The following is a 72,089-nucleotide window of genomic DNA, read 5'->3' on the forward strand; positions in this document are numbered from 1 at the left end:
AGAATCTTCTTCATTTCCCTTTTCTACATTTCCCTAGTCTCATTTAACAAGAGGATCAAGTTTATTTGTTAAGTAGTATAGACCTTGAAAATGGGGATAATCTAAGGAAATTGGTGTTTAAAAGGGAATAAAATACTTTAACAAATGTTTTCATTTACGTGACAATTCAGGCTGAGTAACTTGCCCTATATTTTCTAGTATTGTTACTATGTTTGTAGGTTCATATGTGCATGACCGCATACACATGGTTTCTTGGTTGACTCAATCTGAGGATTTTTTCCTTTAGGTGTTCTCCAGGAATAAAATAGTGAAGTGTTCATATTATGACTGGTTTCCAAAAACTATAATTTTTTTATGGTTAATGAACATGAAAATATGAATGAGCCATAGAAAACAAAATGAACAATAATTTTCTTCTATTCTAGAAAAATCACCATGTCTTCTTCCCTGGGGCTCCGTTTGGCTGCTTGTTTTCTAAATATTTCAGAAGCCAGAAGAAAATACATTGTTGAGAACATAGCACAGGCAGCTCTTCATGAAAAAAATGGTAGGAACAACAGACAATTGAAGCGAATATGTATGAGTACAGTAGTTTTTTTACTCTGCAGACAGTGCTATAGAACACTCTTCCTTCTTCTAAGACTTTCCTCCTAGTTCTGGGGCAGGACTCCGGGATACTGAGATAGAACAGTTGCTCATATGTGCACATGTGCTCTTCCAAAAGCCTGCGTAAGCTCAGCAGTGCACCTATTCACATTGGAGAGTGAGTGTCTGAGATGAGCATTGTTCAGGAGTTCAGGCTCCTGAGGACGATATATTTACATAAAGGTTTAATGTTTCCCACATGGGCCATTTATTTGATCATTAATAGAATGAGCATAATTGTACATTATGCTTTTTATTCAACAGGTTAAATAAAAAATAAACTTGCCAAATACCAGCTACTTTTCAAAGCTCTCCTGCCAACAAAGCCCATGCTTTCATTACAACATTATTATTTCTACTCCATTTTCTCCATATAAAAACTTGTAGGCAATTGCATTTAAGTGATGTGTGTAAGATCAGTCAGCAAATCAGAAGACTGGACCTCAAGCCTCTTTACTCCCTGGGCCAGTATTTCCAATGAGAGATATTACTCTTTATTTTACTCTTGTTAAAATGTTCATGTGATGACGCACAGTTCTGGATTCCAGTTGTTTTTGCCTTCACACACACACAAAACACAGTGTATTCGGACTTCTAATCATTTAAGTAGAAATGCTTTGTTATTAAATCAACTTTTTGGCAACAGGTGAGCATTAGGGTCACAATCCTGAAGCACGTGAGACAGTACATTTTAATTTCTGAGTCAGTTTTGATCTGGTGACTACTTTTCATGAGAAAGAAGTGTTTTCACCTAGCCCATTTCTAATGGTGAGCACATTTAAGTTACTGTCTTACACCTCTGCAGGAGCTGGAAATGTCTAAGAAAATTCCTGGTAATTGCTGATAAGAAAGCTCCTCTGGAGTCAGTATGCAGCTGTGCTTTTGCATTCTCTTTGTGGGAAGAGCCAGCTTGGGCCCCTCATTGTCAGACACAGTACTTCTAAAGAGATTGGGTTACCTGTCTCTGTGATTAAGTGCGTGTGCAGAGACATTTGTGGAAGCCATAGACTGATGGACACCTGGGTCTCAACTCACAGTTTTTATCAGCTTATTAGTGGCAGCAACTCAAGTGGAATTATAGCTATTATACTCCATTACAAATACCAAACAATTTACTTCTGCTGAGATTCATACTGACAGTTCCTCCTGCCAGCAGTAATTTTTTTCTAGATGCATGCTTAAGAAATTGCAGGAGAGAGTGTTTCATTCTTTTAGCATTTGATTCAATTGTATCATATGAAACTGAGAATAAAAGATTTTCAGAAGAAGATTTAGGATGAAAAAATAAAATCATCTCTTTTCTTCCAGGAGCTAGAGTATGTTGAAAAAATACATAAAATAAGAGGTTGTATAATCTTGTTCTTGCTTCATCTTTCATGGTTTTAAAAATGAAAGAAGGTGGCACTAGCTAAGAAAATGACCTGTCGTTTTACAAATATTTTAAATACATTTATTTTTAAATGAGTGGAATAAAATTATACACCCATATTTCTTCTGATTAAGCAATGTGAAAATATTTAAATAGCCTAAAAATGTCTTAGGTAAAGGAACCTGAGTTATAAATTTTAGATGTACACCAGGGCAGGGCTCTGTAGATGCTTATTTGGCTATGAGTGAGTGACATATGTTTATCTTTTCATGTTATTAAAATTAATAGCGTAGGGCTGCTGTAAGCTCTATAGTTCCTGTGTGTAACTCATTTTTCCTCTCTTCTGAAAAGATTAATTGTTAGGCTGCCAGGGGACAGGGCGGCAAAGGTATAATAGCATAGCTAACGGTTTAATTACTGCCTGAAAACTTTTGTCCTTTGCTTTGAATTTGCTTTTGTAGGCTTAAGGGGGACTTTTAAGGAGGCTGAACCAGGCTTGTAAACTTTAAAAATAACTTTGGGGTAATGTGCGGCTGCCATACAAGTGTATGGCAGCTTTCTCCTCCAGGTTACACAGTCAAATGAGTCACAAGCCACCAAAAGCTGGAAGTCGTTAACATCTGAAGGCTGTTGGTGGCCTCTGAAAAGGAGATGGTGGAGACAGAACAGTTTCTAACAGGTGCATACATCCCAGGAACCTGTGCTTCAGGCACTAATTGGTCTATCTTAGCTTTTCCAGATGTCAGATTTTGATCCAGGCAGTTTGATTTGTGGGTTTTGGAAGGAAAAATTGACAAAGCCTAGAGGATGAGATTGAGAAGGACCAGAATTTAGAGTGGTGTGATTTGGCGATTGAAAGAAGAGGCTACCATCTTAGACTGAGTTGAGAGAACGTTGGCAAGCCCAGTAGCAAGTCCAAGAGACGATCTGTCATAAACACCAAAGGCTAGCCTCCGAATGGAGCCTCTGAACTGTTCTAACTAGATAACAGATCTAGTTATAACTATCTGGTTATATAGTAATGCTCTAAGAAGTAGACGTTACTATTGGTGAATTTCATGATTAGTCAATGTCACTTCAGAGGTCAAATCCCAGAATTTTTCTATCAAGCTAAGTTTAATTGTATCAGAAGAAATAAATTATTAAGATTTCATCACAGAAAAAAAATTCTTGCATGTATGTGTTTTCTTTACAGGGCAGAAATAACCTGAAGCATCAATGCTCAATATATTTTCATTTTCTGATCAAGACTCCATCAAATCAGTCATTACAATATTGGCTTCTATTAATGAATTAGGTAAGATTTCGGTTTCTTTGTTTATCTATCTTTTGATGAAGGGTGAGCTTCAGGTAGACCTGAATGCTCTTTAATCATTGATTTCCTGTATAAATCTGAATACTCAAGAGAGTGTACCCCAAAAGGTCTTTTCATTATTCTTCTGAACATGTATATCTCAAACATTTCCCATTTCCTCTTTATTAAAATGAACCTTGGGGTCCAAGATTTAATAATATTCTTTCACTGAAGATGATGATCCCAAATCTTATGTGGTTAAGGAAACCTTTTCTAGTTTTAACCTGTGAAGTAATAGTATTGAAATCAACCTTGATTTCACTGATAAGTTGGCATGGAATGAAATAAACCAAGCAGTTGTGTTTTGGGTTGGGACCCTGAAATCTTTAGTTCATGAGTTGAAATGAAATGAACTCCATGTCTCATAGGGATGTTGTCAGGCTTAATTGGACAACTTGAATTGGAAGGATCATAATTGTTTAAAGAAAAGCCTATATCATCTTAATATTGCTTAGTAAAGGGTTCAAGATATTTTCAAATAAACCTGATTTCAACTTAGCAGAGTGTCTTCTTTCAAAAGGCCTATTTGTTTGGAGAGCAGAGAGTGGACTGATAACTTCCAGCAAACATAGGACAGATTATCTTGAATGTTAATCATAGGATGTAAAATTTGCTTCTTTGTTGTTTATCTCTATTGCTAAAATGGCCATATTGCACTAATGAAAACTCAGAGTCGTAGTAGTATAGTTGTCCATAACATGTACTTAGATTAATGATTCAATGGAAGAAATCTAATTACTGAACAAGAGCAAAGTCAAATACTTATGCTTCAGAAAAATGTATGTGTGTATATTTTAATTTCATTATTCATAAAGCATTCTGAAAATAACATGGAATTTTATCAGTTTAATTTGATAAAATTGAAAAAATTTAAAGTAACCAACTGAAAAAAAATACAGAGTTGTTTAAGACTGATGAACATTGCATAATTCCTCCACTTTTGGGAATAAAGAGCTGGCAGAAATGTGAAACTTTATGACAATTGGGAGGTGAGGTGAAGGGAAATGGTTGGATCTTTTCTTTTTTTTTTTTAATCTGGATAAAAATAACCTCCTATACGGATTGCAAAAGAAAAACAGCAAGTGGGACAGTAAAATTATAGCTGCTTCTTTAGATGCAAGTGAAAGTTTAGTGATTGTTGTTTGCAATTTCACATTTTAAGGCAATTCTCTTCTGGCTGCCAGCTTGGAGGCCTTTAAGTCTATTACTATGGAGGTTTGAGAGGGGATCCACTCTTGCCTGGAAGCAGTGAACCTCTTTCCCATTTACCCTCTCTCTGATGTCCCACAGGACGAGTGTGGAGCTGTGGCCAGAAGTAAGAGCAAGTTGAGGGTAGTGTGTCATTCCTGATTGGAAACCATTTTTCACAAATCAGAACAGTTTGTGATAATATAATCATTCCTCAACTCCCTGGTAAGAGTTGACCTCGGAGAACTACATCAACAATAGGCTCTCATGGGTTGCAGTGCATACTGTGTCTCTGTGACTATCTTTCCAATTTCCACCCGACAACACTGTGGAACTCTAAATGCCCTGGGATGGGGCAAATCAACCATTTTGTCCCTTACAGATTCACCATAGATCATGAGAAAAAACAGTAGTTTCTAATGAGTTCCTTAGACTCTTCCGGGCAGAACTCTTCCGGGTGTGTTTTGCCCATCTGTGTTCTATTTTCTTGAGCAGGGGTAATGATGAGGTTGAAAAACCACTTAAATGTTAACTCCTACCCCTTTTTCCTCTGATTTTTTTTTTCTTTTCCTATGCACAACTCTCTTTAAGATTTGCTTTGGAACCGAACTGTCACGTGCTTGATTTCAGCCCCAGGGGTGAATTTAATTTGGAAAATTTGAGCTATGTCACTTGAGGTGTTTTTGAATTAGGCAAATTGGGAGAAAAGAAAGACCTTTTGCCTGGACTGTCTAGCTGCACGGTGGTTAATTACAAGATGCAGAGGCTCATAACCTTTGGGGGAAAGTCCGCCTTAGGATAATTGCATTCTTCTCTGTATGACCTCAGAAATCCCTGTATGATGTTGCCTCATTTTTATTTAATGCTGAATTGTCTAACATGTGGGATGTAGATTTGGACTCTGGCTAAGCTGAGCTACACCAAGTACTAGCAATAGGAAAAGAGACTTGTTTCCAGAGGAGCACCTTACTGCTTGTGCTGCATTTTAATGTGAGCTGACAATTTAAAGATTATTTCCCAGGGAAATCCTGGCCCAAAATTTGCCATACTTTTTATCCAAGAAAGGGTTAAAATTCAGCATGGGGGAAAATACGTTTCACACAAAAATGAAGAGTTCAGAATTGTCCAGACCAGAATAATGATTTTAATTGTCTTCAAAACAATTATGTTCAATTACATTAAATCTCAAATTAGCTAGTACATGAAGTTCTTCATTACATCAGGACTAGTCCACCCCCAGATGTTCATCCTGTGTAGGAGACAGTTGACAATCGGAGGGTCTGGACACGGTATTTCTCCCTTCCCTTGCCCTTTTGCTTCATTGGCAGCTACTGTACCTCATGATTTAAACATGGACATTTCTAATTAAATGAGAGCTCAGCTGCATTCTTGAACTAATTTATAACATTTGATTTGAAATGTAATAGCTCCAACCTTCATCTGATTAAAAACAGTCATATACTGTATATGGTTACTATTTTGATGCTGCGACATGCAGTTTTTATTTTTACATTCCCCTTTTTACACAGCTGTTCATCTAATATCATCCAATTTTTTTAAGTTTTTGTTGTTGTTGTTGTTGTTGTAACAGCATGCTCAGGCATTCTTATGAGGTAGAAGTATTCAAATTCTAGGATCTTACTGTTCTCAAAACAGTGAAGGGATGTTTTCATTTAGGGTTACCTCTTCTCATGAAACCAACTTTAGGATAATCATTTAACCAACTTTCTTTGGGAGGAAGGGCAATGGAGAACATTCCAGTGACATGAAAAATAGCTAATATTGATATGTGTAATTCATGTATGCTTTATATGCAAATATTCTGAATGATGTATTTCAGAACTTTTATAGCAGCTGTAAGCTTGCTTATAACTTAAGGAATGGGTTCTTTTTTTTTTTTTAAAGATTTTATTTATTCATGAGAGACACAGAGAGAGAGAGGCAGAGGCAGAGGGAGAAGCAAGCTCCCCAAGGAGCAGGGAGCCCGATGCAGGACTCGATCCCAGGACCCCAGGATCATGACCCGAGCCGACGGCAGCTGCCTAACCATCTGAGCCACCCAGGCGCCCAAGGAATGGGTTCTTAAAGTGGGGTCCAAAATTGGTGTTCGGGGGCCTTATAAATAGTGTCAAAATCATTTGCAAGTTTTATGCATGTATGCATACATAGGCACAAACACTTACACATACTTTTGCATATAATTTTCTTTGAAGAACTTTTAGGATAAAGGGCACAGCAATGTGGGGGCTCAGATGTGAGAGCACCCTGGGTGTGAGGACCTGCAAAGGCCTTCAGTTTGGCAGGCTGGAACTTAGAGATGGGGTGGAATGAGAGGCATTCCTGAGCATGTTAAAAAAATGAAGCTTCAGAGGTAGTTAGAGGTCAGAGCATGAAGTCCTATATGCCAGATTAAGGAGTTTAAACCTATCCTAAAGGCAGTGAGAACCATGGAAGAGTTTTAAGCAAGATAGTGGTGTGAATGGCTTTGAATTTTAGAAAGCTTATTCTGCCTGCCTGTTAGAGGATGGACAGGAAGTAGACAGACCAGTTTGGAAAGGTGATGGTGCCCTAGATAATAAAGTGGAGAGAATGGAGAGAACCCATAGGATGTTGGGGGGGGGGGCGTGGGAACAAAGCAGTGGTATGAAAGTGTCATCACTTAAAAATGATGGAAAAAAGGGGATTTGGAGGGAAAGAGCGTGAATATTTTTTTGTATGCCACCATTTGGCAATTAGATATAAAATTGAGAGCTAGGAGACACAGAGATCTATTAAAGCTTACACTTTTCCAAAAATGTTTGGACTTTGGTTTTCCTTCTCAATAAAAACATTTGATCTGTTAGGCTGTCTTTCATTTTTATCTGTATTATGTCTCTTAAAATTTTTTCTTTCCTCCCTTTTCCCCTTCCTCCCTGTGTCCTTACCTCTCTCTCCTCTTTCCTCCTTCCTTTCCTCCTTTTTCCTCTGTTATTATCCAAATGATACACACATGTGGCTGAAAGTTGACTGTTTGTTCCCAAAACTCTAAGTACCTACATAACTCCCTTTTCCCTATCACTTTAATTTCCTTCTCGCCAGAACCAAGTGCTTTCAACTCTCTTGTCTTATCATTTAGGATTCAACTCCAGGTATCTAAATACCAACTCATATTGGTGCTTCTTGATTTTTCAGTTTTAGGCATTGTCTATTGACTTCTTCCTGCAGAAGGTGAAAATTTAGCTTCCTTTCACCACCCACCCCTGACCCCCAACATACACACACACACACACACACACACACACACTCTTCCTAATTCTCCCTCTTTCCATGCAGTTATATCAAAATTTGGATAAATATTTAGTGGTTACGTTATTATAACTATGTAAACATTATTCACAATGAAGCATTTAGAATGTTGTTTCTATTTTACCCTTTCTGCACAACTTTTTCTTTTGGCTGGAATTGATCATTATCATTTTGATTGTTTACTTAGTTTTTAATATACTGATCAATGGTTTAACCCCACCCTGTCTGTTAATAATAGCATCTCTCCATGCATTTAGATAGAACATTCCCTGCATTGAATGTTCTATCAGTTTTATCTTCTTAAAGAACCATCTTCTAGACCTCTCTGACCTGTTCCAATTAGTACTGGTTGCCCTCAATTTGTTGAAGATAACTATCATCATGGAATCTCCCTTAACTGTCATCCTGGGTGTTCCCTGCACCTCTCTCCATGTTGGATATACTGGTTCCTAAATCTCATATCTTCTCTTTTTTTCCCCCTTAGTTTACGTCCTTGTTTTAGGGGAACATATCGTCTACTCGCTTCCTTTAAAAAGGGGGGAGTATATTTTTGAGACCTTTCATGTCTGAAAATGCTGTTATTCTATCATCACACTTGTTAGTTTGGCTAGGTGTAAAATTCTAGGTTAGAAATAATAATTCCTTTATTTTGAAGACAGTGTATTATTGAATTCTTATTTTTATGTTACTATTGAAACCTCTAAAGCCATTATGAGTCCTAATCTTTGTATGTGATCTGTCATTTCTCTCTGGAAGCTTGTAAGATCTTCACTTTGTTCCTAGTGTTCTGAAATTTCTGTGATGTGCCTTTGTATGGGTCTGTTTTCATTTATTAGGCTGGAGATGTGTTAGGCCCTTTGAATCCTTGACACTCTTGTTCCTGTGCCAGACAACGCTTGAATTATCTCATTGATGATTTCTTCCATTTTCTCAGTTCTTTCTGGAAGCTCCGTTATTTGGATATTGGAACTCTTGTACTGGTTCTCGACCCTTATTTTCTCTCTTTTCCCCATCACTTTATATTTTTGTAATACTTTCTGGCAAATTTCCTCTATATGCCAAGCCTTCAGTAAGTCTTTCATTTCTTCTATATTAGTTTCCAAATGCTTTCATATACTCTCTGAGTGGATTTTATCTTATTATTTGAAATGACATTCTGGCCATGTTTCATGAATGCAGTATCAATGGATAATTTTTAATATTTTCTTCTTCCTGTATTATGTCTGTTTTTCAACCCCTACCCTCACCCTCACCCCCAGGTTGCTTGTTTGTTTTAAAGGCTTTCCTTGGATGTCTGATGATTCTTGGTTGGCTGCTTACTCTAAGAGTGGACACTAAGAGACTGAATGGATATTCTCAGTATATAGGTGGAGTTTGTCAGCTGTAGACTCATCTGACTAGATCATTTCTTTGGGGAACCCCTATGTCAGTATTTTTTTTGTCTTTCCTCTTGGGCTGTTCAAGTTCCTTGTAGAAGGATCTTCCAGTCTTCAGCCTGGAGGGTAGACACAGCTGTCCATGTTTTAGGAAATGAATTGTAGACAAGGGCTGGTAGAGTCTCAGCATTTAGTTTGTAAATATTCTCATAGCTCTTCATTACTCATCCCTACCCTCAGCTGTGTCCAGTATTCCCCAGCCCAGATGCCTTGGTGCCAGATGCCTCTTGTGTCTTCTGCCAGGGTGGGGACAGGGCACTTGCCTGTCTATGTGGAGGACGGGTAGCATCTAACTGCTGCTTAAACAGACTTGCCACCAGCTTCCCTGTTTTGAGCTTTGCCTTTATCTTCCCTTCCAAAGTGAGTCTGCCATTTCTGATCATTATCAAGTGCCTGTGGCCTAAGTCAGGTTGCTTCTCTGCTGTTCCGCTTGCTGCTTTGCATCTGCTTAATCACCTACCACTCTTACATGTTTTCCAAGTTCCAGTGCTGTTGCCTCCTCCTCCATTTCGCTTCCATTTGTTTGAGTCCTTGCTTTTAAAAAGTATCCCTTTCCCATCTTTTTCCTGGGATTTTGGGAAGCAGTGAAAGTAAACATAAGGATCCATACTCTCATTTTACTTGGAAGTCCCTACTTCTGTAATTCTTCTTGATGATTTTTAATTAATTTGGATCATTCAAGAACACTTAATTCACCTAATTTGGAATCAGTGGTAAGTTTACAGGAACATATTCTTTTGTCTGATGTCTAACTCAATATTGAATATATTTAGTCTCAGTTTCTGGGTTTTTATAAATTTTTTAATAAGCATTTTTCTCTGAAGGATTGCTGTGGGCCATACTGCTTCCTGTATGTTTTTCCCTTCTTCCTTACTCAGTGTTTTTACATGTGGGAGCCAGTGTTTCTGAAACATGACCCTGTTTCCCATTCACACATAAATCTTCATGAGAAGGATTGAGTGAAAATGTGGGGGAGGGGTCCGGGCAGAAGGTGCTCAGGCAAGTTCTCCCAATGATTTGTCAATGACAGTGGGCTTACCTAACATGTAGGCTCATAACATTCAGCTTTAAAAGTCTGGACAATAGCTATGAATTTTATAAATGATGTGGAAACCTGCTTTTTGTTTTATGTCATTAATCAGATGAAATAATGTTTGCACAATGCCATATAAATGGACATTATTTAGAAGACTGGAAAGATAAAGTGCTAGCTAAGTAAGTTACGTGAATAAAGAAATAGCTCCTACATGATTGATTTTTATTTTTTGATTTACCTCAAAATATATAAAACATTAGTGAATTTGATTAGAAATATCAGCCTTGTTAGATTTTTTTTGAGTATTTTTATGACTTGGAGGACACGTGCCATGACAGATTCACACGATGTCAACACTTGTGTGATAGTCTTGAGACCCTTTGATTACCTTATTACAGATTGTCAAAACATGGGCTGATCTGGCAAATCAGGCACAACTTTCCACTTCAAGAATTTTCTACCCCGATTCTCTAGTTGCTATGGAGATTGTCTTATAAAACAGCCCTGGATTTGGTTGAGATTAGTCAATTTAGATGCTGGGTTCTGATATAATTCTCTCCACCATCAGCAATGCCCTCATTGCCATAGCATAAAAACAGTGGTTGATTTTACGAGCATATGTTAACATAGTTTTAGGACATAGCATTTAGTTGAGAATTTTGAGGATATTGGCACTGTATTTTAAGAAAACTGAAAAAACAAGGGATTGTGCATTAGGAAAGTACTTAAAATATTAAGATTGATTTAGTACATTTTAACTACAAAGGAGAGTTACCAGGTTGTTCATAAATGCATATTACTACAGGTTTAATAAATGTGACAGGATTATATCTACTAATGTAAACAGAGGTACTAATGAGGGAAGGATAAGGCCAAATGGGAGAAGTGGAATAAACTAATCTGTTCTTCCACAGCAATTACGGATGAACCCAACCATACTTGAAAAAAGTGACACGCTTTTCTTTTGCTTTGACTCTGCGGTAACCTGAAGTCCAAACAAGTTACCCCATGGGGCAAGCCATGACCAATGGAGGGACCTGATTTGTATACTCTGAGATGTATACTCTCATCTTTTGTCCTTGAGGTGGACAATTCTGAGGCCCATTCCAGCAAGGCCAAGCCCCAGTTGCTCACAATGATGACTAGCTTGATAACACACCTTTGTATTGGCTCTCCCTCCTTCCCTGTTTTACTCTTGATGCATATTGAATAGGATTTATTGCAAATATTGACCAAAAATGACTATATTATAAGAATCTTGGGATGATTGGTTGGAGTGCATGAAATCTTTGCTGCCTAACTGCATACTTTTTATAATTCTTCCCTAATCTAGAAGTTACTTAGAAGATTTATAGTTAAAAATTGGGAGGCCTCCCACCCTACCTCTAAAGGGTCTCAGAATACTTATGATGAAGTCATGGGTCATTGTGGGAGATATTAACATTCACTACTTACTAGTAAAGGCAGCCCTGGGGGGCTCTCAGAGTTTAAGGGCTCTAGGTTTTCTGGTTTTGAGTAGTTATTTATAGTACCCAGAGATTGATTTTATGTGATTGCTGATGGTATTTCAGAGAATGTGAACCTAATAAGGGATTTATAGCAGGCCACTGACATCAAAGCTAACTTTTTGAGCCCAGGTCCCTGGATCTTGGCAATTCTTTTTCTTTTTTTAAGATTTAATTAATTAATTAATTAATATGAGAGAGAGAGAGAGAGAGAGAGCGCGCGCATGTGTGTGAGTGGGGGGAGGAGCAGGGGGAAAGGGACAAGCAGACTCCACATTGAACACGGAGCCCGACTCGGGGCTTGATCTCATGACCCTGAGATCATGACCTGAGCTGAAATCAGGAGTCAGATGCTCAACTGACTGAGCCACCCAGATGCCCCCTGACTTTGGCAGTTCTTTTCCTGAGTTCCTTTTCTTTTTTATCCCTGCTTCCTAGCATTTTTAATACTCCCAATGTCAAAGTCACTAGGATTAGAAAATTCTGAAGAAATGACATAGTGATGCTAGTGACACTGATGGGCCTGTAAAGTGCGCTACATAAACCCAAGTCTGTCCACACTCTCCTGGATCTACCAGCCTGTCTACCTGCTCTCCATTGGTTAAGTGAGGGTGTGCTTCTTCAGGAGACCCAGAGCATGTGATAATAGTAATGACAACAACATATGGTTATAACATGGTTTTTTGTTTTTTGTTTTTTGTTTTTTTTTTAAATTTTTTATTGTTATGTTAATCACCATATATTACATCATTAGTTTTTGGTGCAGTGTTCCATGATTCATTGTTTGTTCATAACACCCAGTGCTCCATGCAGAACGTGCCCCCCTCAATACCCATCACCAGGCTAACCCATCCCCCCACCCCCCTCCCCTCCAGAACCCTCAGTTTGTTTTTCAGAGTCCATCATCTCTCCTGGTTCGTCTCCTCCTCTGACATACTCCCCTTTTCTTCCTCTCCTGTTATCTTCTTCTTTTTCTTTTTTCTTAAAATATGTTGCATTATTTGTTTCAGAAGTACAGATCTGTGATTCAACAGTCTTGCACAATTCACATGGTTTTAATTAGATCAATTATCATTGGTGTTGACTACTAAAATTGATATATTAAAAAACTCATTGCCCAATTTTAGCTAACTAAAAACATACAGTAAGATAATATTTTGAGATATTAATTTTTGTGTGCTTCTTTCCCCCATAGACTATGCATGACTATTTCTTGGACAAACTGAGTTATTTGCTACCTTGAGGGGTATCGAATTTTTATAGTGGGAGTGAGGAAGTAGCAGTCAGGGTTTACTTGGGTGGCCCAGTTGGTTAAGCCTCCGACTCTTGATTTTGGCTCAGGTCATGATCTCAGGGTCGTGAGATGGAACCCCGCATCAGGCTCCACACTGGACGTGGAGCCTGCTTAAGATTCTCTCTCTTTCTGGATGCCTGGGTGGCTCAGTCGTTAAGCGTCTGCCTTCGGCTCAGGTCATGATCCCAGGGTCCTGGGATCAAGTCCCACATTGGGCTCCTTGCTCAGTGAGGAGCCTGCTTCTCCCTCTCCCTCTGCTGCTCCCCCTGCTTGTGCTCTCTCTCTCTGACAAATAAATAAAAATCTTAAAAAAAAAAAAAGATTCTCTCTCTTTCTCTCTCTGCCACTCCTCCCCCTCCCTCTCAAAGAAAAAATAAAAAAAGGAAGTAGCAGTCAGTGTTCATGTTTGAATTTTTGACAACTTAAAGGAGAGGCCTGGGAGAAGCAGTGCACGAAGTTTATACCATTGCAGTAGAAAAGACAAGGGAGGAGGCCACCTCACTCCCTGCCCAGAAGAAGATGACTGGGGTGCAGGTTTGAACAGAGGGTGTTCGTTATAAATAGTACACTCTTTCCTTTCCCAAATTTTGAACCAGTTTGTCAGTAAAGAAAGGCAGATGAGAAATGGAAATAGTAACTTTTATTTTTTTTAAAGATTTTATTTATTTATTTGACACAGAGAGAGAGCGAGCATGAGCAGGGGGGGAGGAGCAAGGGGAGAAGGAGAAGCAGGCTCCCTGCTCAGCAGGGAGCCTAATGTAGGACTCGATCCCAGGACCCCGGGATTATGACCTGAGCTGAAGGCACACACTTATCTGACTGACCACCCAGGCGCCCAGGAAATACTAACTTTAATACTGATGAAACTAACACCGCTGAGCTTACTCAACCAGAGAATCAGACAGACTCATCCAGCCAGTCACAGGCAGCACTGGACAGCACAGGCCTGCCCCTGGAAAGCTTTTGGCAAGGAGGAGTGGACCATAATATGTGCTTCCTGCTGACAGCTAGCTCCTAAGAAGGAAGAAGGAGAAAGGGTATGCCTATACAAACACAGCTTCTCTTCCAAATTCCCCGTCAGGGAATGAAATTTAGGAGGAGCAAGGCCAATGTTTATTTCCTAGGGCTTCAGTAACAAAGTGCCACACACCAGGTGGTTTAAACAACAAAAATTTGTTATCTCACAGCTCTGAAGGCTAGAAGTCTGAGATCCAGGTATCAGCAGGGTTGGTTCCTTCTGGGGGCCGTGAGGGTAGGATCTATTTCATTTTGGCTTTTAGATGGCCCTCTTCATGTTCACATGTCATTTCCCCATATATTGTCTATGTCCAAATTTCTCTCTCTCTCTTTTAAAAGATTTTATTTATTTATTTTAGAGAGAGAGAGTGAGAGCACAGGGAACGGGTGGGACGGAGAGTGAAAGCACAGGGGGAGGGAGAGAGAGAGAGAATCTCCAGTAGACACTCAGCTGAGCCCAGAGCCTGAACACGGGGCTTGATCTCACGACCCTGAGATCATGACCTGAGCTGAAACCAAGAGGCAGACACTTAACCGACTGAGACACCTCGGTGCCCCCCAAATGTCTCTCTTATGAGGACACCAGTGATATTGGATTAGGACCCCAACCTACTCCTGTATATGACCTCATCTTAACTAATTTTATCTACAATGACCCTATTCCCAAATTCATAGTCTGATGTCCTGGGGCTATGACTTCAACATATGGATTTGGGGTGGGGCACAGTTTAACTCGTAAAACTCTGCTGGCCAGCAAGACCAGCAGAACTCTCTCCATGTAGAAGAAGTGTCAGTAGTGAGCAGGAAACACTTTTCCCCCAAAGGAGTTTTAAAGAGGTGCGAGGTGGCAAAGAGCAGAGGGACCGTGGGAAGGGCACTGGGAGAAGTGGACCTATTAGGGGGGCACGTGGTGAGAGTTACAGCTAGGCTTGCGATGACTGAGAGGTTGTTGAGCGTGGTCAGTGGTCAGTGGCCAGGAAGATGTGTGGGATCCAGACACGCACAAGGAAACCAAACTCACTCAGTTTGTTTGCCATTTGGGGAGCTCCAGTTGGGTGGGAGAGCCAAATTAACTCTTTGCTGTTGTGGGGAGTGGGCTTTATATTAAAGGCAAATTACGTGATGACATATTGGCCCGCAGAAGTATTCCTTCTGGCGGAGCCATTCCCAAGGCTTTGCTGTGTCCCATCTGAACTCTTCTTTGGGGCAGCCCCAGCTTTTCCACAGCCCCCTGAAAGAGAGCGAGAAGTCCTTACTAAGAGGGAGAATCATAAGGAAGGGACAGGCCCAATTCTATCCCATGTACACATTACATCTGTATGTATATGTGCCGTATATTTTTAATCAGCATGAACTAAAAGATTATATCACATTGGGTGGCTAGACAGGAAAGCCAAATCATAAGTGGTCAGAATAGGGATTTTGGAGCTGAATAAATCTGAGTTCAAATTTCAGATCTGCTACTTATTTGCCAGCTGATGTTAGGAAAATTTTTTAGTCTCTTTTATAGTCCTTTTTTGGTTTTGCTCTATTCAGTGGGGAATAATATCATCCTGCCAGGAGGATTATGAGAAATAATGCCTGTATGTAAAGGTTCTGGTACACTGCTTCCCACCCGTAAGTATAGCTGTCACTGTTTGCAGTGATTCTCTGTGGCATGGTGGAGCAGGGTGCTGAGCAGTGGGGACCCAGGCGATTGCCCTCCACCATAAAGGGAACGGATCCCTGGTCTCCCTTTTGTGTTAGCAGGATTCCAAATAGGGTGCGTTTTGAGAAAAAGGATTGCAGGACAAGATGTTTGAAAACCTCTTGAGAAGGAGATCTGTAAAGTGCTTTCAGCTCTAAAATTCTAAGCTCTATAGCAGACAGCTTCTTCTTTGCAAAATAATATTCAGTGCCTATTTCATATTACTGAATACAGCATAAGTAACATATGCTAGGTCACTCAGGAAAGTATAATTCTTTAAATGAGTGATATCCTGTCTGCACAAAGTGATAATTATCTTAGCATATGCCCTACATGGGAATAACAAGCTTTTGTATATACACGTCTCTATGAAAGTATATGTCATATACAAGGAAATAACAAAATTCTTGGATTCTTGGATGTGAAAAAATGTATAAAATGTACCCCAAAACTATTAATATACTATATATTTTCATGGATACCTATTTCTCCATGAAAGTATATGATATATGAAGAGTTTAGAGGCATGTAATTCTTAATGTTTATAATAAAGATAGAAGATAGATGAATTTTTTCATTCTATAGCTGAAAAACAGACGTGGAAATTTTTTTTTAAAGATTTTATTTATTTATTTGAGAGAGTGAGAGAGAGAGAGAGAGAGCACATGAGAGGGGGGAGGGTCAGAGGGAGAAGCAGACTCCCTGCCAAGCAGGAAGCCCGATGCAGGACTCGATCCCGGGACTCCAGGATCATGACCTGAGCCGAAGGCAGTTGCTTAACCAACTGAGCCACCCAGGCGCCCCAGATGTAGAAATACTAAGAAACTTACTCATGTTTTTGCATCAAGACAGCAGCAGAATGAAGGATCCTCACAACTTTTTATTTATTAGACCTTGCCTAGGACTTTATATTAATTCTCTTTTTCAACATTTCAAGTGTTCCATGTAAGGTTAAAGTTCACCTCTGACCATCATCCCCGTTCCTGGTTCCCTGACCACCCCCTGCCAGGTTATGGTGTGAGGATATTATGTGCACTCTGAATTCAGAATTTCTCCATGCTTTTGTTTACATATATGTATGTATATACTCATAAACCCAATATAATATTGCTTGTGTGTGTTTGTAATATAAATGCGATCAAGATAGAACTTTTTTATTCAGCAAGATATCTTGGAAATCTATCCATGGTATTACATATAGTTCCAGTTTATTCCTTTTAATTGCTATATAATATCATGGTATGAATATATCACATTTTACTTATTTCTCTATTTGTGGACATTCAGATTATTTCTCATTTTTCCCTACTACAAATAATGCAGCAGTGAACATTCTTGAATAGTCTTTCTTGTGTACAAATGCAAGAATTTCTCTAAAGGAATGGAGTCATTAGGTACAAATATTTTAAAATATTTTGACAGATTAGTTTTTACATGAAAACCAATCAAGTGTTTACCCTCATTTCTTGATTACCTCATTTCCATAGCATGTAACAAGTTTTTTCTTTGCACTTTATTTTTTACCGCCATGCCAATGATAAATTGACAACTCAGAGACACAAGTGGAATTATTTTTTCTTAGTAAGTCCTCTTCATTTTGAATCATAGATGCTTTTATCAGTGTGTCATTATTTGTAAGCTTATTTGTCCTTTAGAAATGAACTTGGCAGAGTAAACAGTAGCATCCAGAGATGTGCCATAGAGTTTTGTTTCCCCCCCAAATTGTTTTCTGCTACTTCAAGAAAGAACAGGCAACAGAATGTGTCAGTAGAAATACAATTTAGGAATTGTACTTGATCTTGTTTTTCAGCCTGATGTTTCTGTTCTTTCATCATAAAGATCAGCTGCATTTTATTTTTTTTCAGTCCCTTAGAATAACATCCAGCTCTAGTCAGCATGTTTAATGTATTTCTCAATGATGTTCTAGCATAATAAATTTTCGTATCTTGTGCATGTGTACATATGGTAAAAATTTCTTCAAGTTCTAGCCATGTGGGGGAGGAATATTGTGGTTGCTTTGTTAATGCAGTGTTTGTGTTGGAGCGGTTAGGGCCCCGTGCTTCAACTCTCAGCGCTGGGCGTAATGAGATGGCTTTGATGGTGGCTGAAGAGTCCAGTGGGACGTCCCAGCTTCACACTTCAAAGCCAAGCATATGGGGTGAATACTGGGTAGCTTCGTGCTCTTGGGGTTGGATGGTTGGGAGACAGTTCTTAACAGCTCTTTTTGATGGAGATATTGGAAAAGAAATGGTCTGTCTTTAAAATAATCTTGAATTGCAAAGAGAGAAATTTCTGCCCCCTGCCATGGGTTGAACTAAGAATATTTTTCCCTAGTCTGCACTTAATTAGAGGCAGTGCAGCATCGAACTACTAGGCTGTATTTTCAAATGACTTCTCTTTCAAAGGACCGTAGTGAGATGAATGGGCCAGTTTTATTTTAGGTATGTGTATGAATTTAGGCAAAAACTTTTAGGGCTATCTGTTTTACCATCTGAGAGATTTTTATGGCTTCTGGTAGAGAATCTTTTTTTTCTTCTCATTAAAAAATACATAAATAAATCAACTAAACAAAAATCTTGGCTATATTAAGAGAGCTAGACTGAAACTAGAGGATGCTTGTAAGATTTGAAGTCTAGCACCCAGTTTAATTTTTAGATTCTGTGCTTCTTTCCCTTTTCTTGTTATTGGATATGAGGTGACAGGGTTGAAAAATACTCTTTTTGATTGCTATGTACTTATGAAAAAATTTGATTCTTGTTTGAGTATCACTAGAGTTCTGGTTTGAAAATAATATTAATAATAAGCCACACATCATGCCATGGGTCAGAGGAAGGAAAATTTATCTATTCCTAGAGGAAAGGGAATGACAGACCTGAGTTTTTTTCTAGTTGTACCTTTTGGGTGCTATTGAAAATATAACAAACCTGAGCTCATCAGTTATGTTCCTCGAGCTGCTGAAATGCAAGTCTGTTTAACAGTTAAATTTTAACTCCATTTATGCCAGTAGTCCTAAATTGTTCCTGAAAGAAACAAAAGCAGAAGGGCAAAGGACAATATTAAATACTACTGTAGACATGAAGTGTATGTTAGTGTAAGGCAGGCATATCCATTTAATTAAGCAGATTCTTAATGTCTTTACATACAACTTATTGTATCTTCTCTTTAAATAGTACATTTTAGCCACACTTATGTCTGTTATAGGCTCAGAGAAAAGCATTTTGTTAAGAATATGAAGCTTAAGCTTCTCATTGCATTGAGGTACTTCTCATTGCAACGGTTCTCCTTTTGCAAAGAGGTATAAGCAAACTCATAGAAGTCTCTAAATTTAAGACTAAAAGTGATAAATGTACATGTATAGAAATGGCTAAAAATCATTTTTGAGTAAATAAGGTCATTCAACCATGAGGGTTAAAATACATTGAAAAAAATATCACTTATCAGCCTTTTCAAAATAAAACTAGTGAAAATTGAAAGATCAGAACTGTTAATGATGGTGGGAAAAGATTGTCAAGAAGGGAAGAAAAATGAAAAAATATTGGTCTTTTAATAGAGCACCATTTAGGAAGCTGCAGAGTTTTGCTTTGCCTGTTTCAAGACCAGCACGATGGCATCATACTCTTTCTGTACCAGGTGATTCAGATATTTGCCTTGTCTGACAGTACCGACTGGTTCAGGTAGCCCACAGGGACTGGTGGCTTTGATGGCTGCTGATGAGGACAGCTTGGAAAACATGAGAATAATGCTGGAAAATGGATCCCAGGGTTTCTCACTTTGTTAGCACAGTGACTCCTTACTGTCATTTGTGTGTTTGGAATGGACCCCATTCTTCAGGTTTGCAGTATCCAATGCCTGCAAAGGGCTTAGGAACCAAATTCAAGTCATTCAACCTAACACATGATTAACTACAAGGCACTGCCTCAGGGAGTATGAAACCTAATGGAGGAGCAAAAGTCCACAATTAACTGTATAACACAAGTAGATGAGGTTTGATGTTATGTCCTATAAAAGCTGTAAAATACTCTGTGAACACGAGAGAGAGAAAAATGAATTTCAGTGGACGGAGAACACAAATAAGAAGCAGGGATTCTTAGTTCAGATGTTCTGGGTTTTGGGGATTCATTACAAGTGCTAAAAGTTCCCGCTCTGGAAGCGTTTGACTCCACTGGAGAGGGAGTGGTGGCTTCACAGGAAATGCACATGGAACTGTTGTTTTAAATAATAACCCACTTACCTGAAAACCAATGGAGTCGGTTCCCACTGGGTCGAGCTTGAAGTATTCAGAATTTTTATCTTCTGCAAAAGGCCTGTTTGATTTGCATGATGTGAGGATTTGAAGTTACGTGGGATGATTTTAACGTAGATTAATTGTAAATAAAATGATAAAATTAAAACTAGCTCTTTTGAATATGTAATTTATATCACAAATAAAATAACTTGCTAGTAAGCTTCTGACTAAATTTGATGCTTTTCTTGAAAATACAGGCAATCTAAATTTACTTTTCAGCAAAATTACAAATACCCACCGGCCATGGACCCTTAAGTTGCAATTATTAGAAACACAAATGTTAGTTCCTTGAATATGAATAGTATAGCGTACTATCTCTATTACTACCATTTTGGCTTTGGTTGTCTTTTCATTGTACTTGAATAATGAAATATTTCCTTTTCTGGCTTCATTAAAGAACAAAAATTAAATTGGATTCCTTCCATCCTGATTTTGTGTAGAACACATAATGGAAGAGGAGCGTCATTAAAATATCCTGGGGTTTCTAGTAAGTGCAGACATAGCAGTCCAGGAAGGTATTCAGAACTTTCAGAATTCAGAACAGTGGTGTGGGCTTGCCAAGGGGAAAGGAAGCTAGCGTCTACCGAGTACCGTGCAGCAGGCTTCATGCCAGGTGCTTTTCTTAGCTTATTTAAGCTTAATTTCTTCATTCATTCTATTGAGTCATTTCTTCACTTTCTTTTTTTTCTTTACTTCCTTTATTCTTCTCTCCTTTCCTCCTCCTTTTTTCTTTTCCTTTGATTTTACTGAAGTATTTTAAAGCAAGTTCCAAAGATCATGTCATTTCACCCCTACGTATTGAATATATGTCGCTAAGCACTACGGACATGCTCTCACATGACCTCAGTGTCATCACACCCAGCAAAATGAGAATTCTCTGGTACCACCTCGTATCCATTGTATAATCTGGGCACATGTCTTCCTGTGATGGGCTTATCTGAATCTGGATCTCCACATGGTTCACGCACAACACTGATTCATTGTATCTCTCCTGGTGTTGATCTAGACCAGTGCCCCCTGTATCGCCCTTCCCCTTTTTTCCTGTCCTTACTGGTACAGAAACTGGGTCAGTTGTCCCAAATCTGTTTACTCCCTTGTGGTATCATAATTTACTTGTATCTTCATCTCTCATATTTTTTAATAAACTTTAAGTTAGATTTAGAGGCTTGATTGATTTGAAGTTCAATTGAGGTATTCATCTATTGATGATCTTTGTCTGAAACCATTATTTCTTAGAGGCTATAAAATGATGATTTTCTACTTACTTCATTACTTGTACATTTAGTAGTTGGATTTTTTCTGTTAAAAATCTTTCCTCAGTTCAGGCTATCTAGCTACCCTGAAACACAGTTTATACAGGAAAGGCAGGATAAATGCTTTTTCCTATTCCTTTTAATTGCCAAATTTTTAGATAATGAGTTGGTGCTTTACAGGAAGCTTTTAAAACATTTTTTTTTTTAATTTACAGACAGAGAAGTTGAAGCTCAGAGATGTCCAGTAAATTGTTCAAGATCCCAAATAGGTATTAAGGAGCAGAAATGATATTCAAACTGATATCTTCTGGCTTCAAGAAAGCATATGTGATTTGCACTAAACAAAATGCACCCCTGCCCTTGAACCCCCATTGTTGACTAACAGCTGGGGGTTGCTACTGCAAGTATCTCCCACAGCTTTGCCCTTTAGGTACTAGGCTCCAAAAATCCTTCTTTGCAGACATTCCGGGCTCTATAAACTGCAGTGCTCCAGAACTATAGCTCCATATGGAGGTGCTGGCCTGGATAGGCAGAGAGCTGGGTAAAGCCAGAAAATATGTCACACTATTTAGTAGGAGAGACTTTAGGCATCACAGTTTGTGCTTTAGTCTCCTGCAGCAGCCGAAGTGTGAGTCACTCTGAGTTATGGTGGAGCAGGTACAGGTGATCAGAACAATTTGGACAGTTGTCAGAGTTACGATGTCTCAATATCCTAACTCTCCTAAATGTTTTTGCCATGCCCACCCCCTGCCATTCCAGATTTGAGGGGAGAATTTAGCTAACCACCTAAACATTATTTTACAATTCCTAAACCTCAGTTGGCTGTACGTGTCCCAGGCATCTGGCCCTACCTATCAGCGGTGTCCTATAGTATCTTAATGTAGTGTTAAAGAAGCAAAGATCACTTAGTAAATTTGGGAGATTTTCTTTGTGGTGTGTACAACATCATGGGCTTCCAATGCTAGAGTCCCAACCTGACTGAAAGAAAGAACATTTCCCAAGATTTCATACAACCCAGGCGTACAAAATGTTTACCCCTCCCATCAACATGGCAGTCTACATTAGAAACAGAAAACAAAGAACAAACCCTAAAATTGCAGTTGGACAGATTTCCTGTGCTTATTGTGGCTAGAGGCCCATCTTAGCCTCTGTTCTTCCATAATGTACCTCCAGATGAAGAAGGCCTACACTGCTGCCACACCAAGGCAATACCACCATTCTCTAAATACCTAAATTTTGTACATCACACACACACACACACGCACACACACACACACACACACACACACGTATGTTATCTCTATCCTTGCTTACAGGGGACTGTAATTAGACCCATAAAGAGATGCCATCAGCAGCAAACAGAAGTCCTCTGGGACAGTTCTCCAGAAAAAATGGGAAAGCAATTCTGTAATCTGCCTTGGAAGATAAGGTTAGAGAGGGAAAATCCAGATATGACGAATGGAGGAAGAGGATGAAAAACAAGTTGTCATTCAGAGTAGCCTCCAATAATGTGGAAACATTAGACTTCCTTATAGTGTTTATCTAATAGAACTTTCTGTGATGATGGAAATGTTTATCTAATAGAACTTTCTGTGATGATGGAAATGTTCTATGTCTGCACTGTCCAATAGGGAGACTACTAGCCACGTGTGATTACTAACACTTGAAATGTGACTAGTGCCACATTTAACTTAATTTTTAATTATATTTTATTTATGTATTTAAATTTAAATTTTTATTTTTACCTTTTGACTCCCATTTCTCCCACTCTCCCACACTCCACCTCTGACAACGACCAATATGTTCTCTGTATCTATGAGCTTGTTTTTTGTTTGGTGTTTGTTTGTTTTAGATTCTACACATACGAGAGATCATATGGTATTTGTTGTTTTTCTCTGTCTGATGTATTTCACTTAGCATAATGCCCTCGAGGTCCATCCACATTGTTGCAACTGGTAAGATTTCCTTCTTTTTTTTATGGCTGAAAAATACTATGTGTGTATGTATCAGACACAATTTCTTTATCCATTCATCCATCGATGGACACTTAGGTTGCTTCCATATCTTCTTGGCTGTTGTAAATAATCCTGCAATGAACAGGGTGGTGCAGATATCTTTTCAAGTTAGTGTTTTCATTTTTTTCGAATAAATACCCAGAAGTGGAATTGCTGTATCATATGGTAGTTCTATTTTTAATTTTTTGAGGAACCTCCATGCTGTTTTCCATAGTGGCTTCACTAAATTATATTCCAATTTTAGTATATGTGCTGCCAAAGGGAGCACTGCACTAAATTACATTCCCACCAAAAGTGCACAAGGGTTCTCTTTTCTCCACATCCTCACCAGCACTTGTTGTTTCTTGCTTTTTTGATTATAGCCATTCTCACAGGTGTGAGGTGATTTCTCATTGGTTTTGATTTGTATTTCCCTGATGATTAATGATGTTGAGCATCTTTCCATGTGCCTGTTGGCCATCTGTAACTCTTCTTTGGAAAAATGTCTATTTAGATCTTCTGCCATTTTTAAATTCAATAAGGTTACCTTTTGCTGGGTTGCTGGGTTGCTGGGTTGCTGGGTTCCTTTGCTCTGCAGAGCTTTTTAGTATGATGTAGTCCCACTTTATTTATTTTTGCTTTCATTGCTTTTGCTTTTGGTGTCAGATTCAAAAAATCATTGCTAAGACCTATAGCAAGGAACTTACCTATGTTTTCTTTTAAGAGTTCTATGGTTTCAGGTCTTACATTCAAGTCTTTTTTTTTTTTTAAGACTTCTTTATTTTAGAGAGTGGGAGAGAGTGTGTATACAAGTGGGGGGAGGGACCGAGGGGGAGTGTCTTTAAGCTGACTCCCCGCTGAGCATTGGTCATGATCTCCTGAGTCGTGGGATTGGGCCCCCACGACTCAGGAGATCATGACTTGAGCCGAAACCAAGAGCCAGACGCTCCCACTGACTGAGTCACCCGGATGCCCCACACTCATCTTTAATCCATTTTGAGTTGATTTTTATGTATGGTGCAAAATAGTGCTCTAGTTTCCTTCTTTTGCATGTGGCTGTCTAGTTTTCCCAGCTCCATTTGTTAAAGAGACTGTTCTTTCTCCATTGTATGTTCTTGGCTCCTTTGCCATAAATTAATTGACCATATATGTGTGGGTTTATTTCTGAACTCTCTATTCTGTTCCCTTGATATATGTGTCTGTTTTTGTGCCAATACTATACTGTTTTTTTATTACCACAGCTTTGTAATATAGTTTGAAATCAGGGAGCATGATGGCTTTAGCTTTGTTCTTCTTTCTCAAGATTTCTTTGGCTATCAGGGTTTTTGTGGCTTCATACAAATTTTAGGATTGTGTATTCTATTTCTGTGAAAAATGCAATTGGAATTTTGATAAGGATTGCTTTGAATCTGTAGATTGCTTTGGGTAGTATGGACATTTTAACAATGTTGATTCTACCAATCCATGAGCATGGAATATCTTTCTATTTTTATGTATTGTCTTCAGTTTCTTTCATTAACATCTCATTTTCAATATACATTTTACCTCCTTGGCTAAGTTTATTTCTAGGTATTTTATTCTTTTTGATGCAGTTATAAACAGGATTATTTTCTTTATTTTTTCTTTTTGATAGTTCGTTATTAGTGTATAGAAATGAAACAGCTTTTTGTTTATTGATCTTGACTTTACTGATTTTGTTTATTAGTTCTAACAGTTTTTTGATGGAGTCTTTAGGGTTTTCTCTATATAATATCATGTCATCTGCAAATAGTGACAATTTCACTTTTTCTTTTCCAATTAATTTAATGAAAATTTAAATTTAATAGTACATGTAGCTACAGGTTCCAGTGAGGATCTGGCCCTTTTACTCTTAACTTTTTATTTTTCTTAACAATATACACAACTTGGTGTTGTCATAAAATTGCTTAAAAATTGAAGGCACCGATTTCATTAATTCTTGTGATGAATTTTCCCTGCAAAACTAGATTTGTATTGGGTTGAGGATTTTAGCTTCCTTGTACAAAGACAAACTTTTTTCATGAGACTACCTTCAAGGGAAAATTAATTATACCCAAACTTTGATTTTTAAAAATTGTATAAATTATATGGTATAGTGGTGATGGTTACACAGTGATGGGAGGATACTTAACGTACTCTTAGAATTGGTTAAAATGGTAGATTTTATGTTATATATGTTTTATCACTATAAAAAATTATATGCTTTACTTTTTTATTGGGTTTAATTTCAATTTAATTTTGTTAAAATTTCCTGCTGCTCGTGGGCCTTGCTGAGAATTTGGTCCTTCACGTCTCTGGCTGTGGTGTGTTTCTCCTCAGTGAGGCTGACCTGCCTGAGAAGTGCGTTCTGTCCAGAGAAGGAAGCAACTGGATGGTTTATGAGGAGGGATCTCAGTGCTCTTGAATCTGACCTGGGAGCGGCACCTGCTTAGATGTGGTTTAACAGGTTCTCAGTATGTTTTTGTCCTGCTTTTGTTTTTAAACTTATCAGCATCCTGAGGTTCCCTTTGTTTGGTCTCTCCCATGTCAGCAGAAGGGTTTACAGTTGGGGGCTCCTCCTTGAATCGAGTGAGTCTTCTCTTAGTTTTTACTCTCATCCATGCCTTTATAAGCTGACTGGAGAGGCTAGAAGCCCTGGTAATTGATGAGAGCCCCCAAGAGTGATATTCAGGATCTTTAATGAGCCCTGCAACATGGCCAGTGATGAGAATGGTTGCAGCTCCTGACACTGGGGAAGGTGCCTGGGGGCCTGCTGCTGTGTCTACGGGTATGAGGTTGTATCCTGGGGTGTGATGGGGACACTTGAGGGGTAGGGACCTGATCAGAGGCTACTTTGAGCTCGTAGGAAAATCTTTCAGTACTTGAACATCCAGGGTGGCAGGGTGGATGCTTACAGCTTGAAATCAGTTCTAGAGCCACCCTGGGGAAAAGCTTTTCTAGGCAACAGGCACCTAGAACAGAGAGAACAAACACTGGGAAGGTGTTCTCTCTTCCCTTGGATTCATCAGCTCTTGCCTCTCTCTGCTACTCCATTCATCTCCTGTGCTTAGGGCTGACTTTAGGAAAAGGCAGTGCCCCTCTCCAAAACCCCGTTCCTGCATGTCTCCAGCCCAGTGCTGTTTATTTGAGTCTTAATTCTTCCATTCTCAAATATCTTCTGTGGGGGTCAAAAATTAAATCACGTTAGGTAACATTTTGGTTGTTAATACCTACCTAGCAGTTATTAAAATACTAGATACCCAGGGAGCAAGAGGTGGGCAGGCACATTTCCTTGAGGCATAGCTCCGCTGTGGTTACACACAGACCTTGTGTAGAATTCTGCTCTCAAACAAATGATATCTACAATCCAGTAGAACAGTACAATGAAAAAAGCATAAGCTGTGAGGCTGTGCTCAAATCTTGGCCTGGCTGTGTATTAGCCATTAATTTCATTAAACCTCAGTTCCCATATCTATAAAATGGACATAGTAATTGTATCTCCCTCATAACACTGTGAAGTTGAAATCATGTCTAAGTGCCAGATATGATACTAAAGGGCCATTTTTTAAAAAAGATTTTATTATTTACTTACGATAGAGCATGAGCAGAGGGGAGGGGCAGAAGGAGAGGAAGAAGCAGACTCCCTGCTGAGCAGGGAGTATGATGCGGGGCTCCATCCCAGGACCCTGAGATCATGACCTGAGCCGAAGGCGGAAACCCAACTGACTGAGCCACCCAGGTGTCCTAAAGGACCATTTTTTAAATCCACTGTAGAGAGATTTATTAAAGAGTGATTATAAATGTTTTTTAGTATTTAGTTATGGAAAAAAGGAAGAAACTGATTGCCTCCTGCCAATTTGAACCTCACATATTTTCCCACAATTTGTCTCACAAATGTAGAAGTGTAAGTTTTCTAACTTTCAAGAAATCTGTTTCCTGGTTTCTAATTTGAGCTCACTGAATCCTGAAGGGATCGCACCACAGACCACGTCATTGCGGTGCCAGGTGACTGGGATTGGTCAGGTGGACAGGAGTTAGAAATGGGGTTACCAGTATTGGGGGACAGAAGAACTGGCTTTAGCATTAGATTAAGCAAACCCTTGAAAACTTAATTCTTGTTTTTGTGGTGCAGTGAGAATGAATGCATCAGTATTTGGGAAGAAATTTAACCTGATAGTAAATCTGAGTTCAGCGTTCATATTAAGTCTCTTAGGAACAGATTTGGTCTGTAATTGTTTAAACCAAAGTGGATATTGCTTCCCCATCTCATGAGAGAACAGCTTATGGTTGAGATAATCTGTGTCTCTGCTCCATCCTCACCTATTTTACATTGTTTGATTTGAAATGGATAACCCTTCGGGATTTCTCATTTCTGCTTTATTTCACTCCACACGGAGAGCTGTGATTTACATGAATAATTTCATCAACATCTGCAAGTCCTAAGTTAAAACTTTAAGTTGCCAAAATTGGCACAAAAATGTTTAAAGATGGTATTTTAAAGGTAATGTTTAGTGCTGGGAAAGATGTAGTTAGAGGCACTCATACTGCTAATGGTAGTATAAAAAAACCTCCTGGAAGCAAGTCAGTGATATGTATCAACAGCTCTCAAAATGCATAGAACTGCCTTGCAGGAATTCCAGTTCTAGTGATAAATCCCAGGGAAATAATAAAAGGTGCATGTACTTATCTACAAGTGTGTTTATCAAAGCATTATTTATGACCATGGATACTGGAAACATTGTAAATGTTCAGAATTTGGTAATGGTTAAGCAGACTGTTAGCATACCCACGTGAAATATTGTTGCACAAGCAATTAAGTGTGAAGTTTGGGAAGAATTTTTAGCAACGTGGAAAATACAATACAGTGTAGAGAGAAAATTTGTAATTAATGGATTAAGGCAACAAATATTTATTAAGTACCTAGTATGTGCCAGGCACTATCATCATTGTGCAAAATAGAATTTATATGTCCTCAAAGAATTTATATTCCAGTGGGGAGGAAGTGAAGATACAGATGATAAATAAAATGCTTAATAAATAAGGAATTTATATAGTGTGATAGAAAAATGATAGGTGGTGTAGCCTAAAGGAAAAAAAAATTAAATGGGACAAGGGGCGTCATCATGAGTTCTAGGATGGAAGTGAGTTATGATTTTAAATGGGATGATCCAGGGGCACGTGGGTGGCTCATTCGGTTAAGCATCCCACTCTTGATTTCGGCTCAGGTCATGAGATTGAGCCCTGCATTGGACTACCTAGTCAGCGTGGAGTCTGCTGGAGATTCTCGCTCTCTCTGCCTCTGCCCCAACTCCCCTGCTCGTGCTCTCTCCCAAATAAATAAATCTTTTAAAAAAATATAAATGGGATAATCCAAAGTAGGCATCATTGTGAAGGCAGCATAGGAGCAAAGATTTGAAGGGGTGAGACTGTTAGCCATGTGGAGATGTGAAGAGTCTTAGGAAGAAGGGGTAGCCAGTGTCAAGGCCAAAGGATATAAAGTACTATGAACAGTTTGATTTCAGTATTGTAAAATATATGTGCATGTATTTTATTTATCTCATATATTTATAAGAAAAATATTTTTAAATTCTTAATGCTTCCAAATTACTTTCAAAATTTCTCTAAATCAATTTTGTAATTATTTTCTATCGTCTTCATAAAGGATAATTATTAAGGTTTTGCAGTGGGTTTTTTTTTAATGTTTTATTTATTCATGAAAGTCAGAGAGAGAGAGAGAGAGGCAGAGTCAGAGGGAGAAGCAGGTTCCCCGCCTAGCAGGGAGTCCGATGTGGGACTCGATCCCAGGACCCTGGGATCATGACCTGAGCCGAAAGCAGACGCTTAACCATCTAAGCCACCCAGGTGCCCTGCAGTGGTCAGTTTTATAAGACCTGGGTTTCAGTGCATTCATTCAGTTTGGGTTAGATGGAAGATTCAAGATAAGAAGGAAATATTAGCACAACTTTTTTCGCCATGTCTTTCCTGACAAGTGGTAAAAATCTTAGTTTGTGCAAAAAACTTGAAAATTGCAAGAGTTGCCAAGTTAGGCAGGCCATCGTTCATCAAGAGACCCCCTCATTTAGGAGGCTCAAAGCAGATGTTAATAGCAGAAAAAGAAAATGTTTCAAGGAGGAACAGTGAATAAGGGATGTGGATAAACAGTTTCTAATATTTCACAAACCAGATTGTAATTCAAATTTAAGAGATAGGATCAACTGAAATCTTAGCATGAATTCTCCCTTAAAAGAACATTTATGTGGGAAGGAGTAAATGCTTTAATTTTTTACAATAATATCTATTGAAGTAGAATTTGTAACACTTTTATCATTAGGGTAGATGTTATTCATCTGGTTTTTCAGTGAATTTAGTTCCCAGCAATGGCAATTTCCCTCCTTATTTTTAAATTGAACGACTTTGTATACTTTTCTAACCTTTTTAGTTACATCAGTGTTTCTCAGCATATTTTTTCACTCCTCCCAGTAAAACAGAAAAGCCTCAACACATTGTTGCTGTTTGTTTTTTTTTCTTAAAAAAATTAAATAGAAATGGTCAGGGCTCTCAGCTGAACACTTCTAGCTAACTGTACTACCTAGTACCTGAGTGAAGGCAGAACCTATAAGGTTTTTGAAGTTTTGAAGTTCCCTAAGAGTATTATAAAGAGAGGAGAAAAAAAAAAATGAGTTCAGAAATGATTAACAGCTTTAGTTAGTGCCAAACACACAAAATCTTTTAAGCCAAATTCCTTTTAAAAGTTTGTAGTTGGCTGGCTTATAGGGAACATAAATAAGGGCAAAGCAGTAATAGCTGATACTTTTAGGTCTATAAATAAATACTTTATACGTATATATTTAAAAACCCTAAACATTTGTGAGATAATTTAAACACTCCTGGATGGTATGTTACATGACTGGCCTTGCATATATGCATCATTGTTTAAAAATACAAGGACAATTCTCTGAGCTGTAGTTTCATACGGTGCCTTAGGAATCGTCGATGGAGGGAATTGGTACATCTTGGAATCAGGAACTTCCATCCAGTTTTTTAAGTGGGTTACTGAGAGCTTCCCCTGCTTACTTTGCTCTCTGTAAATAAGAAGTGCAGCATCAGGCACTTTTCTTGATGTTGAATAACCCAATTTACTCCATACCAAAAATTTACCTAGCCTCTGAGAAATAATTTCTAATTTTAGAATGAGTCTTTTTTTTTTTTAAGATTTTATTTATTTATTTGTCAGAGAGAGAGAGAGAGAGAAAGAGCACAAACAGGGGAAGTGGCAGGCAGAGCAGGCAGAGGGAGAAGCAGGCTCCCTGCTGAGCAAGGAGCCCGATGCGGGACTCAATCCCAGGACCCTGGGATCATGACCTGAGCCGAAGGCAGACGTTTAACCTACTGAGCCACCCAGGTGTCCCGAATAAGTCTTGTTTTAAAGACCCTGTTTTCATAATTTTCTTTGTTTTCTTGTAAATTTAGTTGGGGTGATGGACGATGAAATTCTCAGTGTGTAATTAAGTATGTAACCAACCTGGGATTGAAACGTGAAGGACTTAGGTCTGGTCTCCGCATGAACTGGGGAAGGGCGCTGTTCTACTGTGGAATACCTGGGAGCCGGCAAGTCACCTGAGGTTCCCCCCCTCACATGGGCTGGCTTCATTCCCTGACGATGCTAATGTGTACCTACCTCTGTAATTTCCTTTCTGAGTTATTGTTACTCTGAGAGATTCAGAATTGAGAAATTGAGGCTCCCAATTCCTCACAGAGTGGGAAAGCATCTTAGCCATTTTGCAGAAAGACAGCTGAGCAGAGGCAAGTGTCCTCAAGAGGCGGACCTTGATTTCAGACCCTTGGGGAGCCATTCCCAGCCCAGGGCCATATGATTCTCAATAGCTTTATTTTCTGTGGATCCAGCCGCATGCGTAAGAGTCCTGCATTCTTCCTGCCATGGGAGCATCAGGCCTAGCAATTATGTTTGAGTTTTATGGCTTTAGTCATCAAATGTCCTGTTTCGGCTGCGGTTTCCTTTTAGTACATGTTCTCAAAAATGTAAAGTACTGATATGTAACGATGACTAATTGCTTTTGGTGTAATAACTGTTTATGTTTTTGAACCTGAGTTCCGAGTCTGTTTGTTACTGTGTGAATTACTCTGAAACAAAGACCACATTTAGGCTAGGTTTTATCTTATTTTAACCTTCTTTGTGTTTTTCTACCCAGCAACCTGCATGGTTCCTGGCACCCAGCAGGATTTCAGTAAAAGCATATTTAGTGAGGGAGTTGCACCTCGGTCCACAAGAGTCTCTCTCTTTATTCAAACTGTAATGCAATCCACAAATTTGAAGTTCTCTCTTCAAATATAAGACTGCAAGATGTCCCAAAATACCATCTCGACTCTTTGCTCACACGTGTTTTCATACTAGCCACCAAAAAGTAGCTTAATAAAATAAATAGAACTTCTAAAGACATCTCTAAGCCACTTCTGACCCCTTAAAATGAAAATCTTTCTGTAGAGGAAAATATATAGAACTTTTTCACCTTTAATTGATTGAAGATGATGGTGCCTGGAACTTCTTTTGAAAATAATTTTGATCTAAAGGGAAAAAAATACATGTGTTTCTTCTGAGTGCTACTTTTTCATTTTTCTAATGGGCTCTTCACTATTGTTTTGTCTGAATGCAGTTTTTTATTTGTGTTATTCCAGACGTGGTCCTACCACAAGCATCTTTAAACCAGACATTAATAGCATAGTTCACAGTCATTACTGCCAGTGCTCAAACACAAATATTGCATTTGTGTTTGCAAAAGCTACACATCAGATGTTAATTAAGTGCATTTGGTTTTTTTCTGCTTAAACAATCTGGCATAAAGAGTTTACATCTATATCAGTTCACCATAAGGTCTCTACAATATCTGAATCACCAGCCATACAGTATATGATAAATACAGTGTTTCCACACAAGAAAATAACAGAATTGTCAGGAAAACATCAGGCCTGTTATATTTCCCTGTGAAATAATAGCAACTGAATCTCAGTTTCTTTTTCTTTTTGATAAAAAAAAGTATTTAACTAGGAGTAAACACCAATATTTAGAATGATAAATTTTTCATTAAAGAACACATGGAAAGTGAAATCATACCAAAGATTTTTTTCCTTGTTTTTAGCTTGCTTCAGGGCGTTTTGACAGTTGCGTTGGAATAAAATTGGAATTTCAGCTTTGCAGTGAGGAGATTCATGCTGCCGCCAGAGCAGCCGAGTGCCAATCTGCGGGAGGCAGGAGTGGAGCGAAACCGCAAACTGAGAAACAAACTTTCACATCAGGTTTCTAATTTTAGAGCAAAAAATGGAATTACTTTAATTGTGACATTTAACTAGAAATACAATTTGCTGGGATTAATTATCTCCCTTATTTAAAAATTCTCACTAAGTTTAAATTAGCATAAAAAATCAAATGCAGCATTTGAATAAGGTCAATGGGACTGCTGAATTTAAACACAGAATTTGATTCTTCAGAATTGGATCACCATATTGGTGCTGGACTTGGGAGGGATTAAATGGAGGAAATTGGAAAAGCATGCCTTTGGGCAGAAAGCAGGGTTCTTTTTTTTTTTTTTCCCCTCCCTCTTTCCCTCTCTTTTTTCAAGGGTGAAATGGGTCATGGCCTTATTACCCCACAGGGAGGAAACTACTACCTGATTAGTTCAGAAACTTCTCAGATTCATTGAATGTCTCTGTATTCACTGCTTGAATAAGGTAAAGTTCTAAAACAAAATAAGCTATTGTGTAACTAAAGTTTAACAGAATTTAAAATACATATAACAAGGGCATATACAAAGATGAGCATTCTCTATTGTTTTAAGTGGTTGCCTCTTATGTTAGTTAAAAGAATGTAAAAGCTATTTCTGATGTTTAATTTTATTTTTCACAGAAACAGTTTAAAGTGTACTTTTGAAGGAATTTTTTAAAATAGGGTTTTATTTTAATTAAATAAAACTGTTGGGACAAGTGTTTTCTTTACGGAACTCTTGCACTCTAGGCTTAACATCTAAACTTTTAAATTTTTAATAATTTATCTTAGGCAATGAATTCATTTATTAACACAAATGATCAACTTTGCAAATTCTACAAAAAAAGGGATAGTTATTGGGGCACCTGGGTGGCTTAGTCGGTTAAGCATCTTTGACTCTTGATTTCTTTTCAGCTCATGATCTCAGGGTTGTAAGATCGAGCCCTGGCTGGGTATGGAGCCTGCTTAAGATTCTCTCTCTCTCTCTCTCCCTCTGCCCCTCGCCCCCACTCTCTTAAAAAACAATAGGGATAGTTATTAGGCATGTGGTGGTAAAAGACCCTTTAGAATTTACTGGGTGGGAGATTCAGGAAAAGTCCCATGGCTATAGGGATGGAATGGCCCATGCCAATGTAGTGTGGGAAGGAAGAGCCCTGGGTCTCTATGAAGGAATTTCTGTTGAAAATGACTTGCTTCCCCGGGGTACCTGGGTGGCTCAGTCAGTTAAGCCTCTCACTTTAGCTCAGGTCATAACCTCAGGGCCCTGGGATGGAGCTCAGATGGCTCTGCATCAGGCTCTGTGCTCAGTGGGGAGTCTGCTTATTCCTTTCCCTCTGCTCCACCCCCCCCTTGTGCTCTGTCTCTCTCTCAAATAAATAAATAAAATCTTAAAAGACAACAACAACAACAACAAAAAGAAAGTCACTTGCTTCCCCAATGGGATAAACTGCATGTGAATATCTGAATGTTGATTGGCAGATCAAAGGACAGTAGGCACAATATGTATTTTGAATAGTTGTTCTTACTATAACCCAGTACATATATACTCCTTAGCAAAATCTGAGTGTGATCCAACTATTTGTTGGGAATATGGTAAAGATGAGGCCACTTCTTAAGTCAGAGTAGGGTATGTATATCCACGTTGAAGAAATAGGACTATTTGTAACATTACCTGTTGAGGGGCAGAAGAGAGAGAAACCATGCTTGGATATTTTGTTAATGAATGACATTAGCATTGACAAAAAAATTTCCAATTGTACTCTGTGAAATGTTAAAACCGATATAATTCTCAAAGATATTTAGAGTAAGTGATTGGTATATGAAATTATGAGAGAGAGATGTATTGACTGTTAGGAAATTTAATTTTTATGAAACCAGCATTATGGAGAAATGTAATCTGATTCATTCCTGCAGAATTCCCAGTAGGAGGAGGCCCAGCTTCGGGAGTTAAAATGTTTCATTCTGTACATTTGTGGGAAAAAGATGAAATGTGGTTTCCGTGTGCTGATTTTCCGTAAAACATCTATTAGTATGAAAGTACACAGGCTAGGCAGCAAAACCCCCAAACCACGGCTGTCTGGGAGAAAGTGAACTCAGCAGGATATCTCTGATGGAGACTGACATCATGAGTAATAAGTTTGAAAGTAGCAAGAGAAAGCAATGACAGTAAAATATTGTTGAAGTAGTAGCTAAGTGATTGTCATATGCTGAAGATGAGGTCAGCCTTTTATCCCCCATCTATCTCTAGTTAACTTTGCTTTTAGAAATGTAAGGTTCCCCCAAAATGAAGAAATTGCAAACCTAAGCTTTTTATGCCAGTGCTAATTTAACCAAGTTGTCCATCTTATACTGTAAACTATAATTAGAGCAGGGCTATTTATGTAACATGAGCTACACCATCCCTGAGGCCGGGAAAAGCCAGGACATTTGCCCCTGAGCTCTAGAGTAACAGCGCTCTAGAGTGGCAGTGACAGTCCCAGTCCCTTGGGAAGCTGGAAAAAAGAAAGAGGTGCCTCCAACAGGTTATACCGAAGAAGGTATACATAATCCTCCCAAGCCTGCCAAATCCACATTTCATGAGACACAAGTGTCTTTGCCCTTCCTAATTCCAAGGCCGTGTGTCACTTTTTAGACACCTTCTTCCCTAGTCAAGACTGTTGTTGAGATTAATTTGAATCAGATGTTAATGTAACTCAATGATGACAGGTGTGTATTTGGGGAGGAAGGGATGGGGACATAGTGTGGTTTACTCCTATCTTCCTGACCCGGAGTCTTGGCACTGAATTTCAACCCCTGTGGAAATGGTCTTGGAGATGAATGAAAGGCCAAGGGTTTTTGCTGCTGTTGATATTTAGTTATCAAGTGTGCTTTCCTTTTTCTGTTGATATTTTAGAAGGTCTGGGCTCTTCTTAACTATTCTAGAAAAAAGTGTCTTTCAGGTACTTTTAGAGTAGATAAAAGTATCAGCCTTAGCTCAAATATAGCTTTGTTATATATAAACAAACAAATTAACAAATAAATAACCTTTAGACAGTTCTGGAATTGATAATGAGGAATATTTGAACTCTTTTTAAATAAAGTAAAGGAAGTTTCTTGGATTGAAATTGGCTAAAGGATAGAATCTTCAAAAATGAGGCTTTTGCTTTGCTTGATTAACATGCTCTTTTAATGACTTAGGCATTGGAGCCAACCCATATGTGATGAGCTGCAGTGTTACCATAGACTCTTAAGACTTGGCTTTGGGAAAAGAGATCTTGAGTGCCATTCAGGGCTCAAATGCCAATGGATTGAAGGGTGTCCAAACAATGACTTTTCCTCATGAAGGGAAAATTGAGATAGCTTGCAATGTAGAGGATTTTGGAAACCAAGAAGCTACAGAAACCTCAGAAGACTTTCAACACATGGCTTACAGTGACCTTGGGATCATTTTTCTTCTGTATCCTAATTACATGGAAGCTCAAGTTAAAAAGTTGGTGAGTGATCAGGGAATTGGTACTAGGGGAAGAGCATTGATTGGATTTACACCCCAAGAATGCAAGAACTGTGCTGAATGTGCTATAAAAGAAAGTGTTGGGGAATTCTGGAAGATATGGGGAAGGAAGTATTTTCATGTGATCCAATCTAAGTCCTCATTTAAATTTTAAGGAAAATATCAATCACGACAAAGTTTTCTTTTGGCCAATGAAGATGAAAGGAAGATACAAAGAGCTTGGTTGTAGCTGTGGAGTGGAAAATTCTCTGTTCAACAAAAACAGGTGTTTATTGAATGTCTGTAATCACCCTAAGGTATTTCTAGCTGTTGTTAAAACTTCATGAGAACCTACTCTGTATCAAGTTTATGTCCTTGTATACATTAGAAGCCTTCCTGAATTGGATGGATAAAATGGTTGCTGAACTACCTTTAATTATCGTGAACAAACCTAAAAATGGATTCAACTTACTTGATTTTCCTGAACTCTTTATTCCTGAGTTCTGTATTCAACTCTCATTTTTTGAATAATCATTTTTTAAAACATTCACCTTAAAAGATCAAGTACTAAGTGACTAAAGTGTGGGGAGTATTAGAAAATAAAGTTCCTTTTTCAAAGCATGATTGTCCATTTTTACCTTCCCGCTTTTAGGATGACCTGTTGTTCATTTTAGAGGTAACTCCAAAAGCCAGACTTGTCTAATTTTTTAATGTTTATATAGGGAGATGGAATGGTGGTATTGGGCCTGACTTCAAGGAATTGTGTTTATCTTTTTTGGAGTTTAAATGGAAAATCGGAAGGTTTAGGGAATGTATTGCTTTTGAGCAGAGAGAACGGTATCAGTGGAAGAATTTTATTTGAAAGAAATCAAAATATGTAGCCTCTTTGTGAACTAAAAGAAACCACTTGTTGATTCTGGCAATTTTATGTAAATCCTTAGTATTTATATATTTATATTGCTTTAGTACAAGGTGCTCTCTCGCCATAAGGCACAAAGAAGTGAATTTTTTCCATAGATTTTGTTTAGCAGGAAAGATTATGTTCTTGTCTAGTAAGAACATATAATGTGAATTTATTTTAATGAGTAAAAAAATAAAAAAGAGGTTGAACTCAATCCTTCTATAGGATTTAGTCACCTATCTTTTTTTTAACTTACATTTTACTCTTGAATGTGATTGATTGCATTAATTGTGTTCCAGAATTGTGATTCTGTGGGTGTTTTCTTTTCACTGTCACTATAAATACAACAAAGATAGAGAAGTGATGGACTAGGTGTGGTTTTCAGTCATAAAGAAGTTTAATTGCTGTGGTGAAGAGAGCAAATGCTGTCCTTTTAGACCCAATGGGCCAATTTCTCAGTCTGTGAGAGCTGAGAAGCTGAAGCGCTTCGTTCTTCTCTTACTTTGGTAGAGGCCACATGGCCTAGTAGGGTGAGCACTGGATTAGAGGACGTGGGTTATGGTTCTTAATGTCACCTTCCATGTAGCTGTAGTTCCATTACCTATTTTTTTTGAAGTTTTATTTAATTATTTTTAAAATTTTATTATGTTATGTTAATCACCATACATTACATCATTAGTTTTGGATATAGTGTTCCACGATTCATTGTTTGCGTATAACACCCAGGGCTCCACGCGGTACGTGCCCTCCTTAATACCCATCACCGGGCTAACCCATCCTCCCACCCCCTCCCCTCTAGAACCCTCAGTTTGGTTCTCAGAGTCCATAGTCTCTCATGGTTCGTCTCCCCCTCTGATTTCCCCCCTTTCATTTTTCCCTTCCTGCTATATTCTTCTTTTTTTTTAAACATATAATGTATTATGTGTTTCAGAGTGCTATGGTGAGCTCTGTGAATTGTGTAAGACTGTTGAATCACAGACCTGTACCTCCATTACCTATGAAGTAGGGAAAATAGTTCCTGCCTTGATCGAAGGCTATATTCTGGGGGAATAAAATGGAAATACTTGGTAGACTGTAATGTAAAAATGAAATATATTATTCATACTCTTGCAGATCTGTTGTAGAACTTTGGTTCAGTTTTGGGCATCAATATTAAACAGATAGATGAGAGAGGGTAAAAGCACCTGATGCCCTTGGGTCATTTGGGGTTGTAGGAGGAGTTGATTTGCCAGTTATGTGAATTAGCCTCTTCAGGTTCCTATCACTGCATTCCAGGCCACTGGCTTCGAGTGAGGCCTATATAAAGCCAAATACCCATTTAATGGGTACAGAGTTTCAGTTTCTGAAGTCGAAAAAAGTTCTGGAAATGGATGGTGGTGATGGTTGCACATCAATGTGAATACTAAATGCCACTGAACTGTACTTAAAAATGGTTAAAATGGTAAATTTTATGGTATGTATATTTTACAACAATTAATTACTAAAAAAAGTATATAATTAATTTCACAAAAGTTAAAAAAACATGTGAGTAAGTTGATTTCACTAAGCCTACACTTTCTAAATAAAATGTTGGCAGATTTCTAATATCTCTTGAAGTATACAAGCATCTAAGACCCGTTTTTCCCTTTAAACCCATGATGATGGACTCTGGCACTGCATGTAAGGTTTAGTTAATGGTTTAAAATAGAGTTAATTAAATTTGGCCTTTGATTCAGCTGTCTATTTAAAAACAATAATTTGCTATTTTTGTTAAATAAGTAATTTTCAAAATTACAGCATTTCTTAGCTCCTGTCCATACTCTAATTCCCCTTTTCCTTCTGTTGTCTTTCTCTCGTCCCCCTCCCCCTTGCCGCAGCATGGCTCTATGGGAATTCCGAAGCAGCTGTGAGTCCCCGGAGGTCTGCGCTATGGGCAGCTGCGGGATGTGCCCCAGCTCTTTCTGTGCAGGAGCCGGCAGAAGTAGCTGGGGTGGGTCTGTAACAACTAAGGATTATCAGCTTGGGTTGAGAAAATCTGACAAAATGAGCTAAGAAACACCCTGACTCCTATTAACCTTTTCTCTTACTGGCCTCATAAAAGCAAACTGATGGTTTGTGGAAATGTTTCGGCAGTACTTTTCTTTTCGTTGGACCACAAAGTGAACATTGTATGGAGTGTGGCTTCCTAGCCCGTCTAACCTCTGGCTCCTACCCAAGGGCTTTGCCCGTGACCTGTGCCAGCTGCGAATAGAACAAAATTGATGCGGGCAAATAGATTTTACAGTTTATCGACTCTTTGGTGTTATTCTTCTATCCCACTTTAAACTTCAACTTTTCATTTCTGAGAAGAAGGACAAGGAAAGCAGAAAGCTAGGTTATGAGGGTGATAAGGACTTTTGTTGTCATTATTGCGGGGAGGGCCGTCCTTTGTTTCCAACCTGAATTTGGGCCTGACTCACCAATAAATTAAAATTATTTCAACATAAGGGGCAGGGGGGTGGGCTAAATAAAATATCACTGCAAAATAAAACAAAATGGCGGGGGATGATATTTTCATTCCTCAACATAATGAAAATCCTTGCTCTGTAATTGGTTTGCACTGTCTTGGAAGTGGCGTCCATGGCCCACAGAGGACCACTCTATGAGAGATCTGCAAGGAATTTATCATTCCCTCTGGCTGAGCCAAAGCAGGCTTGATATACAATTTTGTTTAGTATAAATATTCTCATGTTACTGTTTACTCTGTGGGGATATGAGGATCTCACTGACAGGGTACGTGCTCCACTGCCTTGCTTTTAAAAGGCATTTATTTGACTCTGTTGTTTGTACTTGCCCAGAAACTTCAGAGAACAGCTCAGGAACTTGTTTGATAAGCATCCAGACCATGCTCCCGGCCTGTGTTGTGCTCAGGGGGTTAGAAAAGCTTATTGTTTTAAGCAGGCCTGCATATGGCTTCGTGGGAGCCCATTTTTCATAGGAAAGAACAATTGGGACAGAATTAGAATACTTCCCTTAGGTGTAAGGAAAGGTCCTGGCGAGCGTGGCCCTGTGGGACTCTGTCTCATGTTGGATAACCCTGCCACTTCTTTTGTCCTGTTCGCAGTATTTTGAGGCAAATTAGTTTGTGGTAAATTAAGATGTGAGTCAGAGACTTAAACATGGAATAAATTTCTCTTTCTAAATGTGTAGTGCGTGCGTCGTCCAGCTATTGTCTCTCGGCCACACGCCCACCCTTCCACACGCTGCTTTATACCGCTGGGACTCTGCAAGTCCTCTTTCTTCCTTGCTGGTTGGTTTCCTGTTGGGCCCCGCCAGTGCTGGATGAGGAGGCTGCCGAGCTGCAGGACGAGAGGGGGGCTTGCGCTTTCCTATTTGCTTACTGTTTCTGGCAGCCCCACCGCAGCAGTGGCTCTTGAACTGACAGAGTAGTAGCTCCTGCTTCTAGAGTCCAGCTTTTTTTCCTGACACTTTCAGAACTGACCTCATCCTGTTCCTCAGAAGCCCCCGCAGCGGCTGAGCCCTGGCTCTGGGCTCTGGGCTCTGGGCAAGGGCTCTCCTCTAGCTTCTAGGCTCTGAGAACCCCAGCCCCCTCCTTTTGTGCCTGAGGGCAAACTGCTTCCTGCCCTTGGATGTCTGGGGTACCCTTTCCTGTCTTTGCTCTTTTGGTTCTCTAACAACTTTTGGTTGACCAATTTTTTATGTTATCTCTTTTGAAATACTTAATGGGGTTTCTGTTTCCCGGACTGGATCCTGTCAGGAATAAATCTCTCAGCACACCGAATCGAAGAAAGGGAGAACAAGGCAGAAAATATGCAGTTTGAATATAGTTTTATTAAAAACAGCCCATTGAAGATTACTCACCTTCTCATTAGCATTTTATTCTTATAATTTCATTATTTTCTTTATTGTCAAGTCCTATGTTCCCTTTGACAGTCTTGCTGTTCCTTCAGCTAATAGGGAGTCTGAATATTGATCTGGGGTAAAGGTGGGAAGTATTATGGTAAACTATTGGGCAGAGTTTTCCAATGAATGTCTTTCATGGAATAGCTTATTCTACAATTAAAAGCGTAGACTAATATTAAATTTTAAAGCTTAAATTCTTTTTTAAAAAGATTTTATTTATTTGTCAGAGAGAGAGAGAGAGAGCACAAGCAGGGGGAGCAGCAGGCAGAGGGAGAAGCAGGTTCCCCGCTGAGCAGGGAGCCCGATGTGGGACTCTATCCCAGGACCCTGAGATCATGACCTGAGCCGAAGGCAGCCACTTAACCCACTGAGTCACCCAGGCGTCCCTAAAACTTAAATTCTTTTCTGTTATAACGGTTATGTGTCTTTCCTTTTGTACTCATCTTCCCCTGCCAGGTAGATGATGCTTTTTAGCTGATGGTAGACTCCCTGCCAAACACCTTTCCCAAACCTTCTGTGTAGCATCCCATTAACTTTTTCTTAGGAAACCACATATGTAGCCAGTCACTGTTTCCTAACTTCTTAGGTGCCTATATCTTCATGAAGACCAACTTCTTTGGGAAAAAAGTCATCACTGTTACTGATACAGTCTAGTAATGACTTACTGTTATAAAACTGTATTGTTTCTAGTGAGTATAAAGAATTTTTTGTAATTGGTATTACTCACTGTCCCAAACTTATGCTCCATAGTTCATCTTCCTTCACCATATCCACACCAGTATTTCACAAGGATAAAAGGAAGATGAGATAGAAACATATGGGAACAGAAGTCTTTAGAGAACCCTTTTAGCATCATTAATTGTGGCTACCTTCTATTGAATTCCTAGTAAGTGTCAGGTACTCTTATGTGATTTTTACAACTCTCTGGAGTAGGTGACTATAAAGTAATAAAATTCCCCACGTTCTTTTTTTGCCCACTGGGTCAACCAGGAGCCCCTTCCTACCATATCTCATATCCTGTAGATTTATGTCGCCGCTCTAACCCTGAACACAGTACCCTTGAACCCAGATCCTCAGAACTCCAGGCCTCTCCTGCTAGGCCTGGTCAGCTTTTGTCTTTAGTTTCTGGTGATCCGGTTAGATTTGGACATCCAGTTGGTTGATCTTCCCCTTCTATGGTGCTTCTGTAGGATAGTTCCACCTCAGAATCCTGACATTTTTTCCCAGACCTTAGACTCTTTCTAGTGCTTCTATAGTCTTTTCTCACTTAAAATTTCATCCAGATCTGTCTTTTACACAGCTAGAATATACAGAATTCTTGCCCATTTATTCCTTCCTGTATCTGGAAGATGCATCAGCATCTAATTTCATAGTTTCCTCCCCTGGACTATCATTGCTTCCTCTGCAGGCCCGATTCTGTGCTACCGGGCACAACCCTGCCTCATCAAGCGAGGAAACAGAAGAGCATGAGGCCCCAACACCCCTAGATTTCTCCCCATGGAATTTCCCAGACCGAGGCACAAAACTTGCTCCAATTAATTAGGAGATTCCTGAAATCACTCCCACTGTCCTGAAAGAGCCAAGTCAGCCACAGGATCTAAAATGGTCCCCCTCAGTGTTAAAATCAGGGAAGAAAATTGCCACCAGATGGTGCCAAAACTGCAGCTAGGACCAGGTGGGTTTGGGTCGTGCAGCCAGCCCCCCGGTACTCCAGACTGCCTGACCGGATAGAGTCACTTGGGTTATTTCTTTTGCTTTGGCTTCACATCCCCACGTTTTATGCAATAATGTTTTTTGGACTTGACACATTAAGTTGTGGCAGTGTTTTATTCATCTCTCATTTGTTGTGTTGGCTAGACGGCACAGTCTCTTAGGCGTCGGTCACGGTATTTATTGAGCACCTATTATGTTTTAGTGGTGCAGGTTTACCATGATGCTGATGACACAGAAGCCACAGGTACCCCACCCTTGTGAGGCCTGGGACAGGCCCTGGTAATAAGCTCATAAGGTTGTATGATTTTGTAAAACTGGCAAATGCATGCTGTTTTAGCCACAGTTTGTTGAAACTGCTGTCTCTTCTCCATTAAACGTCCTCTTCTGACAGGTAGCAGTAAAGTGACCAGGGCCAGCTTCATGGAGCTTGCAGCCTGGGCAGCAGCACGGCATCCTGTGCTTGGTTTAAAGTGCTCTGCTGTCACTGAGATTCTGAATCATTTTAAGAAGAGGACCCTCATTTTCGTTTGCACCGGGTCCCACAAATTACATAGCTGGTTCTAGGAGTAGCCATGGGCGTTTTTGGACCCAGTTAAAGGGGAAGTTGAGCCGAAGATAATTTGGGTTTAGCAGGATATATGTATGTGGTTCATAGTCACTTCCATACATGGTTAAGTTAGTGCCAGCTCTTGCACTGGAGGAATGGCCCTCAGGAACCCTCTCACCCCCTGTGATGGTTCACCACAAAGCAGGGCCAGAGATTGTCACAAATGAATGTGTCCTCTGGTGCCAGTACCAGAAATACATAGGTTGTGGAGGAAAAACAAGGTTCAGGAGGAAAAACAGTCCAGTCTGTGGAAAATCTTTCCAATTATTAGTAGCGTAAAACACTAAGCAGAGGATGTGGTTCTTCATAATGCCCACCCACAAAACAGAAACTCTGTTCTGCAGAATATATATGTGTTGATGTAGTGTATACAATTGTAAATACACTAGGTTATTTCCTTTTTTCATGATAATTATATGAAATAGAACTGCTCAAAATTCCTGTTTTGGGGGGGAAACAAATTTCTGGTAGAACTACAAAGAGCAACTGTGTCTGTGTGGGAAGTTGCATTCCAAACATTAATAATTATAAATGGATTTCTATCAACCATTCTAGGAAAAAGAATGAATTCGCTTTATATTCTCTTTATATAAATGACAAATCATTGTCATTTGAATAGGTGATCAAAGGGTATGCTGCCATAAAAATGTGGAAAACGTAGAGAAATATTATAGAATAATTCATAAAAATGTCATATTATTTTTTAGGAATTTACAATGATAATATTTCTCTGCTTTTAAAAATGTGTAATTTATTGTGATTTATTTTCTCATTCTAAATTCAATTATGAGCTTATTTTTTTTCATTTATTTATTTTTGAGGTATGATTGACATGACATTATGTTAGTTTCACTTGTATAATATATTGGTTTGTTATTTGTGTGTATTGTAAAATGATCATCACAGCAAGTCCAGTAACATCTGTCACCATATGATTATTTTTCTTAAAGATGGCACTCAACATTGTACGAGTTACAGGCCTTGCCGAAACCTGGATCTGCACCTGTGCGCTGAATACATTTGCGTACTTGACTCGTACATTATCTTATTTAATCCTCACAACATCCATCTGAGATTGATACTATTCCTGCTGTATGGGTTCAGAAACTGAGGCTCAGAGAGGTTACCCTGAGGTCATACAGCTGGTGGATTGTAGGACCAGGTTTAGGTCTGACCTTCCTAAAGTTCATGCTTTTTACATATTGTTCTCTAGTGTCTGGAGCAATGAGACATTTCCTTAAAAAAGTCTTCTAAGACCACCAGGTTAGTTATATTTATATATTTATATATATAAATTCATGCTCATCCATCCTTTCTTTCATAGCCCGTATCACAATTATTGAATTATTAAAGAGAATGTCATCACTGTGCTTCAGCCTCCATGAAGGAAGCTGTTTTGTTTACAACATAGGGACTCAGCATGTACAGTTAATGAATTCGTTCCTTTAGGTTTACTAATTTTCAGAGGCACCTGAGAACAGCTTCATGCTTCAAACATTTTCTCACTTTCCTCCTCCCAGGCAGAGGAGGCGTCCAGGAACACAAAACATTAGGCTCAGAATTCATCCCCAAGTGTGTTAGGGTTCTGCAGTTGGTCCTGGAGAGATGTTATTATTTGCTCATTCACTCCCCCCATACAGATGTCTGGTACCCATTTTGGGTACTAGGGACCCATTTCGAAGGTGGTAGGTGTGGTAGTTTTCATGCCACAAGTGCATCCGTTTCGTAGTTCTGTATTTTCGTAAACTGAGTCATCTTAAAATGGGGAAACACCTGTATCCAATTTTCCCTGGAATGTGCAACTTAGTTCTCTTATGCTTCCCATTTCAGATGAGGTTTTCTGGATGACACCATCTGGGAAATGTCACTTTGATTAAAGTAAATATGCAACATAGTTAACACTGGGAGCCTATTTGAATTTCCCTAAGTAGCCACATCTTACAGAAGCAGAAGGCAGGCGGCTCTTTGGACTGGGAGAGCTTGAGAGTGTTGCATTCCACGCTTTGGTGTCAGTCGAATGGCAGTGTGTGGCCGACTGAGCTCTGAAGGGTTTTGTGTATTTTTCTTTTCTTACCACTGGGCAAGTTTTTTTTTTTTTTTTTCCTCTTTCAGTTTATTTTGACACTAAGAAGAAAATATATAAAAATAAAAAACTTAGCTTTATGATTGCCAAGTTTTTCTTCCAAACTAAGAAACCAGTTGTTGAAAAATAAGATGAATGGTATCCTTTGTTTTATTTTTGGTGTAGCACATTAGGGCACTGCCACTGGAATGAGGCCAGATTCCCCAGGCAGGAGGGAGTTGGCTGAAAGGAGACCTAGAAATTTGGGGGGAAGGGGGGGTCAGGTTGGTGTGTCAGGATTTCCTCTCACTCTCAAAAACATCTCTTTCCTTTCTCAAATGCCCACTCTTCCTATCTTTCAGTCATTCTTTGTGTTTTCAGCACTTGCTACTGATGAGGATGTCCTCTATTTGTAAGAAAACACCACTGGTACAATGTGGGGCTTTCAGCCTTTTCGTTGTGGTTTTCCCCCTTCCCAGCTACTGACTTATTTGACTGTGGGATCATGTACGGTCGAGGGCAATAGTTGTTAATGTGTAAGCAAACCCTACAACTGTTAGCATTATTCTTCCTTTATTGTTGTCTTGTCACCAAGTGGTTTGGGAGAGCCAAGGGGCAGAGTCTTAAGTGCCTTGTTCTGCAAGTCAACCTCAGAGCAGTCCCTTCTGATCTCTCTCTGCCACCCACATGCTGGAATTAAGAGGAAGGGTTGGCTGGGAAGGGTCACATTTTTAAGGACGCAGGGGAAACATCTCACATGCTTTAAAGTATCCACATGTTTCCTAAGAAGTTAAATCTAAAATTGCTCTGTGGACACGAGTAAACTAAAACTCAGCAGAACCTGTAGCACTTCCCCAATTCGGAAGTCTCCTCTGAAAACTTTCCTACACACCTTGGCTGGTGTACTTAACTCATTTATTATAAATTTTGTTTGCAAGGGTGTTTTCCTTGCTAGACTGTGAGCTCTTTGAGAAGAGAGACTACTTTGTTCACCTTGGTAATTCCAATGTCTGGCATCAAAAAATTTTTGTTGAATAAATTATTGTGCAAATAACTGAATTCAGAGTCCTTGTGGTGGGTCAGAACTAGACAACTCTCTAGGCGTAGATGGTTTAGTCACTTACCAACTGACCTGGTATTTTCTTGCCTGAAGTCAACTTCCATTACAGAGGTACATTTAAAGGAAGGAGCTGTTTGGAACTTCTAGGGAACACAAAGTTTGGCTCAGCTGGTGTGTGATGTTGGGGAAACGGGGTGGAGACACCAAAATTCTTCATAAGGACAGGCAGTAAAATGACTCCAGAATGCAAACACCTGACTCTGACTTCCCATGGAAACATTAGCAGAGGATGAAGTGTTAGCTTGAGTGCTCCTACCTTTTCCTGTCATCTTTACTCTTAAATTCAGGCTGTCTTTTAAATGCCCCATGATCCACTTGGAAACTCTTTAAGCAAAAATGATGCCAGGTTCTGTTCTGTGGCTACCAGATTGGAGCTTTCTCTCCCTGCTTTATTCAGTTAATTGAGCTGTGCTGGAAGGTTCAGTAATTTATTCTGTGGAGTCTTTCTGTACAAACAATCCCAGGCAGAGGGAAAGAGACTTAGCTGAATCTCTCAAACACTTGAAATGGAGAATTCGTGTTTTGGAAAACACCAGTGAGTCACTGTCCTCAAATGTCATCAATAAAAGACAGTCTCCATCATCAGCTTTTCATTAACTGAGCTTAGAGTTGCCTCCTTTTATTGCTTTTTGCATGTTTATAGTATCTCATTCTTTCCTTGATTCTGGATTTTCACACCATATGGTCACATCTTTAAGTCATTTTTCAGCTGCTCTATTAAATAGTAAAATGAGATTCAGAACAGATTTCTTTGATTTTAAAATAGCATTTTGGGTGTGTGACTTTTTAGTAAATAAAAAAAGAATTAAGGCATTCAAAATTGCATGAAATTTCAGGTATTCCTACCCAGACAGTGGAATATGTAGTTTTCTACTTAGAGTAAATATATGTTTATCTTGTGGAATTTCACCTGTTATATAAATTGATTCATTTGTCCTGTGTTTTGAAATTCATTTCTACTTAAATAAGATTTAGCCTCCACTATTTTAATGAACATAGATTGAAAATGAAATAGAAAGTATATCTTTCATCACTATTCAACATTATATTTCTCATTAAAAATGATTGCTGCATCTTATGAGCATACATACTACACATCAATAATGCTCTATTGCTGTAATTGTGGTTGTGACCCTAATATTTAATAAGAGAAAATGTAGCATTTGTTTATGTTTTACTTTTTTTTTTTCTGGAATATTTAGTGCCAGTTCCCTGAGAAGCTGCAAGAAGAGGGAATGGTACTGCTAACATTTAGATCTCATGGTGTGGAGTTGGTCAATGAGGGCTTAAAGCATATCGTCCCACAATTTAATACAGTTTACTTTGTAAAGGATTAGGCATTTAAAAGGCTATTAAATATTTACTGCTTGTTTTCTGAGCCAGAAGGGCATTTTGGTGTAAGCTGATTGGGGTGTTTTGTTTTGTTTTGTTTTAAGGATAGTACTTAGCAAAAGGAAACCACTGCATGAACAAATTTTGTAATATGAGTAAATTTGCCATTGATCCAGACTTTAGCAGCAGGGACTGTGTCAGTCACCAATTAATCAGCTTATGAGTATGTGACCTGAAATCTTCAATTATCCATTAAAATCTGGACATCGACTTGAAGAAATGACTGACCTAGAGTTGATTGTTTAAAGTTAAAACCAAGTGCGCTCAACATCCAGAAGGTCAATAGTCTCTTAATTGTAATTCAATAAAGTCAGTTTTAAGTAGTATACAATATGTGAGTGTTATAAATACAGTTCACATATTTTAACTCCAATGATGGTACTATTTGCTAGAGAAATACGCTTCAGTTTGAGGATAAGTCCATAAATGAGTATATTTTGATTACTATTGATTTTTTAGTTCATTATTTAATATGACATATAGGAAAATAGCAGTTTGGAGCAAAATTCTAAATAATTCAGATGAAATTTTGTTTTTTTCTGAATTATTTGGTATATTCATTGTTTTTATTGTCACCGTGACAAACTTACACAAGATTTTTAAATAACAGTAACAAAAAAGTAAAAAATCATTTTTAATCCTGTTTAAAATTTTAAAATCACTTAATTTAAAATCACTTCCACGTGTTCTGCTGTATCCTTTTCATAACATAAATCTCTGGAAGAGATTGAAGATACCTCCCAATATGTTGTATACCATTTCTAGAAAGTAGAGATTGTCCTTAAGGCCAAAATTAAGAGGGCTGCATGTTTTCCACAAAGCAAAGATCATCACGTCTCAGCATTTGTTAAGCACCTAAAAGTTAATGGTGGTAGAGTTCTATAGACATGGTGCTTTTTCCCTAAGAACATGAAATTAAGAGAGATGGCACTTATCCAAACAAGTAAGAGAAGGGCGAATGACAGTGTGATATAGACGAGTGCACTGACAGATCAGAGGGACAAGCATTTCTCAAGCTGCATTGTCATTTTCAGCCTGAAGGTGAGCCTAGAGGTCCCCATCTTTGAAGGAGATCCAACAGGGGATTTGGAAAAGGTGCCAGTCTTCTGGCATTTCCAGATCATTACCTGGCAGGAGGCAGCTTATTCTTCCCAGAACAGTATTTATTCAATAACTGTTGAGGATCTATTGTGTGTCCGATGGTGTTCTAAGAAGCAGAGCTCCCTGCCCTCAGGGAACTTGCTGCCTAATGATAGTCTACAAATAAACAAGGGAATAGAAAATCTGTCAGAGATGCTAAGCGCCACATAAGAATATAAAGCAGAGTAGGATTATTTTTAGTCCTGTTTAAAAATTAGGTCTCAGGGGTGCCTGGTTGGCTCAGTTGGTAGAGCTTGAACTCCTGATCTCAGGGATATGAGTTCAATCCCCATGTTGGGCATAGAGCTTACTTAAAAAAAGAAGAAGAAGAAGAAGAAATCAGGCCTGGAGTGCATTTGTCTTTTCGTAAGGTGGTCAGAGAAGGCCTCATTGATAAGACGCCTTTTGAGCAGAGACAGGGCAGAAAGAACAGAGTGTGCTGGTATGGGAAGAAAGGCAAGGCAGTAAGACCCCTAGAATAAAGCAGGAAAAACCCTTCTCTCTAGCCACCTTGTATTCAGCGATCATGTCTGATGTAGCATAACAAGTGGGTAAGAGACAACTTACGGGAGTATTCTCAAGTACGTACCATCCTGGAAAAACAGTTTTATACGAATGAAGTGACTTGCTCAGGCCCATAGAGCTTTGCATGGTGGAGCCAGCATATGATCTGGGGTCAGTCTTACACCAAAGTCCCTCCATGCATGCTGTTGTCTCTCCAAGAGGGTAAAATGCATGGGGAAATGGCAACATGAGTGAATTTTTTAAATAGCTTCAAAATGTGACAGATATTAATGTTCTTAACTAGTGAGAAAGGCTGAATTTTATACTGGAAAAATACAGAAAAATAAATGGCTACCAACCTCTGATTGGCTTCATTAAACAGCAAGATTTTCTATCACAGAGAAGTGGAAATGTGACTCTTATCTTGTAAGTTTGGACACACAGGGCCACTGATCCCCATAATGCAGGACTCTGTTCTCCTCTCAAATGAGAAATATTTGCTTTGGCCACAATGCTTTTTTTATTTTTAAACTTTTATGTACTTTATTAGGAATGCGGGTTCTACGCAGATATAGCCAGCCCACTAGTATGAGTAAAAACCACCCAGCTTCTTTAAGCAGCTTTGAAAATGTATTAAAAATTTGCCAGCTCTCAACTTTACCAATCTGTATTCAAACAGATGATAAGATGAATATCCATTACTATTTATCCAGAACTATACACTTTTTAGGGCATCTGTATTTTCAGTGATGAAGTGTAATGATTTCTATCTATTTAAGACACATCAGCTGGAGTATTGATTCACTTGAACATTGATGTGTGGAAAAGTGATCTTCTACTGGCTTCATTAGAGATACAGATCTTACTTGCTCTGCTGCTTCTTTCTGTAAGATTTTGGTCCTACACTTTGAACTAACCTTACAGAGAAAGAAGTGATAATGAAGTGAAGTGCACACATAATGAGTATCTGTTAAAATAATAGCTCTGGAAAGAAACTGAAGTTTAATGCAACACAGCAATTTTCTCTACTTTAGCAGATTCACATTACAGCTGGTTTTAGGTCTTGGCCCAAGTAGTTGTAAGTTCTTGATGTCAATGCCATATGTTTAGGGGGAATAAATATCATTCCAACAGCTATTTAGACCCTGCCTTCATTCATGTGTGCTACACATATATTTTGATACCGGACTCTGTTTTTTTTTTTTTAATGAAAATGTCTATATCAAAAACTGGCTTAGAGTTTTAATTTTCTTTGTAATGAAATCATGATTAGCCTTGTAGAGTGGATAAGACTTTGTGGTAAAGATTCACGAGGGCAAAATGTCTGTATAAATATGCTACACCAAACTTAAAATACTTTCATACCCTCTTTGTTGTCTAGTTTGTTTTTGGTAATTTTATTATTTTTAAAATTGAGAATGAACATTCATTTATATTTTATGTTTCTGTCAGTTGCTTCTCGAGTAAATATCCCTCTCCCTTATCTATTCCCAGGCGACTTGCATCAACTCTCAAGAGGGTTTCCCTGGAAGACTAAACAAGAATTATGACTTGGGTTATTTGTTCTTTATTTGTCTTTCACCTGACTTATTATTTTTTTTTTCAACCTCATGTATCATTTCCAGAATAGTTTCGTCATGTTTCTAAGGAGATACTTGCAGGCAGTTGGAAATGTGAATTCCCCATGTATGAGTGTGGTAGTTAGGAGCAGGGGCCGTCTCTAGGAGGACAGAGCTTGGCTTCTCTTCTAGGGTGCTAAAGAAAGGCTCATTTCATCACTTTCCCAGGGTCTGCTGTCACCATTGTGTGATGCCAGACACATTTTGAGGTCATTGTCTTTGTGTGTGTGCTCCCTAATACATCCATTAAATACAAATCAGAAAATTATAAATTTAATAACATATTTGATGGTACAGTGAGAATCTGGTGGGGGGGGAAGGGTATGTTCCTTAATTTAAGCAGAATCGATGATGAAATTACTTATGCTTGGTACTAGGATATTTGAAAAATTTTAAAATAGTTCCCATGAATTCTGTTTAGGATCTTGCTTTGGATATGAAGTATGCACATATGGAGTAATTAGAGAGCAATTTGAAGCCGTGCATGGACACAAGAAGGAGATAAATCTCTATGCTGGGCATAAATGGACTGTAGAGACAAGAAAGCATCAGAGGGAAAGACAATCAGTTTTGCAGGAAACACAGATTGCTGAGAAGGTTGAGAATATTAAAGAATGAAATATGAGCAAGAACACAAATATGGGAAATAAATGATACATAAATGAGCCATTGATAGGCATGTGTGCAGTCAACACAGAAGGTCCAGAAAATACCAGACCTTGTTTTTTCTTTTCCCCCTCAAGATGCTCACAGCCAAGCAGGGGGAAGAATATGCAAACCACTCATAGCACTGGGGAAGAATATGCAAACCACTCATAGCACCAGTGGTTAAGTGAGGATAGATAGAAAGCAAAAAATTCTCTAGTGGAGCGAGTCTGGGAAGGCTTCTTGAAGGAGGAGGTAAAATTTGAAGAAGGAGACAGAGACTTTCAGGCAAAGAGAATACCAGATATAGTTGGATAGAAGTGAGATCTCTGGTGGGAAATAATCTTCCTTGTACTTTTAAAATCTAGTATCAGCTATTTATTTTTTTAAAAAAATTTAAATTATATATATAATGTGTTATTTGTTTCAGGGGTATAGGTCTGTGATCCATCTAGCATCAGCTATTTCTAAATTTACCAAAAGACCTACTACCTTATGAGACTTTGTCGTACAATTGCTTTGGGACTTCCTATTTCAAGTATTTGTGAAAATTGATAACAGTTCATCAAGTATAATAGAAAAATTATAGTTTTCCCCAAATTCCATCTTCTACCATTTTTAGGTTATTTTTGGGTTTTTCCTTTTCAACAAAATTCACAGTGGGGATTTTTTTTTTTTTTTAACGTATAAAATTGTAAGGAGAAAAAAGGCAAAGTTCATAATGGAAATCAACTCCACATCATTTATCTACATAAATAGGGGTAGCATAGTTCATTCTTTTAGTACCATTATGGAAATTAACATACCTAAGAGATGGGATTGTTAAAAGCTGATAGTATGTACAAATATACCATATACTATGCCATATCGTATATGTAAATAGGTGTGTAGACATACATGGATGTGTGTATGTATATATTTGAAAGGAACACCTTATATTTGCTTGTGTTCTCTTTCATTACTTTGTACTATAGCATCAAAAGTTTTTCTTTATACTGTTAGTCCTTTGAAAACCAGTCATCAAAGTAAACAAAATAGATGGTCCTGACTGTATAATATTATATGGATTTAACATAAATTTCACATTATGTACAATGACACTATTAAATGTGTTAATACAACACATAAAATGACCAATTCTCTTTAAATTTTAGTGTTTAGCATATTTGTTTTGATTGTACGTGTGGGAGCTGTGAGAACAGCTCTGCAAAAATACTTTGCAAGTTACCATAGTGACTAAATTGTAGTGCTTTATGATGTTGTCTTTCCCCTGGGTCTTAATTCAGTTGCATGTTTTTTCAATCACAGTCCAATAGGTGACTTTTAAATTTTCCTATTAAAAAATGTATATACACATACAATTTTATAACAGCATAAATGTATAATTTGATCATATTACACATTCTTAAAGTCTTCCTTTTCTTTTTGCTGGATTCCTACATCTCTTCTCTTCTTTCTTCCTGCCCCATCCCAGTAATCTGTTAACAAATGTTGTGTAGTCTTTTATTTTTTTCCTCCATTTTCATACAGTTATAAACAGACCTATAGATGTATGTACAAAAATAAAGCAGGATTTCATGGGAATCCTTCCAGATTAATTGATATACAGTAGTTCCTATTTATTCCTTTTAATAGCTACTTAATACTCCATGTTGTGAATGGGCCATAATTTATTTAACCATTTTTTTTCCATTTTTTTTTTCTACTATGAATAATGCTTCAATAAAAATCATTGTACATATGTCCTCACTTACTGGTGGTTTTTTATTTCTGTGGGATAGATTCCAAGAAGTTGGGATTGAAAGGTCAAAGAATATATTATGTATTTTAAACTTCCATAGAAGTTACCATATTACTTTCCAAAGGAACTGTAACACATTACATTTATACCTAGCAGTATTTGCAAGTATCTTTTCCTCTTGTCCTTACCAGCAATAAGTTATTATAATTCTCATTAGTTTTTGCTCCTCTCATAGGTGTAAGGTTTCAATGTTACTTTAATTTGAATTTTCCTATTAGTGAATTTGTTGGTTGAAAATTTGGATGAGCTTAAAGAATATGTTTATTGAAAAATTATATCTAAGAATTGTGTATTCATATCCTTGCCCACTTACTAGATTTACTGTTAAAAAAATCAAATTGTGAGGTCTTTTTGTATATTATGGATATCCCTTTGTATATCATCTCTGATGCAAATATGTTTTTTCTATATCCATTGTTGGCTCTCTTTGCCTTTTAGGCATTTTATGCTATACACAAGTTTAAAAATTGTTTTTCATAACCCTTCAAAAATATTTTAAAATAAAATTATCTAATCCCTCTCTCACTGCCCCAAAACAAACCCTGTTGAAATTCTAATTGAATGACATTACAAGATATAATTGACATTTTTGGGGCACCTGGGTGGCTCAGTCATTAAGCACCTGCCTTCGGTTCAGGTCATGATCCCAGGGTCCTGAGATCGAGCCCCACATTGGCTCTCTGCTCAGCGCGGGGCCTGCTTCTCCCTCTCCCATTCCCCCTGCTTGTGTTCCCTCTCTCTCCGTCTCTCTGTCAAAATAAATAAATAAAATCTTTAAAAAAAAAAAGATATAATTGACATTTTTATGGAGCTAAGTCTTTCCAACCAAGAACCTGGTATGTCCTTTCCCTGGCCAGACCTTATTTTTTAAATTTCAGTAGTGTTATGGTCCTCTTCATACAGGTCCTGCATTTTTCCTAGGAAAATTTATTCTATGCATTTTATTGTTGCAACTGTAAATAGAATATTTTTTTCATTTTTAGATCCCTAACTGAAGAAAACATGTTGATAGATACTTATTTTATATCCAGCTGTCTTGCCAATTTTGTTAATTTTGAGGTTTTTTTATTTTTAGAGAGAGAGTGCAAGCTGGGGGGGAGGGGCAGAGGGAGAGGGCGAGAGAGAATCTCAAGCAGACTCGATGCTCAGTGCAGAGCCCCATGTGGGGCTTGATCCCATGACCCTGAGATCTGACCTAAGCCAAAATCAAGAGTCAGACGCTTAACTGACTGAGCCTCCCAGGCACCCCTGAGTTTTTTTCTTAACTTGCATTCTCATAGGCTCCTGGCTATGCATTCATGTTACCAACAAAATACAGTTTTACATCTTCTTGTCCAATTTTTAGGTCAGCTATTTATTTTCCTTAAAAATCACCAAGACAGTAAATAATAACACAATGAGCATATCTGCTATGTTCCTAATTTTAATTCAAGTGGTGGCAGTGTTTTCTATTTAGGATAATATATGCTCTTGATTTTTTATAAGCACTCTGTACTATAAGTTGTTTTTTATTGCTGTTATCCTTAGTTTTTATAATTGGAGAGGACTGCTGAGTCATATCAAATAACATTTTGACATTCGTTAATGATTTTAATGATTTGTCCTCTTTAATGTGTAGATATAAGGGATTGAGTTGATAGATTTCCTACCATTAAGCCACCTTGCATTCCTTGAATAAACCATCCTTGGTCATACTAGTCCTTTGACAAGTTGATTTTCTTTTTGCTATTGCTTTGTTGAGACTTTTGCCTATATTCATAGTGAAATTGATCTATAGTTTTTTTCCTTGTATTACCATCTTTACTAGGTTTTGATATTAAGGTTCTGCTTCTTTATGAAATGAATTTGCGAGCTTTCCGTCTTTTTCTATAGTCTAGACTAATTTAAATGAGTTCACAACTACAATTGTTTGAAGATTGGATAAAGCCATATTGCCCTGGTGACTCAAAATGATAGCTCTCTTCTGTGGTAATTACCATATTCAAGTTTTTACTTTTTAGGTTGATTTGGTGTCCATTTCCTTCAGATTTTCAAACTCATTCCTTTCTATGGAATTATGTACAGTATTTTCATAATTTTTATCTCTTTGTATCTGTGGTTATTATACATTGTTTTTTGCTTTTTTTCTTGGTTATCTTTCCGTTATCTTTAATAAAGTTTTTGAGTCTTTTTTTTTAAATCACATTTTAGATCTTTTCAAAAATGAACTTTTTTTTTTAAAGATTTTATTTATTTATTTGACACAGAGAGAGAGCACAATCGGGGGAGAGGGAGAAGCAGGCTCCCCAGTGAGCCAGGAGCCTGACATGGGGCTTGATCCCAGGACCCTAGGATCATGACCTGAGCCGGAGCCAGCCACTTAACCGACTGAGTCCACCCAGGTACCCGAAGAACGAACTTTTTATGATGTATTTAACCTTTACATTGTGTGTTCTATTTTATTAATTTCACCTCTTATTATTGTTTATTCTTGCTTCCTAGTTTCTCTAGGTTTATTTACTGGTTATTTTCCCAGTTTTTTTAGAGGGAGCACTTCTTTATTTTTAAGCTTCTTTATCTTTAAGCTTTTTTTCCATAAAAACAAATAATTTAAAGCCTTAAATTTTCCCCTGCAAAGATCTTGCTATATCTCATAGGCTTTATGACCCAGTGGTTTCTAATTTCTCTTTTTACTTCATCTTCAGGGTTTATTTAAGGCTTATTTAAGAAATTTTTAGATTTCCAAGTTGTTAAGATGATTTGGGTCACCCTTTTATTATTTAGTTTTTAATTTTATTATTTGTGATCATAATAGAGTATGCCCTGTTAAAATTTCTACTTAAAAAAAAAAATCCCTTTCCCTAGAATTCCTTTTTTGCCTTTCCTTCAGCTAAAATACAGTTCTACCAGCCCTTGGTTCTTGCCAAGGGCAGAGCTGTTCTAGGGGAGGGCAGATCAATAGGCTGGAAAGAAGCTGGTCCCTGAGTAGTCCTATGGGAAAAGCTGCATCCCTGCCAGGGCCTCTCATTTTAACACTATTATGTGAGAGAAAAATAAACTTTTGTCTTTTACAGGACACTGTTTACTTTCTCCTTCTTACAGCCCTTGTATTTATGAACCTTATCTGCGAACTTGTGTTCATACTACCTTTTCATAATGTTTTGGCTCTTATTCTTTAATGCAGAAATCAAATTCCTTACAAGAAATAAAAAAATTCAGTGCTTATAATTCTAATGTTATATTTAGTGGTCATGACACCATAACCACAGGCATACAAGACAAAAATATGTCCTTGGAAAAAATATAAATTTGTTCATAAATATTCATATAATTTATATTTTTATGTCAATATGAAAATACTTGAATTGGCTATCTGTGGATATGTAATGTGTTTTATTCCATCTAAGATACCATTGAGCCTAGGTCATAGCACTATTTTTTGTACTATGGAGAAAAAAGATCGCCAGTTACATCATTCAGTGACTCAGTACTTCTTTTTTTTTAATTTTATTATGTTATGTTAATCACCATACATTACATCATTAGTTTTTGATGTAGTGTTCCGTGATTCATTGTTTGTGTATAACACTCCGTGCTCCATTCAGTACATGCCCTCTTTAATACCCATACTTCTTAACACTTAGAATTTTTATTTTGTACTTATGTAAAGATTGCTTTTGCACTTCTTTATTTCTTTACTTTATTTTTATTTTTAAAGTTTTTATTTAAATTCCAGTTAGTTAGCATACAGTGTAATATTAGTTTCAGGTATACAATGTAGTGACTCAACACTTGTAGTCAGCACAACAAGTGCACTTCTTGATTCCCATCACCTATTTAACCCATCCCCCTCACACCTCCCCTTTGGTAACCATCAGTTTGCTCTCTATAGCTAAGAGTCTCTTTCTTGGTTTGCCTCTCTCTCTCTCTCCTCTCCCTTTGCTCATTTGTTTTGTTTCTTAAGTTCCACACATGAGTGAAATCATATGGTATTTGACTTTCTCTGACTATTTCGCTTAGCATAATATGCTCTAGCTCCATCCATGTCATTGCAAATGGCAAGATTTCATTCTTTTTATGACAAGTAATATTCTATTGTGTGTGTATATATATATATATATATATACACACACACCACATCTTTAGTCATTCATTGGTCGATGGACACTTGGGCTACTTCCATAATTTGGCTATTGTAGATAATGCTGTTATAAACATAGGGGTGCATGTGTCCCTTTGAATTATTATTTTCATATTCTTTGTGTAAATGCCTAGTAGTGCGATTGCTGGATTGTAGGGTAGTTCTATTTTCAACTTTTTGAGGAACCTCCATATCATTTTCCACAGTGGCTGTACCAGTTTGTATTCCTACCAACAGTGCAAGGAGGTTCCCCTTTCTCCACATCCTCTCCAACACCTGTTGTTGCTTGTTTTGCTGATTTTAGCCATGCTGACAGGTGTGAGGTGGTATCTCATTGTAGTTTTGATTTGTGTTTCTCTGATGATGAGTGATATTGAGCATCTTTTCATGTGTCTGTTGGCCATCGGTATGTCTTCTTTGGAAAAATGTCTATTCATGTCTTGTGCTCATTTTTTAATTGGATTATTCATTTTTTGGGTGTTGAGTTTTATAAGTTCTTTATATATTTTGGACACTAACCTTTTATCAGACATGCCATTTGCAAATATCTTCTCCCATCCTATAGGTTGCCTTTTAGTTTTGTTGATTGTTTCCTTTGCAGTGCAAAAACTTTTTATTTTGATGTAGTCACAATACTTTATTTTTGATTTTGTTCCCTTGCCTCCTGATCTTGAAAGAAGTTGCTATGGCCAATGTCAAAAGTTACTGCCTACTTCTTCTAGGAGTTTTATGGTTTCAGGTCTCACATTTAGGTCGTCAATCCATTTTGAATTTATTTTTGTGTATGTATGGTGTAAGAAAGTGGTTCAGTTTCATTCTTTTGCATGTAGCTGTCCAGTTTTCGCAACACCATTTGTTGAAGAAATATTCTTTTTCCCATTGGGTGGTCTTTCCTGCTTTATCAAAGTTTAATTGACCATATAAGTGTGGGTTCATTTCTGGGTTTTCTATTCTGTTCCATTGGTCTATGTAGCTGTTTTTGTGCCGGTACCATACTGTCTTAATGACTACAACTTTGTAATATAACTTGAAGTCTGGAATTGTGATGCCACCAGCTTCGGTTTTCTTTTTCAAGGTCGCTTTGGCTATTCCAGGTCCTTTGTGGTTCCATGCAAATTTTAGGATTGTTTGTTCTAGTTCTGTAAAAAATGCTGTTGGTATTTTGATAGGGATTGCATTAAATGTGTAGATTACTTTGGGTAGTATAGACATTTTAACAATATTTGTTCTTCTAGTCCATGAGCATGGAATGTCTTCCCATTTCTTTGTGTTATCTTTAATTTCTTTCATCAGTGTTTTATACTTTTCAGAGTACAGGTCTTTCACCTCTTTGGTTAGGTTTATTCCTGGGTATCTTACTATTTTTGGTGCAATTGTAAATGGGATTATTTTCTTAATTTCTCGTTGTGGTGCTTCATTATTGGTGTATAGAAATGCAACAGATTTCTATACATTGCTTTTGTATCATGTGACTTTACTGAATTCGTTTATCAATTCTAGAAGTTTTTTGATTGGTTGTTTCGAGTTTTCTATGTATAGTATCAGGTCATCTACATATAGTGAAACTTTTACTTCTTCCTTGCTGAATTGGATGCCTTTTATTTCTTTTTGTTGTCTGATTGCTGTGGCTAGGACTTCCAGTACTATGTTGAATAAAAGTGGTAAGAATGAACATCCCTGTCTTGTTCCTTACTATAGGAGAAAAGCTCTCAGTTTTTCCCCATTTAGGATAATATTAGCTGTGGGTTTTTCATATATGACCTTCATTATGTTGAGTTATGTTCCTTCTAAATCTACTTGTTGAGGGTTTTTATCATGAATGGGTGTTGTACTTTGTCAGATGGTTTTTCTGCATCTATTGAAATGATCATATGGTTCTTATCCTTTCTTTTATTAATGTGATGTACCATATTGATTGATATGTGAATATTGAACCACCCTTGCAACCCAGGAATAAATCCCACTTGATTGTGGTGAATGATTTTTTTAATGTATTGTTGGATTCATTTGCTAGTATTTTATTGAGAATTTTTGCATCTAGTTCATCAGGGATATTGGCCTGTAGTTCTCTTTTTTGGTGGTTTTTTATATGGTTTTGGTATCAGGGTTATGCTGGCCTCATAGAATGAGTTTGAAAGTTTTCCTTTTCTATTTTTTGGAATAATTTGAAAAGAATAGGTATTAAGTCTTTAAATATTTGGTAGAATTCTCTTGTGAAGCATCTGGTTCTGGACTTTTGTTTGTTCGGAGTTTTTTGATTACTGATTTAATTTCTTTGCTGGTTATTGACCTGTTCAAGTTTTCTATTTCTTTCTGTTTCACTTTTGGTAATTTATATGTTTCTAGGCATTTATTCTTTTCTTCTAGGTTGTCCAATTTGTTGGCATATAGTTTTTCATAATATTCTCGTAATTATTTGTATTTCTGTGGTGTTAGTTGTGATTTCTCCTCTCTCATTTGTGATTTTATTTATTTGGATCCTTTCTCTTTTCTTTTTGATAAGTCTGGCTAGAGGTTTATCAATATAATTAATTTTTTTCAAGGAACCGACTTCTGGCTCCATTGATCTATTGTTTTTGTTTGTTTTTGTTTTAGTTTCTGAATGATTTATTTCCTTCCTTCTGCAGGCTTTGGGCTTTGTTGTTCTAGCTCCTTTAGGTATAAGGTTAGGTTCTGTATTTGAGATTGTTCTTGCTTCTTGAGGTAGGCCTCTATTGCTATGTACTTCCCTCTTAGAACCATTTTTGCTGCATCCCAAACATTTTGGACTGTTGTGTTTTCATTTTCATTTGTTTCCCTGTATTTTTTATTTCTTATTTCACTTCCTAGTTGACCCATTCATTGTTTAGTAGCATGTTATTTAAACTCCATTTATTTATGGTCTTTCCAGATTTTTTTCTTCTTGTTGACTTCTGGTTTCATAGTGTTGTAGTAAGAAAAGGTGCATGGTATGACTTTGATCTTCTTGAATTTGTTGAGGCCTGTTTTGTGGCCTGATGTGTGATCTATTCTGGAGAATGTTCCATGTGCACTTGAAAAGAATGTGTATTCTGCTATTTTATGGTGAAAAGTTCTGAATATATCTGTTAAGTCCATCTGGTCCAGTGTGTCATGCAAAGCCATTGTTTCCTTGTTGATTTTCTGCTTAGACGATCTGTCCATTGATGTAGGTAGGGTATTAAAGTCCCCTACTATTACTGTATTATTATCGATTAGTTCCTTTATGTTTGTTATTGTTTTATGGGTTTGGGTGCTTCCACATTGGGTATATAAATATTTACAGTTGTTTTATCTTCTTGTTGGATTGTCCCCTTTATTATTATATAATGTCCTTCTTTGTCTCTTGTTGCAGTCTTTGTTTTAAAGTCTAGCTTGTCCAATATAAGTATTGATACTCTGACTTTCTTTTGACATCCATTTGCATGATAAATGTCTCTCCATCCACTCACTTTCATTCTGCAGGTGTCTTTAGGTCTAAAATGAGCTTCTTGTTGGCAGCGTATAGATGGGTCTTTTTTTTTTTAAGCCATTCTGACACTCCGTCTCTTGATTAGAGCATTTATCACATTGACATTCAAAGTAATTATTGATAATATGTATTTATTGCCATTTTATTATTTGTGGTTGTTTCTGGAGCTTTTCTCTGATCCTTTCTTGTCTTTCTCTGGTTCATGTTTTGCTGATTTTCTTTAGTGATATATTTGGATTTCTTTCTCTTTATTCTTTGCATGTTTATTAGTGGTTTTGATATGTGGTTACCATTAGGTTTATTTATAACCTCTTCTGCATATAGCAGTCTATATTAAGTGGATGGTCGTTTAAGTTTGAATCCATTCTTTTCTCCTCTCCTCTCCACATTTTAGGTGTATGTTTTTATAATTTTATATATTTTTTTGGTGAGCTCATTGACTCATTTTTTACAGAAATAGTCATTTTTACTGCCTTTGTGTTCCCACCTTTATACTGTCACTTTTGGTTTCCCTTGTCTGCTCAAAGAGTCTCCTTTGATATTTCTTGCAGGGCTGGTTTAGTGGTCACAAGCTCCTTATGTTTTTGTTTGTCTGGGGAACTCTTTACCTCTCCTTCTATTCTGAATGATAGCCTTGCTGGATAGAATATTCTTGGCTTCAGATTTTTCCCATTCAGCACTTTGAATATACAATGCCACTCCCTTCTGGCTTGCAAGTTCCTGTTGAAGAATCTCCTGATAGCCTTATGGTTTTCCCTTGTAAGTTACTGACTTCTTTTGTCTTGCTGCCTTTTTCTTTTTTTTTTAAAGATTTTTATTTATTTATTTTAAAGAGAGAGAGAAAGTACAGTGGGATGGGCAGAGGGAGAGGGAGAGAGAGAATCTCAAGCAGACTCCCTGGTGAGCATAGAGCCCAACCTGGGCTTGATCCCATGACCCTGAGATCATGACCTGAGCCAGAATCAAGAGTCGGACACTTAACTGACTGAGCCACTGAGGTGCCCCTGTCTTGCATCTTTTAAGACTTTTCTTGGGATTCCTGGGTGGCTCGGTCTGTTAGGCAACCAACTCATGATTTTGGCTCAGGTCATGATCTTAGGGTTGTGGGATTGAGCCCCTTGTCGGGCTCCATGCTAAGGGGGGAGTCTGCTTGAGATTCTCTCTCTCCCTCTCCCTCTGTCCCTCTCCCCCACTCTCTTTCTCTCTCTCTAAAATAAATAAATAAATCTTTAAAAAAAGACTTTTTCTTTATCACTGTATTTTGCAAATTTAATTGCAGTATGTCTTGGTGTGGGTCTGCTTTTGGTGATTTTGATGGGAATTCTCTTTGCTTCCTGGATCTGGATGTCTGTTTCCTTCCCCAGATTAGGGAAGTTTTTAGCTTTTATTTCTTAAAAATAAATTTTCTGCTTTTTCTCTCTCTTCTTCTTCTAGGACTCCAATGATACCAATATAATTACATTTGATGGAGTCACTGAGTGCTTTTGGACTTATTTAGATAGAGATTTTTAATTATACATTATTCTTGTGCAAGATAAAATGGAATGGATAAATGAAATAAATTAGATGAGATATTCCCCCAAACTTCTTCCTAGACAGAGTCTGACTTTTTTGAGTCATCTTCAGATCATAGTCATTGATATTCACTTTTTTCCCTCCCCCCACAAAATATACTCTGTGACATTAAGAGTCTTGGAGAAGCAGAATATTTTAAAAGAATGCTTCACTATTGTCTCTGAGATGTTCTTCCAAACCTCTGACACCAGTTCTGCAAGTTTTGATAGACACGTGTGCGGTATGCAGAGTGATGGCCACCAAAGCTATCTGCGTCTTAATCCCTGGAACCTGTGAATAGGTTACATGGCCAAAGGGAGTTAACACTGAAGCTAGAATTAAGCTTCTTAGTCCATCAACCTTAAAAATATGGAGACTGTCCTTGGTTATCCCTGTGGACCCAAACCAATCACAAGGATCTGCAAATGCATAAGAGGGAAGCAGAATAGGAGGTCAGAGTGATGCAGTGTGAGAACTTGACCTGTCTGAAGGTGGAGGAAGAGGACCATGAGCCAAGGAAAGAGAGTAGCCTCTAGAAACTGGCAAAGGCAAAGAAAATTTTCCAAGGTCTTCATAAGGAATACAGTTCTGCCAACACCTTGATTTTAGCTCAGGGAGACCCATTTCAGACTCTAAAGCCCATGGCAGTTTGTTACAGCAGCAATAGAAAACTAATACAGTGTGCAAGCAGTGGTAACGTTTTAAGACTGACAGCTGGCCAACAGCAATTTGATGATATACCCTGATTTTAAAGACGTTAAAGTGTGAAAAATATGTACCTTAAAATTGATGAACTATGGCAAATATGTAGGGCGCCTGGGTAGCTTAGTCGGCTAAATATTGGTCTTTGGCTCAGGTCATGATCTCAGGGTCCTGGGATCGAGTCCCATATCGGGCTCCCTGCTCAGTGGGGAGTCTGCTTCTGCCTCTGCCTCTCCCCTTCCACTTGTGCACGTGTTCTCTCTCAAAAATAAAATCTTTAAAAAGAAGAAATATGGCAAATGTATATTAAATAGGTATCATAGGAAGGATTATCCTAGAAATTGTGACTGTGGACTCAGATGATCTTGTGATACTCAGAATCCAGTTAGATGTCATTTAATATTGGGAGTAACTATGTCACAAATAAAAATATGGAACTGGGATTCCAAAAGTTCAAAGGTCTCTAGGTCTAAGTGGGGATATATGTAAATACTTAAGAGCCAAAAAAATATAAGCTTTAATCAAGTGATGTGGCAACTGGGACACAGGTTAAGTGACATCCTCTCTTAAAGTTCAGGAGCCACCATATGCTTCCCCCCAATTATACACTATAAATAAGGCTGGAGGCCGCCGATTGTTGTCCTAGACAAGAATTAAGACAATATTCATGTCTGTGGTCATTGTACAACTTCCCAATCAAGGATGTAACACAAAAATTGTTTAAGGCAACGTTATTCTTCTGTTGGTGATTAAATCCCATCATGTGCATTACTGCCAGTAATAGCTAAAACCTTATAAAAATGTAATTTGAAATAATATACAGGTTACAAGTGAAAAGCGCTACAATTTAAGAATCTTTAAGGATTCAGAGACCCTTATAGAAAGAAAAGTATCTGATGATATATAATAATTCACATCACTCACATTTGAGATCTGTGAAAAGACACAATAATATGCTCTAACACTGAATGAAGCAGAACAGAGAAGAGATAAGTTAGGGAACATGAAAGGGCAAACAATGGTGAGCAACCTTGCTATGTCATTAATATCGTTGGGAAGTCCTGATTTTGAGCTTCAGATGAATAGCCTTAAGTACTTTTATTATTTTTGTTCAAATGAATATGAGGCTCCTCCATCACTTCTAGCTAACTAGGCATGTGTTCTGTGTGTTCTAACCGTTCTCTGGCTACCAACCCCTCTTCCATGGCATAGTAGATACTGACCCACTCATAGCTCCCTTTCCGGGAACCCTCAGTTCCCAGCTGCTAGGACAGTTGGTGGCTGACAGCTCACAGATGAGTTTCCCCCTGGGAATTGTCCCCAGTCAAAGAGAGTTGCCTTGCCCAAGTCATGCATCCTCTTTGGAAAGAGCCTGATGTGTGCCACAAAGCCCTGGCCTCCTTGCTTCAACTGGGGCAACTCTGAGGGAGCTTCCTGGCTCCAGTTCCCTCCCCCAACCCCCAGTGGATGGGCTGAGGGCTCTACTGCAACTGCATTACGTTTAAACTCCCTCTGCCTAATCCTGGCGCCTTTACCCCTGACAGCTAGTGTTTCTGACAGTGTTCCTCAATAAGCCCGTAGCATACAAGTCCCAGAGACTCAGAGTATTTTTCCCCAGGAACACAATCTGCAACAGATTTTGGAGCCGAGTCATGTGCCACTGGTTGACAGTGAGGACCCCCACTGCTGGTGTTAGTTGGAGTACTGATAGCCCCCTGGCATACAGTTTTGGTGCAGTTTGTACACTTTACCTGGTGGTAAGCAGGGAAGGAATATGTGTAGACTGGAATGTACTGTTGGAATTTGAGATAGTAATTATAAGGATTTTGGAATCAGACTGCTGGGAGCCATTGATACATTGGAGCAAGACAAGTTTAGAGGATAATTATTCACCAAGTGAGCCTACTTGCTAGCATATAAGGATATTCTCAGCTCCTATAGTAGAAGGGCAGAAAAGGCTAAGGATCAGAACCTGAACTTAACTAATAAGGGCCACGGAGCATCGCACAAATTCATTTATCAATGCTGAGAGTTTGGATGCATTGAGTTTAGGGCCCTGGCTGGGAATGAATGGGACCCTGAGATTTGGAATAGAGACCTGTGGGGTGATACACTCAAAAATCTTGAATTCCCGTATTTATCTGGACTCTTTAGACCTGCAGAAATGGTCCTTCCCATCTAAGGCTGGCATTCTCTTCTCGCTTGAACACGATGCAGTCTTTTTTGTAGCCCAGTATGCACCCCACTTAGAATATATACCCTGCCTGCCCACAGGCTGCCAGACCAGTAACTTGGTGATTTACAACGTAACCTGGCTAGGAAAGTGCTGGGCCTGCTGAAGGAGGAGGTGTATCCTGAAGGTGCCGCAGGACCCAGCCCACGTTTGGGCAGTTGTTCTGCTCTCAAGTGACAGAGCCCGAAGCCTCCAGCATCTCTTTGGTCCAAGAGAGACCTATAGATTGGAAGTGTGAGTGTGAATGTGGGCGATGGGTGGATCTTCCAGATGAAGTGATTATGCCCGCCCTAGATAACTGGCAAGAACACTTACATACTGTCCAATAAATTTGTCCAATGGGTTCCTTGGCATACCAAATAACACTTCTAGAATATGTTTCACTTCAACTTTATAGTTCTAGTCTTGAAATTTTACTTGAGTGAACATTAATGAAGGCTTTGGCTTGGATGATTTAGCCAACTTACCAAAAAAACAAAACAAAACAAAAAACAAAAAACCGAAAAAACCCTCATTGTCTGTGTAACTCGGATTTAACTATAGTAGTGGATATTTCATTTAGACTTTCTCTTAAATAATAAGGAAAGTAGTACTATGTTAAGTCTTTGTTTTACTGTCAATCTTTGTACTCATGAACTTGCAGAGGTGCCATTTAAGACTGAGCGTTGGAAAAATAAAAGACTGAGCAAAGGTTTTAGTTATAATCTGATGGGAAAATACATGACCAGGTGCTTCTTAGCAAAAAAGTCCTTGTGATGATTACTTGATACTGGTGTCTACTGATAAGGCTACCCTGAACCATTATAAATGCACTTCATAGATCACTGTAGTCAGTAGAAGCTGTTTGCCTGTCACAAGAATTTGCAATTACACTAGAATGTCATCATTTCAGGAAACTATAAAGCAATGAACATGTTTATTTTCAGCCGCAAAGGAAAAAAATATCCTGAGAACCTGATTTTGTTGGCAGTTTGAAGCATTTATTAGAAAATCTGTAATTTCTTTTTGTAATCCCACACTCAGTGGGCATCCCCTTTAATGGAGGTATGTCAAGCCTGGAGAATTATATGGTACATTCTGAACTTGCTTTGCCGGGAAAATAAGACTCATGACTTAATTTATAGGCTTGTTGAGTTCACCACCCTCCTGGCTCCCTGGAAGGCAGAATTAAAGTCTTGTAATGGCTTAAAGGGGCCTAAAGTGCTCTCAGGTGCTCTTAGACATTTGGAATGGAGGGCACTGATATTTTACCTTAAGTAATGTCAAATACAAAACAGTTCTCTGCAAAGTTAGAGACTATCTGGAAATTTCCTGAGTAATCCCACTGGGAGGAGATTTCCTCCATTTTTTGTACATTTCTACTACATTCCCAATTTTTTATTCCTCCCCACCTAGAAACATACTGGCTTTTAGGTTGTTGCTCCTTCAAAATGCTCTCAATATGGAGAGAACAAGAATCATTGTGTTAGGGAGATCTGGCCTAGCTCCTCTCTATACCTAGAAATCTACTGGCTGGCTGCATTCCAGTTGCCAGCTATGATACCCTGGGTCATTTATTTTTATTTTTTATTTATTTGAGAGAGAGAGAGAGAGACAGAGATAGCGAGAGATAGCGACAGATAGCGAGAGAGAGCACAAGCAGGGGGAGAGGGAGAAGCAGGCTCCCTGCCAAGCAAGGAGTCCAGTGCGGGACTCAATCCCAGGACTGTGGGATCATGACCTGTGCTGAAGGCAGATGCTTAACTGACTGAGCCACCCAGGCGCCCCGATACCCTGGGTTAGTTTCCACTGTGTGTAGTGGGAGCTTCAAGTGGACTTCCTCTTTAAGTGGCAGGTGTTTGCTGTTTTCATCCAGTGGGATTTAAACCAACTTTGGTTAATATTTCTTCCTCTTAGTTTGCTACCTCTTACTTACTTACTTTCTTAAACATTGAATTGAGCAAAATCTGCATTTCCTTTTGTAACACAGCCTGACTCCATTCCCTGATGTGTAATTGCTGACGTATTTTAAACTTTGCCCCTCTCTCTTCCCCTTGCACCCCACATCTAGACATCCATGTTAAGGAAGTCTGAGTGCTGCCTCCTTTGGTGCTGGAGGGAGGATCCACCCAAATCCCTGACTGTTGTCACCCTGGCCCCACCCCCTCACCACCATTGAGATCCCAAGCCAGTCCCTTTTCCAGATTCTCACATGATTTTTGGATCTGCCTTGGAGCCCTGTTCCTCCCAGAACTGCTCATCATATGAGCATGATGTTTAATTTCTTGTGTCAACTTGGCTAGGCCACAGTATCCAGATATTTTGTGAAACATTATTCTAGATGTTCTGTGAATTTAAACATGAAAGTAACATTTAAATCAGTAGACTGAGTAAAACAGAGTGTCCTCCATAATGTTTGTGGGTCTTACCAATCAGTTGAAGGCTTTAATAGAAAATGACTGACCTTCCTTGAAGAAGAGGGAATTCTGCCAGCAGGCCACCTTCAGACTGGAGCCTCAGCATCAACTTTTCCCTGGGTCTCCAGCTGGCTATCCCACCGTGTAGGTTGCAAGGTGGTAGTAATAGGGGAATGTGATCCATGTAGAACCATGGAAATGATTACTAGAACACCCAGATAATCTCAGCAAAGGAGTCTTTCAGTCTATACAGTGAAAAGAGATCAAGGAAGCTGAGGACAAGCACCCCCCAACAAGTCACAATCCCTTACCGGTGTCTGGACATGGGCCAGTTCTCAGACCTGAAAGGGGAGGCCAAGTCCCTGGAAGGAAGGATCCACAACACCCTGGCAAATATATATGACAATGGCTCATCTGTACTTTTCCCAAAGGGACCTACAGCCATTTCCTCATTGATATTTACTAAGACCTTAGTATGTCTCATGTCTTGAGAATGTGACCTCTGTTCTTTGGGAATCTACAGAGTTAAGTGCTCTGAAAGAGGAAGTCCAAGGTATTATGAAATGATTACATTATTCTGATTCTGCTGTTTTAACTGTATGTGGTATTCTTTTAAGATCTAAATGACATAAAACATTGGTTCTCAATAAGAAAATTGTAACATTGCTCCTTGTCTTTGGCTAATGCAGAACTATTCCATAGCCCAGAGTTTACAAAGAATCTTTTCATTTAATGAGCTAAATGACCATGTGTAATACATTTAAATTATGACTTATACTTCTCTCATTTACTGTTTGTTTTTGTTCTTTTATACCATAGGAAATTAATGAGGCTGAGAGTCTTAAACCGTGTTTTATATATTTAAGATAATTATGATTAAAAGCCTTTTACACATGTGTATTTATCATGGATTCTTGTTCAAAGAACTATCTTTCATGGTTCAAGAAGCAAAATTAATTTAAATCGGCAGCTAATGCACAGTTCTCAATTCCATGAGTCAACTTGGATGCTGCTGACATTTTATGTGGAGCCTCCTTTAATGTAATGAAAGTGTTGCACTAAATGATGTATCTAATATAGGAAGGGATGGCACACTCGTCTGAAACCCACGCTGCGATGTTCCGGGTCATGTCATGGGCCACAGCGCTCCGTCACTTTCATGTTCTCTGCTGTCCTGATGTTGACTTGAGTGACTAAACTGAATGGTGTAATAAAGTGCTAATCTTGACATTCATGTCTAGTTAAACTTCAGGTGGCTAATGCACATGCCTCCCATTCTCCATCAGAGTAGGGAATAAATTCACAGTTGCATATCCAGGATCCCTTGCACGTGGCAGTCGGGATTGAGAGGAGGTCGGCTCCTTCACTGGGCACGGGCACTGTGAGTTTGCATTTGGCCTGAATATTCAGAACTCCAGTGTTTCAACCTCGAAAGAAGCTGGATTCCATGGCAGAATGAGGGCTCACAGCTCTGTGCAGTTCTCCGGCTGTCTGCCAGGTGCTCCCTGTGGTTCTGAGTGTATTATTTTGAATGTTTTAAGTGTGGGTCATTGATCCCTTTTCTGTTCAGCATGTAGCTGTGAGTGAAGCTGCAGACAATGGCCAGGATACTTTTTGTGTTAGCTTGGATTGATCTGAGAATATTGAAGTAAAGAGCTAAAGGGCTCTATTCTCCCCTTCCCAGATATGCAGGGAAGAATAGACTCCAGTCTTTGAATGGTAAATTTTTAAAGTGGTAGGTACAGGGATAATGCATGAATAGGTAATAGCTCTGGGAGGCTTAGGAAAATCATCTTTCACAAGGGGAATCAATATATGCTGTCTTTGAAAGGGATGGAATATACTAAGGATCCAAGTATGAAGAGGTGAATTTTTTGCTAATAAGACACAGAGTCACTAAAACTAGTATCAGGGTGGCAAGGAATGGTATAGAAAAATTCTGGAGCACAGTTGGGAAAGGGTGAAAAGTGGATAAAGCAAACAGAGGGTCTCCAGCAAGGCCAGGGACCATGAGAGCACTCATAGATACACAAATGCAAAGCAAAGCAATGGTGGACAACATTCTCTCAGGAGTATGGAAAGTCAGGAAGGGGAATTATGCAGCTGCGGCAGGACCACAGCAGGTTGTTCAAGGAGTTTGGGCACGTGTGAAAGAGCCTGGAGAACACTTCTGGGTGTTTCCTGGCTGTGGCAAGAGTGCGCGCCGTGCCCCACCATTCAGACTTTCCCTTTTCGGAGGGGCAAGCTCTAACACCCCTCATCCCTTTCCCTTCTTATCCCCATCTCAGGAGCCAAGTATGTACTAAGCAGATGAGGAATGCTGGAGCCTCAACAAATAATGATACAAGTAGACTTTTCTCACTTTCCCCCCGAGAACTAGTCCTGGCAGGCCTCCAGTGCCCCATGATACAGCCTGTGGTCCGTGGAGGGCCTGCCTTCTCTGAGCTTTTCTTAGCACCAGACACCCTGCCATTACTCTGTAACTGGTCTCCCTCTCCTTCCTTAAATGCTCTTCTCTCTGATTTCCAAATGAGAAAAACTAATCTCACAAGGGGAAGATGAAAAAAAAAAAAAGTCAAAGGCAAGTTTACCTTCTTCATGATTTTACTTGGGCCAGTAAAACTAAGTGGGGTTGTAGCTTCTTCCTTCAGAAAGGCTTTGTGATGGCTGTAAAAGACTTTTGTCTGTCTGGAAAGTGGTAAATGTAATCATGTATGAGAACACAAAACAATGTAGAAGACCTCTTTACTCTGCTGCTCCTCTAATTCTGTGATGATCTGTGGTCGGATGTATGGTATGCTTACGGTGGCTTAAGAACTTTTCTGCATGCAAATATATGAACCAAATGATAATTCAATCTATTATGCAGGGTTGATATTTGTTCTTGTTAAGAATTCACAATTTCCAGACTGTATCCTGGAATCAGCGTAATCCATTGCCATGTTTCCCATCTTCTTTCCCTCCCCCCTGTAGGTCTATACTGTGTGGGAAGTACAGGAGTGAGTAAGACAGGAAACCCTTCGCTGTACACCTCACACCTTGCTTGCCACGCTTAGAAGATGGGCCAAATGTTAAATATCTATTTTTCAGGTTAAACAGAACTCAATTAATATTGTCAATTAATTGAGAAATTCCTTATTTTGGAAATGTCCTTTCAAAGTCACCAAAATTTAGACAATACTATCGGGAGGTTTTAAAAGTTAGTGCAAATATTAATGAATGCAGTTCTTTGATTGTCCTACAGGGTTGAGTTAATATCAGCCTGTGCAAGTTAATTCCAGCCAAGCTGCTTCAAATGGAGTAGAGTGGTATCTAGAGGAGTTCAAGCAGGCTCCGAGGCTCCCACTAGTGCTTGATGACTAAAATATGAGGCAGTCAGATTGATGAGATTTAGACGTGGAGTGAAAGATCGGACTCCACGGGCTTCTGAACCCTGAGTTTCCAAGGTTCCCGAAAACTGCAGTTGGTAAGCTTATTTATGAATACTCATGGAAAACATGGTACCTGGTGTGGAAAAGAATCAAATTTCCAGGATAAAGAAGATGTGGTATTATACACAATGGAATATTATGCAGCCATCAAAGGGAATGAGATCTTGCCATTTGCAACGACGTGGATGGAACTGGAGGGTGTTGTGCTGAGTGAAATAAGTCAATCAGAGAAAGACATGTATCATGACCTCACTGATGTGAGGAATTCTTAATCTCAGGAAACAAACTGAGGGTTGCTGGAGTGGGGGTGGGGTGGGAGGGATGGGGTGGCTAGGTGATAGACTTTGGGGAGGGGATGTGCTATGGTGAATGCTGTGAATTGTGTGAGTCTGATGAATCAAAGACCTGTACCTCTGAAACAAATAATACATTATATGTTAAAAAAAAGAAGATAGTAGGAAGGAGAAATGAAGGGGGGGAAATCGGAGGGGGATTTAACCATGAGAGACGATGGACTCTGAAAAACAAACTGAGGGTTCTAGAGGGGAGGGGGGTGGGGGGATGGGTTAGCTTAGTGATGGGTATTAAAGAGGGCACGGTCTGCGTGAAGCACTGGGTGTTATGAACAAACAATGAATCATGGAACACTATATCAAAAACTAATGATGTAATGTATGCTGATTAACATAATAAAATTAAAAAAAAGA

The 72,089-nt window shown here is 38.5% G+C and overlaps 1 protein-coding gene across 1 annotated transcript; it reads left to right on the forward strand.

Moving 5' to 3' along the window:
- Positions 1-435: 435 nt before the first annotated feature.
- Positions 436-36,266, forward strand: FTCDNL1 (formiminotransferase cyclodeaminase N-terminal like). Its single transcript, XM_088021956.1, is given in 7 exon segments — positions 436-547; positions 3,210-3,311; positions 4,531-4,683; positions 25,631-25,715; positions 25,717-25,794; positions 25,796-25,812; positions 35,800-36,266. Coding segments are annotated over 7 exon segments (1,014 nt in total).
- Positions 36,267-72,089: the final 35,823 nt, after the last annotated feature.

Source organism: Eumetopias jubatus, unplaced genomic scaffold (assembly GCF_037043125.1).
Source record: "Eumetopias jubatus isolate StellerSeaLion01/CBP00866 unplaced genomic scaffold, mEumJub1_p1.0 scaffold_3, whole genome shotgun sequence".
NCBI lineage: Eukaryota > Metazoa > Chordata > Mammalia > Carnivora > Otariidae > Eumetopias > Eumetopias jubatus.